Source organism: Tiliqua scincoides, chromosome 9, assembly GCF_035046505.1.
Source record: "Tiliqua scincoides isolate rTilSci1 chromosome 9, rTilSci1.hap2, whole genome shotgun sequence".
Classification (NCBI taxonomy): domain Eukaryota; kingdom Metazoa; phylum Chordata; class Lepidosauria; order Squamata; family Scincidae; genus Tiliqua; species Tiliqua scincoides.
Window position 1 is genome coordinate 16,569,768 of NC_089829.1, and position 71,064 is coordinate 16,640,831.

At 50.5% G+C, this 71,064-nt stretch overlaps 1 protein-coding gene across 2 annotated transcripts; it reads right to left on the minus strand.

Annotated features, from left to right (window-relative positions):
• Positions 1-13,123: 13,123 nt before the first annotated feature.
• FHOD1 (formin homology 2 domain containing 1) lies at positions 13,124-52,140 on the minus strand. Of its 2 annotated transcripts, XM_066636929.1 has the most exons (22): positions 51,910-52,140; positions 43,199-43,305; positions 42,667-42,731; positions 33,921-33,988; positions 33,305-33,410; positions 30,109-30,203; positions 29,364-29,475; positions 28,479-28,573; positions 28,245-28,388; positions 27,876-28,081; positions 27,397-27,501; positions 21,924-22,039; positions 20,822-21,783; positions 19,737-19,889; positions 19,227-19,409; positions 18,748-18,867; positions 18,036-18,197; positions 17,441-17,631; positions 16,499-16,691; positions 15,288-15,447; positions 14,295-14,471; positions 13,124-13,704 (listed from the first exon to the last, which is right to left on the minus strand). In XM_066636929.1, exons 1-22 carry the CDS (start codon positions 52,102-52,104, stop codon positions 13,622-13,624), a joined length of 3,798 nt encoding a protein of 1,265 aa, XP_066493026.1. In that variant the 5' UTR covers positions 52,105-52,140; the 3' UTR covers positions 13,124-13,621. The 2 variants fall into 2 exon arrangements, with proteins under 2 accessions (XP_066493026.1, XP_066493027.1); XM_066636930.1 differs by lacking the exons at positions 42,667-42,731; positions 43,199-43,305.
• Positions 52,141-71,064: the final 18,924 nt, after the last annotated feature.

The window sequence follows — 71,064 nt, forward strand, 5'->3', positions numbered from 1 at the left end:
AGAGAGAGAGAGAGAGAGAGAGAGAGAGAACTCTTCCATTACTGCAAAACAATTGGAATTGGTGCTTTTCAGTCTCTGTTCGTACTCCTTTTGGCATAAACCCCCTTCGTAATTTTATGAAACAAGGATAATATAGTTCATCAATAAGTGCAACAGAATACTTTTCCATGGCATGAGTTCACACATTCACTCAGTGTGCAGTAAACAAGAAGCAATGTCCAGACAGGTGCCCGCCAGGCCCAAGTGAACAGTTCTCCAGGGTGTGTGTGTTTCTGAAGACCATCCCCTTGTCTCAGGCTTGACTTCCTTCTGTACCTGATCTGGCCATGTGATGAGTGATGGCTCACAAGTTCTTTCCCTGCCAATTCTGTGGCTCCGGCTCCCTTCCTCTTCCTTACATGCTCCCTCAGTGATCCTTTGTGCTCAATGCAGTCCCCCCAGGGTGCCAAACACATCCTTCCCCCTCACGTGATCTCTGGCATGTGTGTTGTGGAATTAGCAGAGAGCCTGGCAGCTGCCAGGTTCAACACCAGAGCCTGCGGCTACTGGGAGCCCTGCCAGGGCTCTGCCACCAGTACAAGTGCAGCACATCCCTCACTGGGCTTCTGGCCCCTTCCCCTCCCCCTTTTCCCATGCCAAGAACACTTGTGGGGCCATGATAGGCTGGAACCACCAAAGATCTGGCGCTCCAGGTTCAGAGGAAAAGACTTCACTTGTGACTCTTAGACAAATAACCCCCAGTTTGCAGGACTCCAAAAACCCCACCATCTTTGCTGAATGGCTACAAACTGCACAGGGTGACTTTTCTGGGTGTGGGTATGCCAAGAAGCTGGTGGTCGTTTGAAGCTTCTTCATGTGAGTCAAGAGGGCAACAGCATCAAGGAAGGAGTCATACCCCCAAACATGGGGGAGCAAGGGGTGGAGGAGTCCATCTTATTGAGTGGGGGTTGGACACAGAAGAATGGGTCTGAAATTGGGGGCTTTTCCTGCTGTATGCCTAAGGTCTGAGCTTGGAGTCAGAGAGTACTCATCTCCCACCTCTCCCAGCAGGAAATATTGAATTGGACCATTGGAAGCACTGGACATATTAATCTGAATTTATCCCCCCCCCCCCACTACCACCAGCTTGGTGGTGCTGTGAGAGGCCTCCAGGATGGAGGATTCTAAAGAAAGAAAGTGAAGCAACAAATTGGGGATTATCACACCCAGCACCTCATGAGTCATAGGGAGCAGAACCTGCCCCCCAAAATCAATTGTGACTGAGACCACCAAATGTGTCTGAGCTGATCTGGACACATGTAATACCCTCTTGGGACAGACCCCTCTCCTAAGTATGGAGTCACAGTCTGGCTCTGACAGGCAGAGGTCTCAAGATGATGGCAGAAAGCCTCAGGGATTGTCAAAGTAAGCAACAATTCACAGAAAATGAAGAGGGTGAGAGAGGGAGCCCTGCTTCTGCAAGGCTGTGCAACCAGAAGACATTACAAAACAGCCACTTCTGGGCCACAGCTGATGATGGTGCTGGATGGTGAGCTATTCAGTGGAAGCCCAGAAGCCACTGCTTTGCGTCTCATGCAGGGGCTACCTCAACTTAGCACTGCCTCTGACTTGCAGGCCAGCATTCCCGGGGGTAGCCATGGGGACTAGGATAGCCATGACTATCCTAGCTATGGAGACTAGGATGGTCAACTAGGACTATGACATGGAGGAGTTCAGCATGAGGGAGCTACAGTACTAGCCCCTCAAGGCAAAAGAGCAGGGTAGAGTGAGCTGTGTTGATGTGAAGAGGTGCCACGGAGTCCAGCGGAAATGAGAAGTCTCTGGAGAAGATGAAGTGTGTCTATTTTGCTCCCTCCCCCCACCCCAGCACCCAACTGGAGGCACTCCTGGAGCAAACCCTAACAGGGAGATGGGAGGCGTCTTTGAGAGCACCATAGTGCATGATGAGTGCTTTCTGCAGAAGCCAGGCTGCCAGATGGAGGGAGGGATGTCTTTCTGCCCAGCTTAGCCTTGTAGGTACCCATGGGAGCAAGCTGCATACCTGGAGAGGGCACTGCTGCCTCCTTTCCTCCCCCCATCCCTTCAGGTCAAGGGAGACAGGCTTCACCTCTGCACACTTTTGACTGAGTGACAAATCAAGGACTCTAAAAAAATTATTTAGAGGAACTTTTAAAACACTGTATGCGGGGTGACTGGGTGGAGCTGAGCGGTGTATGTAAATGGGTACGGTGTGCACACACATGAACATAACATGAAAGCAAACAAAACAAAGGTTGCAATTTGGGGAGTGCTGGGCGGTAGAGGAATATCCGCCCCCCAGACAGTGTGCGAACCCTGGAAGATGCTGAGTTTTGCTGATCTTTGACACTGAGTCTGTGTAGGCCTCCCTGGCAGCCCAACCCAGCATGGACCAGGCAGAAAGTCTGGAAACCTCTCTCTGCTTCCTAGCTGACCATTTCCTGTGGCTTCACATCAAAAATGCTGCAGAGAGCAAGGAAAGGGATCCAGGGACTTGGCGTCCTGCCCTCCTTTCCCCAGTCTTCCCTCTGCCCCAGAGGCTCCCAGCCTCGCCCTGCAGGCTGCTGCTGTCTCGAAATCCTTCTCCTGACCCCTGGGTTATCGGACCATCAAGCAGCCCAGGCGGTCACCATGGTGATCAGGGCCAGGCTGATGCTCCTCCTCCCCCCATGACAGATTCACACTGCCCTTGACTGCACGGCTAGTATCAACATGCTCCTCAGTTGCCTTCCAGGAAGGGGGTTTCCCACACATGGAGCTGTCACCACTCGAGTCACTTGGGGCCCCGCTTCAAAATAGATGTCCCAGGAGCAAAAGGCCGTGGAACTCAGCAAGAATGCCACCCTTCCCATTTTCCATCCCTGCAAGTGTGACTCTCCAGCTTACCTTGGCCTCCATTGCCCTTCCTCTCCTTTGTGGTCTCCTAGTCAATACCTAGACTGGAAGCCCTCAGGACAGGGACCCTTCCTCTCCTGCTTTGCAGAGCACCAGGGACGCAGTTAACACAAGAACAACCATGACCAGGACTAGCTGCAAGTACCTTGCTCCAGAAACAAATTTGGGTTCTGCTCGGTATGCAATGACCCCAAAATGCCACTCTGGAAAAGCAGCATTCAAGGCATGGCTGCATGAACCTTGGTGACTGCCGGGTACAGGCACAGAAGTGGAGGCTGGGGGTAGAGGTCCTTTTCAGCCACCCTAGGAGTACAGGTGTCCTTTCCGCTTCCCATAAAGAAGCTCAGGCTGCTGTGGGGAAAAAGGTTCCAGAGAATGTACAGTGGGCAAAGGAGCCTTTCTGTGGCTGACAAAGCGAGTCTACCCAGTAACTGGCATCTTCCCGGGTCAAAACAAGGTAAAGCAGCAGTAAAGTCATGGGTGTTTGCATTGCCCACAGAGAGTGGCATCTGGTCCTGCCCAAGGGGAGTGACTGATGTGAACCTCCAGGGAAAGCTAGCACTGACCACCCCCTGCCAAGGCACCAGACAGCACCGCCTGTGCTGGTCTCCCCAAGATTGTTTGGCTGCCCATCACAGGCAACAGGTAGGTGAGCCTACCCACTGGACTCTGGAGGCAACACAGGCCTCCCAAGGGCTCCCACATCTGTGCCAGGGGCTGTCATTCACCTTCACTGCCCTCCTTCACTTTCAGACTGGCTTGTTTCAGCTGGCCACAGAACCCCCACAAGCAAGTGTTTACAAAACACACCTTCTCCTTGGGGGCAGAGTTATTCTCAAAACCAGTTAGTCCTATGAAAACGCCGAAGGGGGAAAAAAGCTTGTTCTGGCTGTTTGTCTTGGAAACTCTCTCTCAAGGTCAATGCTGCCAGTGTCCTCCACTCCTGCACGTAGCAGCTCCCTGGTGTGGGATCCGCCTTGTCAAGAATCTCTCTGTTCTTTGACAAGGCAAGTTTCTAGCCATCATGGTCATGGAAGCGGGCTTGACAGAGGCAGTGCCTGCAAATATTCCTGTTAAGTAGCCTTTCAGGCAGGGGACATGCCCAGTTCCTCCTTTCCAGCTCCTCTTTGGCTTCAGCCACATCTTCTGTGCTGCAAGCCACATGCTGGTATTCCAATCAGATGCTGGGCAAAACCTGGTCACAAGTGTTGCCAACATTGCTCTCGCACCCACAAACATATGTTTACCACTGCATGTGCCAGTATGAGCCAAATTTTAACTTTGAGAGGTTTTAAAGAGCCTAGAGAGAGGCTCTTTAGGTTTGAGAGCCCGGGGGGGGGGGAGGCTGGCTGCCCCCCTGCCCCCAGCCAGCATCAGGATAACCTAAGGCTGTGGCTCCCAAACTTTTTCAATTGGCGGCTCCCTTGACCTACTGGGCCATTGGCTGTGGCTCCCCATTAGGGTTACAATCCTATGCATTGTATAGAGTGGTGAGTTTTGCCCAAGGATTCCGCAGCTCTCCAGGGAGCCACGGCTGACATTTTAGAAGCCACTGACTAATGATATATTGTGAGCTATTTTGAGTAGGACTGCAAGTGTTGATCAAATACTTTCCAAACAATTTTTAAAGGGCTACTAATTAACTAGGCACCATTCAAAAGACGTCTTCCCCACTTCCTTTCTACGTGCCCCTTGCCCTCTCTGGTTTAAGGTGAGGAGGAGAAGCACAGGGACCTGGGATGCTCTTGCGCCCTTCCCTCTTCCACACCAGAACCAGGGTTGAGTCTTGCCTCATCTCTTGGAGAAGCTGAGGCAATGAGGGCCAAGGGAAACTCACCTGCCCTAACACAGGCTTCCTTGGGAGCAAGCCCCACTGGGACCAGTAGGTTGGGCCTCCAAGTGACATAAACCAGAAAGCAGGTTGTTTTTCTTAAAAACACACACATTTATGAAAAATACAAATCCAATCAACTAAGGGCACAAGCCTAACCAGGTCTACTTCAGAAGTAAGTCCTATTTTGTTCAATAGGGCTTACTCTCAGGAAAGTGTGGTTAGAAATGCAGCCCATGACCATTAGCAAAGTTTATTTGAGTGACTACCTGGAAAATCTGGCAATATATGACCAATAGCAGGCTAGACAACAGAACTGAATTTGGGAGCCTGGCTGGGGTGGTTAGCCATAGTCATGCATGACCTGTTGGTTTAGCCACACCAGATGTGGCCTGCAGTTTGCCTGAAAATATCTGCGAACAAAATGCAAAATGCAGCACAAATGAGAAAAAGACAAGCACAGCCAAAGGTATCAAGGAGCAGGAGCAACCTCACTGTGACCAGACATGTAGCCCTTCTCCCCACTTAGATGGGCCCCTTCTTAACACTTGCTTTTGCTCTCAACACCTTCTTACCACTGCATGGGCATGTCAGAGGCTGGCCCAGCCCAAATATCCCTACATTCGCCCCCCCCATATGTTTGCACACTGTCTACCCTGCCATCTCCTCCAGGGCAGGGTGCAACTGTGGGCCTGACAGCCCATCACATAGCTGTCATTTTTGGTCTCTTGCCGGCTTTATTGTTAAGTTAAAGAAAGCACCATCTCTTCTTTCCTCAGTTGGGTCCTCAAGAGCCAGTCACCTACTGGCCATTGAGTCCCACTTCAGCCAACTCCTGCTCCGGCTTCCCTAGTCCTCTCAACAGTTGAGAAGGGTACCCGTTTGAATCCACTGTCCGTTCTCCCCTATCCTACCATAGTGAGCCCCACAGCACAAGCAGCTGAAGCAACTGTTGAAGCAACAAGATTTTAGGAGGGGAGGGAGTGCCAAGGGAGAAGCATACGAGTCAAGAACCTTGCAGTTGTGCCATCAAGGAGCATACAAGTTAAGGGGCATACAAATTGAGTTAGCCTTACAGTTGTGCCAACAAGGTTGCTGTGAAATGCCTAGACCCACAGCCAACCACAGTGCAGATGAGGGCAAGGACTACATAGCATCACATGCACAGGCTACAAGGGTACACTCATGCAGCCATACCTAACACTAAAAGGCAAGCCCGCACCTCACCTATGGAGTGTGTGTCAAGCCCCTCTTTCCAGAATCCATTCCATCTTGACAACCTGCTTCTTGAATGAGCAGGCTCATCACCCAACATCAGTGGTCCCCTGGAAGGCTTTCTAATATGGAAAAGCCCAACAGGGCTACTTCCATGGTCTCTAAGAAAAGCCCTGCAACAGAAGCAGGCCAGAGAAGACCCAACTAGTCCACAATTCTGCTTCTTCCTGCAAGGACCCACCTCTGGGTAGCTCATCAGCAAGAGATGGACATATCTCTCTCCTGCCATTGTTGTCACACAACTGGTATTCTGAGGCACCCTGCCACTGAACCTGGAGGAAGCACACACCCAGAGTGACTAGTAGCCACTGAGAGACCTCCATGAATTTGTCCAAGTTCTTGGAAAACCAGTCAAGCCAGCAGCCATCACCACGTGTGGCAATGCATTCCACATGCCAATTATGCTCCTTGTGAAGTCCCTTCTTTTGCTTGTCCCAAATCTCTCACCAACCAGTTTCATTGGATGACCCAAACCAAGTTCTACTGCAGTAGTTTCTAAACTGGCAGATTGCAACCCACCAGGAAAGCCCTGTCTCTAACCCCTTAAGGCAGGGGTGCCCAAACCCCTGCCCGGGGGCCACTTGCAGCCCTTGGGGGCTCCCTGTCCGGCCCTCAGGGAGCCCCCAGTGTCCAGTGAGCCTCTGGCCCTCCAGAGTTACTGGAGCCCGTGTTGGCCCGATGCAACTGCTCTCAGCATGAGGATGACTGTTTGACCTCTCACCTGAGCTGTGGGACAAGGGTTCCCTCCACTTGCTGTTCCACGTCTGTGACGCAGCAGTGGTAGCGAAGGAAAGGCTGGCCTTGCTTTGTGCAAGGCCTTTTATAGACCTTAAGCTACTGCAAGACCTTCATTCATTCATATAAGTTCCATCTCTAATAAATTCATTTATGTAAATTTATTCAAATTTTAAATGTAAATTAATTCTTTTTCCCCCAGCCCCCAACACAGTGTCAGAGAGATGATGTGGCCCTCCTGCCAAAATGTTTGGACACCCCTGCCTTAAGGGACAGGGAGGAGTAAAAGCAACAACACAATTGACAGGATCACACTGCTACTGGGGAAGAAAGGGGGTTTTAAACTTACTCTCCATAGTGCCGGCCGGGGGGGGTGGTGGTTGCAGGGAGCCCATGGATGCCTCCACAGGGCTCCCCAAGCTTCAGAATGTCTCAAAATCGCAATTGCGATCCACTTCCATGATTGCAAACCAGAAGTGGGTTGCGATCGCGATTTTGAGACATTCTGAGGTTTGGGGAGTCCTGCAAAGGCATCCATGGGTTTCCCACACTGCTCGGAGGCAGGCACTGCCCTTAATAAGTTTAAAAAACAAAAACAAAAAACTTGTCCCCAGCAGCAGTGCAATCCTGGCAATCATGTCACTGCCTTTACTCCTCCCACTCAAATACTTAGGTGGTTCCCAACTTCTGAGGAGAAGTTTGGGAACCACTGTTTTAGTGTTATCAGAGGGAGGAGAACTTCTGTCTCTCCACCTCATGCATAATTTTATGTCACAATCATTACTGCACTTCAGTGCCTTTTTTTGAAGCCAAGAAATGACCTAGTCCCACGGACATCATGTGGGAATAGGACCAAAAGCCCTGCAAAACTTCAGATCCCTTCACTGCATGTCACTCCTCTTCTTGTCTAGTTACTTTCTCACACTCAAGATGACCCAGCAGGCTTTATTCTTCTTGGAGCCATCTTCAAGGACCTTTTAAAAAACCACCAATATTACTCCAGCAACAAAGCTCTTTTTTTTAAATTAAATATTTATTAATTTTTTTTATATGTAACACACACAGACATACAAACATATAACATACATTTAAGAGTGCTAAATACCATATACCATTACTAATTAGTCATACTATACCTTCTAATCTGTTTATTCATTTATATATTTATTCATTTATATGTTTATTCATTTAAATTCAAAAATTTATATGTTTATTCATTTATATATATATAATAGCCACATATAAAACAATTCTTCCATCTACTTCTACCTCTTCTAATCATTTATACATTTCTTATACCATATATAAAAAATTTCAGACTCCCCATAATATACTTTCTAAATATTGACTTTCTATCAGTCCTCAGCTAATTCAGTTATTAATGTTAAATAAAAATAATCTAATTTCCAAACTGTGATGCAACCAACAATCTCTTATAATATTTTCTTTACCATTCTCCAATCTGATTACATTTTTTTCCCTTTGGTTTAATAGCCACATATAAAACAGTTCTTCCACACATTTATTTCCAGGTATTATTATTATTTTTTATTTTATTTTCCTTTTATTTTCTTTTTTTAGATAAATTTGAGCCATTGTTATTAAGTAAATCCTCTAGTTTTCTTTAGCCCTCAGGTTAACTCTCAGGTTTCTTTTTCTTTCTTACTTTCCATTTTTTCTCTTGTAATATCTTTAATAGTTTATTTCTATAACAGAGTCTAATAAAATGTGTTCATTCTTCCAGTTAACTGGGATGTATTTTCTCCTTTTTGTTCCAACAAATTTTGTATTTTGTGCATCCATGTTACTCTGTCCATCTTATCTATCCTCCATCAGCACCTCCTCTTCATCCTGTAAATTTCTCGCCGTGTCCGCTCTTCTGATGGTGGTTCCGTCCCTCACCATCACCCTTTCCACTTTCTTATACCCTCATCTTCTGCTTGTTTCTTCACATCTCCCAATTGCTCCTCTCAACTCCTGTTGGGAGAGAGTCTCCAAACCAACTTGAATCTGCAAATACCAACTCAGCTGCTGTCGTCCCATTGCAAGCAATCTCTCCGTGTTTGTCAACACTTTTTGTATCCAAATTTCTGAAACTGATTCCATCTTGCAGTTACTCTCTAATCCACTAGATGTCCACAGCGTATTATTCTCCTTACCTCCACCATTTCAATACCGTTCTGCTAACTGCACATTCCATAAATTCCTCTTGTATCTCACATTCCATTGTGGTTAGTGAAGAGAGAAGTAGGATGAAAAAAAACAATTTTACAGTTTCTAACATTCTGGTACAAAGAAGACAAAACTTTCCCAGATGTAATAAGAATTATGTCCAAAGATAATTCTGAATTTTAATCCACAACCAAATTATAATTGTATTTATAGTTCACCACCGATTTATTCCACCACAAATAGAAAGAGCACTTCCAAAATCCTTAAAAAGTCTCTCATTGACGCCTCCAATATATCCAGGGCTTTTAGCCAAATCAGTCAATCAGAACCAGGGACAATATTAACACTTACTTATCTAAATTTCCAGCTTGAACTTCACGCTTCACGCTTTTCTCTTTCATATGGGATCTCAGCATGGAGCCAGCAGCTTAACTGCAGATCACTGCACATTCCCCATTGCTGCCTCTAAGGGTTAGATTTCTCCTGAGAAGAAAGCCCCCCCCCCCCCCCGGTTGGGCTTTCAATCTCCCAGGTATCTTGCACCATAGCTAATCTTGTCTCTCCTGACAAGATCATTCAGCTCCTCTTCAGATCTGCAGTTTTTTGGGGAAAACAAACTGTCTCACAGGAGCCCCTGGAGACATGTCTGTTCATTCACTGTTGGCTCCTCCCTCTCCCTCCAGCAACAAAGCTCTTGAAGGAGCACAGAACACAACCAAGACAGAAACCTGTCATGCTATTGACTTGCTTCTTTGGGACTGGGACACTCAAGACACTACAGAAATGCCATTTTACTGTTAGCAATCTTCCATCTTCTTTGCTCAGGACTACTTATCGTATGGGCAAATTTCCCCAGGCAAGCTACAGTACATACATCTCTAAGAGTAAGCACCATGCTACTTAGGAGGTCTTGCCTAGGAAGAATCTGAACAGAAACTTTGGGAAGATCTTCTTGCCCTGATCTGATTGGGGTCAGCTTCTTTGGGTTGGGTGGAAACTTCCTAAAAGGGGGGGGGAACCAGTCAGCTACACCTGAGAGCTTGTTCCAGTGGTTGATTCACCCTTAGCAATAAGGACACTCTAAAGGCCAAGACACAAGATGCAACATTCAACCCAGAGTTTGCAGCAGGCAGAAAGACTCTGATGGAGGAGCCTGGGCCACAAGGCCTTACCTATGTCTGAGGAGTAGTGCATGGCCTACCTCCTCATAGCAATGGAGAAGGCTAGCAGGTACCAGAATTTGTGTAACAAATTTCTTAAGGACTCTAGGTGGACACCATGAGACTCAGCTGCACCTAATTCGTTCAGATGGTTTAATTCTTGTGGAACTCCTTGCCACAGGATGTGGTGCTGGCGTCTAGCCTAGACGCCTTTAAAAGGGGATTGGACGAGTTTCTGGAGGAAAAATCCATTATGGGGTACAAGCCATGATGTGTATGCGCAACCTCCTGATTTTAGAAATGGGTTATGTCAGAATGCCAGATGCAGGGGAGGGCACCAGGATGAGGTCTCTTGTTATCTGGTGTGCTCCCTGGGGCATTTGGTGGGCCGCTGTGAGATACAGGAAGCTGGACTAGATGGGCCTATGGCCTGATCCAGTGGGCTGTTCTTATGTTCTTATGTTCTTTCTTCACATCTACTTGTTCTAGCCCTGTTCAATTAGACTTGCTAAAAATTATGTGAAAAACCACATACCTCCAAGGGAACTTGTATGGGAAAGGATGTTTTGTTTCCAAGACCCAGCTCACTTATTTGCTGTGCATATGTCTGGAATTGAGTCTTGGGGCATCTCCAAAGCAGCAAGGAAAAGCTGCAGCAAGGGCAGTGGCCCATGGGTAGAAATCAGGGCAGTGGCACAGTCAGCCATGGAATTACAAAATATGGATCCGGCCACAAAACCAGAAGCTTCTATGGCAGCACATGCCTCCTGCTTTTCACTGGAAACCACACAAGTTTCTAGCCCCCAACAAAGTTTAAGTCCCATTTGAGAGTTTTGTTGGCTCCATTCAAGCTGACACAGTTAAAGCAAAGGCTTCTCTCTGTGGACTCCATGACACACAGGGAATGGTGGCACAAAATGGGCACAGAAGCTTTTCTGCTCGAGTCTACCAACGGTTTCCAGGATATGTGAGGAAGATGTAGTTCTGAGACAGCTGAACAGACCAGCCTGAAGCAGTGTGAGGAGGAAGAACATCCAAGGTGAAAGAATACAATATGCACACCTTCTCTTTTGGGAGTCTATGATACACATATTTGGGAATACTGGTGTGTTAATTATCTGGGTAGAGGAAATTGTTCTCAAATGCATTTCATGTTTGGTATATGTTACTGATACTCACTGTGCCCAAACAATATTTATTGTTTCTATAGTTGTTTTTTTAAAACACAATCAGCTCTCAAATGCTATTCCACCCCCCCCCCCCATGAATTTGCTTTTTAAAGCTGTGGGGTTTTGGGGGTTGGGTGGGGTTCATATTAAGTTTTGCTTTTGAATCTTAAAGGAGAACTAAACAAATCTCAGTCGAGTGGCAGAGTGGCCAAGGGTCTCAGGGTCTGGGCTCCACCACTGTCTGTTCCTGGCACAGAGTTCAGATCTGGACTTCATCTCCACCTGCAGGCCACTGGGGGAAGTACAGGTGGGGCATAGGGAGGCTGCTAGTCTTCATGCTCTCTTCTGGGGAATGCTCCACTTTACCAGACTAATATCAGCTTAGAGAGTGCCAGTTCTTGGTTTTCATTTCTCAGTTGGAGCACTGACACCTTAATTCAAGATCTACACCATTTGAACATTCATTTCCAGCATTTCTGCCCCACCTCTAAGTTTTGCAGCATGCAAGAGCCAGAAATGCAGCATGCAGTCCATCTAGAAGGCAGTGGCAGGACTCAAGTGTCCCGTTTGGCCTTTAGCAGAGGTGGCTGCATAGTGGCCCTGACCCTTCCTGACAGGTAGGTGGTGCTGGGGGACTTCTCTTTGGGCCCTCGGCTTCTGTCCCATGTGCTTTTTAAACATCTATATGGAGAGGTTGTTGGGACTGAGGGTTGGGCATCAGCAATGTGCAGAAGACAGCTGGCCCCCCTCTCTCTCTCTCATCATGCCCCTCATAAAGCCATCTCTCTCCACTGGCATTTGAGAGGCGAGTTCAAGCTCTTTGGTTTTGGCCAGCATTTATCATGGCAGGTTGCTTCCGGCTCCTCGTTTTGGGGCTTTGGCCAATGTTGCTAATTTATCAGTTTTATGTAGCTGTGGATTTTGCAGGTTTTTTTTCCATTTAATTTTATTTTGACATTGCATATTGTGTTGTGGGCTTGGAGAATCCCGCAAAAAGACTTAGTGGAAATGGAAACGGTGCAAAAGAGAGTGACTAAGATGATTACGGGGCTGGGGCACCTTCCTTATGAGGAAAGGCTACGGCGTTTGGGCCTCTTCAGCCTAGAAAAGAGACGCCTGAGGGGGGACATGATTGAGACATACAAAATTATGCAGGGGATGGACAGAGTGGATAGGGAGATGCTCTTTACACTCTCACATAATACCAGAACCAAGGGACGTCCACTAAAATTGAGTGTTGGGAGAGTTAGGACAAAAGAAAATATTTCTTTACTCAGCGTGTGGTTGGTCTGTGGAACTCTTTGCCACAGGATGTGGTGATGGCGACTGGCCTGGACGCCTTTACAAGGGGATTGGACAAGTTTCTGGAGGAAAAATCCATTACGAGGTACAAGCCATGATGTACATGTGCAACCTCCTGATTTTAGAAATGGGTTATGTCAGAATGCCAGGTGCAAGGGAGGGCACCAGGATGCAGGTCTCTTGTTATCTGGTGCGCTCCTTGGGGCATTTGGTGGGCCGCTGTGAGATACAGGAAGCTGGACTAGATGGGCCTATGGCCTGATCCAGTGGGGCTGTTCTTATGTTCTTATATGTTCTAATCAGGTTAAAAATACTGACAAATAAATTTTAGAAGGCAGCAGAGAAGCGGTGGCCTGGGACTACAGACTTATCTCGGTGCTAAGGCTGCCTATCACTACAGCAACAGAAGGAAGCACCCATGGCAGTGAGATACTCAGAAGCAGGAAAAGTAACAGACCTCTGAATCACTGTGCCGCATTTAGGCTAGTGCTGTGGAGTGGGGTTGCATCCCAAGCAGGACAGGACTGCTGGGAGAACTGGCTGTGGAACAGAAGACAGACCAGACAGAGAGGTGAGCTGTTTTTATTTGGTGCCTATTTGGCTCCCAGCCGCAAAACCAACTCTCCAATTCCTGAGCAATGCAGGCCCCTTAATCAGGTGGCAGACAGAAAACACCCCCCCCCCCCCAACACTTCCTATTTATATATACATAATACTGTTCATAGTCAGCCAGCCAGGCAGGCAGGACGGTTGTTCCTTCTTAAGGAAGTGCAGACAGTGGAAGGCTCCACCCTGGCCCCAGAACAAAAGTCAAGCAACGGGGGCTGCTTTCGGGAAGGGATACCACTGCCCAAATGAGCAGGGCTTCAGAGGAGGCAGCCGCAGCATCCCAGGCTCCATCCCGGCGTTTCACTCACAGCCCTCAGAAAGGACTGCATTGGCTCTGGCAGGAGCACAAGCTTCCAGAATCCAGTTCTGCTCTCCTCCAGCCCTGGACCTACTCAGACCACACTCCTCCTCCTCCTCAACTTTTATGAGTCTCCTCCTGCACCACGGGCTGCTCATCACACGGCTACTCCAGCTGCTTGCGCCAGGCCCAAGGCCTGGACCAGTTCGTCGCTCAGGCCACTCTTGAGGGTCCGCCGCACTAGGGACGGAAAGCAAAGCATCAAACAACAAACAGTCATAATGAGCAAAGACCTCCACCAGCAGGCACTACCTCCAAAGCTGGACACAGAGAACCTCCCAGGCTAGGCTTTGAAGGTCAAGGCTTCTGAGGGTTCCGGGAATCCCCTGCCTCCCACAGGATACAGAACACACTCCACTAGCATGGCTGGATTGGCGGGGTTGGGATTTAGTTAGAATCGGTCTGCCCATCCCTTGGCCACAACACGACAACAGCTCTAGCCGTCGAGAATGGAAAACACTGAGCACTGTTCTAGGTGGACAAGCAGGAGTTCAATGCCCACAGCAGCTCTTTGGCCTTCCCCTCAGTTAGCAAAATCTGAATCAAATTATGCAAAAAAAGATGAATAACTATTTTAGAAATTATGCACATTTTTTGATAACATTCAATCTATGAGTCACATAATGCAATTGCTTTTGATGCAGATGCTTTTGTTGCAAGTGGGCATGGCACACCCACCACAGCTCAGGGGATGGACGGACAGTAACCCAAGCTGTACCATGCCACCTGGCCTACGCAACAGGCAGATAGCACACTAGACACACACTTACAGGACTTCCTGTTCATTCGGGAGCGCTTGCGCTCTTTCCCAGCGCCAGGTCGTGGAGGAGTGGTCTGCGTGACATACTTCACCAGATGGTCCACCATCTCCTCCGAGGCATCCTCAGGGGAGCCAGATGCATCATCCTGGGGGGCGGGTGCACTGGTGGGGCTTAGCTTCCCAACACCTGCAACAGAAGCTACTATGAGGACTGCAGCAGCTCCATTCTCAGCATGTTCCAACACCCAACACAGGAGTTACAGCCCAGGGGTAAGGGCCTGCTCACATAAGATCTTAAGAACTGAACTGTGTGGTCTAGTGACCATTCCCAGGTGAGATGTGGAGATAGAGACTGAAATCCAGACTAGATTTGGGAGAAATCTAGGAGATTTCCTAGAAAACACCATGGTGCTTGACTTGAGAGAGCCAATCAGGTCTGTCTCCAACTCTCGTACTGAGTGTTCTTTTCCTTCCTTTTTTTGTCTCTCTTTTCCTCCCTCAGCCCATGGGGCTGCTCTCTCTTTTCTGCCACCTCCATGTGGCGGCTGCCAGCAGAGCCCCAATTACCAGGATACTTTGTATGTACCACCTCCGCCACCCACAGGAGCTGAGAGAATCTGAGAAACAACCACCCTCCCTCTCCTGTGTTTCATGGATAGAACATCATCTACTATGCAGGCTGATCTAAGTAGAGGTGGACCTGGGATGAGGGAGGGATGTCAATGGATGGAGCACTGCAGTAAGGTCCTTTTAGCACCCAGCCCTCATTAGACAGCAGGAGACTCCACACAGCCGCCACAAGCTTAAGTACATATTCTGAACAACCAGGCAACAGCTGGGAAGACGTGGCTTCAGGACTGACACTGGGCACCTGGGAAGCCAAAGGACGACTGACATGCTGGGACTGTCAGGAGCTGAACAGCGTAGCGGGCAGTGTTACTGCTCATGTCCCAATTCTTGATGGAAAATGGGCCTCCCCCTCCCACAGAGCCCTCTCTCTTACCTCTGCTGGTGCGAGAGCGGCGGCTTGAGGGCTCTACAGGGGAGATGAGGACACTGGTCATGCTTTCATGGCCAGCTTCCCCTTCCTGTGCTGGGCTGGCAGAAAGCACTGCTGGGGCAGGCCTATCTTCCAGCTGGCTGAGATTGGCAAACTTCTCCATCTGCAAGGGGAGAAGTGGAAAGATGGGGGCCAGTGTACCTCCACAGACACACCGGTCTCACAGCCAGCCTTGCCTTAATCTCAAAGGAGGCATTGGCAGTGGCTGGGTGGACTGTGTGACAGAAGTTGCATTCAGAGCAAGCCTAGAAAATAAACCTGCTCATGGGGGGAATATGGTGCAGCTCAACCCACCCTGGCCATCCAGACATAGGCCACATTACAAGGCCAAGAAACCAAGCAAGAATGCAAGAGCAGCCCTGCTGGATCAGTAGTCCAGCATCCTGTTAACCCACAGTGGCCCCACCAGCTGCCCCAAAAGGAAGCCCACAAGCATCAAGATGAATGCATCCTTCCTTCCCACCACTGCTCTTCCGCAAATAGGATTCAGAGGCATGCTGCAGCTGGCTCTAAAAGCACCATGTTGCTATTAGTGGTCAGTGGCATACCCATGGAGGAGGGAAAGTTTAATCCCCCTTCCAAAGCCAGAGGCTACCTCCCACCAACCAATTCCATTGGGTGACCAATCCTGGTTCTAGTACGATTGTCACCATAAAGTGGCTCTCTCTTTCCACACCAGGCATCAAGTAAAAGGCCTCCATTTCGACTGCCCTCTTTTGAACTTCTTTCAGATCTATGTTATTGTCCTTGAGATGTGATGACCACAACCTGACACAGTTCCACAAACGTGGCCCCACCAGAGATTTACATGAGGCAATATTCTCAATCCCTTTCCTAATGACCCCTAGCATGGAACTGCCCTTTCTCACAGGTGCTGCACACTGGGGTGATATTTTTGCTGAGCTACAACAAGAATCCCAAGGCCTCTTCTCTTGTTCATCAACAGCTCAAAAACCCATCTATCACATGAGAAGCTGGAGACATTTTGCCCCTGGATGCATCACCTTACGCTTACTGACGTGGAACTGCACTTGTTATTTAGCTGCCCATTCACCCAGTTTGGAGAGGTCCTTTGGGAGCCTTTCCCAATCTGCTGCGGCTTTTGGCACCCTGAGCAGTCCGGTTGCATAGGATGGCAGGGGAACAAAGCCCACCTCTGTGATCATCTTGCCACGTGTCTTGTTTCTCTCCCGGCAGGCTGCCCGTTTCTTCCTCTGCTGCAAGACCCGTTCTCGGCATGTGCGGTACTCCAGTGCAAACTCCTGCAAGGTCCGGCAGAACCCCATGATCTTCACATCCTGTACCGAGTGCACATCGTAGCCCAGGAACAGGAGAAAGGAGCGGAATCTGCAGAGAGGGGACTTGGTGGGTACAACTGTACTACAAGTGCACATCAGGCCAACACACACACTCCCAGGCACTTGCAAGTGAAATATAATAGATCAGAGAGACGGGTTCAAATTCCCATCCATACATTAAGCTCACTAGATGACCTGGGATCTGTCACACAACCGACCTCATGGGAAACTTAATGAGGATAAAAGTTAGGGAGCAGCCACATACGTTGCCCTGGGCTCTTTCCAGAAAGAGAAAGTCATAGCAGGGAAATGATGCTTTCCCTGATGGTGGGTTTGATGTTGTGTGGTAGCTTCCAGGCCTCTGACTTGACACCCTGTGGGGCACACTGGGACTGTATGCCAGGGCAAGTAGCCCTCCCAGTAGTTCATGGCCCAAGGAACAGCGTTACCACAGACCAGGCTTGTTCCTGGGCTGTATGTGGTTCTTCTCTGGCACTGAGAGTAGGCAACGGACAAAGACAAAAAGGCAAACACTGCAGCCCCAAAAGGCTGCCTGAAGCCTTTCCATGGGGCTGCCACATGCCCCATGGAAAGGCATAGCTCAAACTGGGTTGTGACTGCATCAGGTACATGGGACTACTGTGGAAGTCTGGATGTGGTCAGGTGCACACCCACAAAGCAGCCAAGTCTCCTTGCAGGGTCATTGGTCAGCCACAACAGCGAGGAGCAAAGTCACGTGAGGTGACTTTGGAAGCGAGGGGGTTTGGTGGTCCTATGACCAGCTAGAGGGACACAGACCTGTTCACCACGCGCCGGTGGACCACCTTGAGGACGACAATCTTCTGGGTACTGGCCTGCAGGAAGTCAAGCAGTTTGCTCTTCAGGGCAGGTTTGGTCTCATGCTTGGTGATGGCCTTCAGGCTGTCCCAGGATGCTTTGCATCGGCGCTCCAGCTGGACTAGACTTGCTGCCAACTCATCAAAATCAACCTGAATGAAAAACAGTGCAGGAGGTCTGAGAGCCATTTTCAAGACCCTTAAGGGCTGCTGTGGAGAAGGGAAGGACTTGCTCTCTGTGGCTGCTAAGGGCAGGACTAGAATCAATGGATTAACACTACAGGGATGTAGAGGAGGATGAATTACCTAGCTGCAAGGACTGTCTGGGACTGGAACAGCCTGCCTTATGCAGTTACTCTCCTCCCCCCCCCCTTGTTGAAGGTTTTCAGGTAGAGGCTGGACAGCCTGACCTGAGCAAGGGGTTGGCCCAGATGACCTCCAAGCTCCCTTCCAACTTGAACATTCTGCGATTTGATGGAAAGCACACAGGAACTCTGCCCAGGACATGGCACCCAGAACCAGGCCTCCAGGAATGGATGCATCAGTCCAGACCTCACCTTGGCTGAACGTGTGATGGCAGGAATCTCAGAGTAGAGGTCTGTGGTGTCTGGGAACTTCTCCACCACATTGTGACACAGGTGGTGCAGCAAAGTCTGTCGGTGCACCGTGTCCTTCACCTCTGACACTTTGGCGAGGTAGCTCAGCTCGAACCCTTGGGTCTGAAACATCAAATCACACTCAGCTACAGCTCTTTGGCTTGCAAAAGTTGCAGGGCTGGATCTGTCTGTCTGAAACCTGGAGCAACCCCATTCCCCAGCTCTTCATTGGGAGAGGGAGGGAAGGAAAGTTCCCTTGCGGGCTGCTTCTCACACCCTGGGAGGCGGTGGCCTATTAAGAAATGCTGCTCATGACTCCCCAGGCTCTGCATGCCTGCAAAGGAGCAAAAGATAGCCAGGTGAACACTAGCCCAGGTGGCCACTGTGGAAAGCAACAGCCACCTTGCAGCTTGTATTGGCGTGGAAATAGCACCCTGTGAACACAAAGCCAGGCACAAATGGAGACCAACTGGCCATTAAATACTCTGCCCATGCTCAGAGACAACTTTTATATAGGTTTTGAATGTTGAGCCTCGCCAGAGGACTTCTTTCAACTCAGTGAGAGCCCCATGATCTGGACTAGCACCCACTTCTCCAGCCCTGCTGGAACCCAGAGACTCCAGAGGTTTCATCCCTTTGAGAACAATTCCTCCCACCCTGCGCTACTCCTCACCTGGGAGCCATTCAGGAAGTTGCCCATGGCTAGAAGCGTGGCAAGAACGCATCTGAAAGTTTGGTTTTTTGCCAGTTGCTCCATCCCCAGTTTCAGGTCAAAGAGAGGCTCAGCCACTTCCTGGGCAGAAACACAGCAAGAATGGTGAGGTTGCCTTTGGGGGCATGAAACCACTGGGGAGGGAGCGAAGGTGCAGGCCATCATTTAAGAGCTCAGGCATGACCCCAAAGCAGTCAGAGTTCACAAGTTTGATCTGACTTGGCTAACCTAATCATTGCTTCTGCCTCCCAGAAATGAACAGAGCTGCTCCAGAAGCTCTGTTCTGGAGCTTCAGAACCAGAACAATCTGGTTGTTTCTGCTACCCCCCCCCCCAATCTGTCCACTTCAGGGACCAGATCAAAGGTAAATCTCTGATCTGGCATGGCCAGTGGGGCGGGGGGGGAGGGTACCTTTCCCCTACACTCCTCCTCCTGCTCACCTGCTCTGCAGTCTCATAGTCCAGCTTGAAAGCCCACAGCTGGAGTCGGGCACTTAGCTCCGTGATGGAAGAGAGGGCCAGGAGAAACTGCTCAGCTGACCCCAGGGGGACGTCCGGATTGGCAAGCTGCGCCTCCTGAATCTTCTGCTTCTCTTCCTCGGTTGGAACCATTGTCGAGATTTTCTGTAACACAAGAGGTGGGCAGGGGGCTAGTGTGAACCAGAGCACAACGCCTCCTGGCCCTCATGGTCCCAGAAGCATCTTCCTCTATCAGCCACTGCCCCCTCCCAATCTTTCTTGTATCTCCTTCAAGTACTGTTGGGACAAAGACACATATCTGTACGCCAAAATAAAGCACCAGACACACAGATGGGGCAATCATACTGCTTAAAATGGTGTCACCAGCAAGGTTGGTGAGAGAAGATTATGACTCTCCATCTTTCCACCCCACAACTTCCACAATAGTGTGAACCAAGGCAGCAGCCACATGGGTGTAACTGAAGGCCTCACCTCAATCCCTTCCTTATTAATGGCAAATTCATCGAAGTTGAGGATGGCTGTCTTGATGATGTGTACAGGAGGGAGCACAGTCAACCCGATGTTAATTGCGTTGCTTCTCTTGGGATCCAGAACCACCACAGTCTTCTTCCCATCGACAACTTTCTTGAGGTGGGGGAAATGAGAAGAGGGTGAGCTTTCTCTATCAACATGGCCTATACCTGCCATCTTTCCTCCCTGGATCTCAGGGTGCCACACATTGGGGTGAGTCTGCCTCACAAGTCCCCTGTGAGGGAGGCTTGGCTGAGAGCATCAACTGATCCCAGACAGTTCGTGGCTGTCAGCCAGTTTGAACTTTGTGGCTGAAGTGGCATTTGCACCCAGGTCCCACCAGTCGTCACCCAAACTTAGAAGCCCAGATCAGATGGTTTCTGGTCTGCGACTAGCCTTGCTCTGGATGCAGACCGTCTGGGCTCAGTCCTTGGCAGCACCTGCAAGGACCATCTCGTGCCTGCTGCCAGCCACAGTCAGGCTTGGTCCATATCCAAGACCCCGTTCCCGGCTTGGCATGGCAATTCTCTGCCCCTTAAGCACCTCTCTCAAGGCCAGCTGTCCACACCCATCACAGCGCATGGCTGCTCTCCTCCTGCTTCAATGCCACAGCGTGAATCCAAATCAGAAGCAATGTAGAAAGGAGAGTAATTTGGCCCACAGGCCCAGGTCGGCTCTAGGTCCGTGAGGGCTCCGCCAAGTAAGAGGAACATTGTGCCAGGAAGCTTCTGTGGACCCAGTCACTGACACAAGAGCATCCACTTTGCATGAGAACATGCAAAGGTTCTATCTCCAACAGCACATCCCTGCAGTTAGAGGTCATGAAGGGTGCAGATGCCAGAAGCCTTGGTGAGGGAGGTCCTGAGCTAGTGAGAACACAGTTTCCTCATCTCCTATCTCTCAGCTCCCATCTCTCTCCATTGCCAGCAACTGCTCCAAGCCCTTATTGAGAGGACAGCTCAGCACAGAGAAATGCTCTCCTGCAGCTCTTAAAGCTACAGATGTCTGGAGGCAACACAACAGGCTGGGTGTGCCTGGAAACCAACCTTGGAGCTTAGCACCTCCTTTGCCTTGGACTCAAACAGATGCTCCAGCTTGGCTGTGTCAACATCAACTTTCTCCAGGGATGCCCACAGAGTGGCCTGCCCAAACCTGCCTCCCCCGGCAGAGCTGCCTGCATTTTTCAGTTCTCTCCAGAAAAGCTTGACTGTCTTCTTCTTCTTCTTCACAGGGGAATGGGCATCCTCTGCGTGGGAGCCTTGCAAGCCAGGAGGTGGAGGGGGGCAGCCCGGAGGTGGTGGGGGGCACCCCGGAGGTGGTGGGGGAGGCAGAGGGGGACAACCGGGAGGAGGAGGGGGAGGGGGAGGGGGGCAACCAGGAGGGGGAGGCATAAAACCAGCCGGGTGCTGGGACGCGTGGAACGACATCTTCTCAACCACCTCTGTTTCAAGGACATCAAAATCTTCTTCATCTCCTAAGTCTGAGAAGTCCAGATCCCGGATCTTCAGGAGCTGCGGCTGGGGTACCAGTGGGTCCTGAATGACTTCCGAGTCCCTCCTGAAGGGGGTCATGAGAGTCCCCTCTAGATTCTGCAGACTGGCTTCTGCATCGATGCTGGATTGGGCCCGCAACGGCCAGACCTGCAAGTCCGAGTGGGCCTCTGGCCCCTTGGCCCGACCTCTGCTTTTCTCCTCCTGGTTTTTGCGTCCAGCACCTGGATGGTGCTCATCTGCAGGGACTGGGAGGACCCTCTCCAGCTCTACCGGGGCCTTCTTGGAGAAGAGCATGTCGAGCATGAACTTCTTCTCAGAAGCAACACTGCCGCTGCAGGGATCTGCACAGTTGCTGGGTGGAACACTTCCGTGGCCTGGACTCAGGTGCGCATCAGAACTAGGTGGATGGCCCTTGCCCGGGGTGCCCTCACTAGCCTCTTCATCACCAAAGCCTGCCACAACTGCACCAGGCTCCCTCCTTTCAGCAGCACCGTGCAGTCCTTCACTCCATTCTCCTAACAGCAGAGAGAAAGAAAGATTTAATGTTTCCATGCAGGGCTAGAAACGAAAAGCAAAAGGTGGAGGGAAAAGAGGAGAAGGGAAAGGATGTTGGTGCCATCACAGCAAGCAGAACCTGTGAGGTCTCGGGCATTACCTGCAGCAACCAGCTCAGTGCCCAGAGAAGCTTCGGCCAGGACCTCTGCTCGGCCTCTGGAGATGGCAACCAATTTCTCCTTCTGAGAGGCAGCCAGGTTTTCCAAGAAGCGGGCTCTAGGAGAACAAGAAGTCCCATCTCCATTGTTACATTCCGGGGCACAGGAACCCACAGTGACCCAGCAGGGCAGGCAGGGACAGTCCACCACACAACAGCAGTCCTGAGCAGAAACTGGGTGACATCTTCCACTGGGTGATTGCCGGCATAAAACAGGGTAGGGCTTGCAGACCATTTTTGAACACACAGCAAGCCCCCCAAGCCGGCCACTTCAATAGCCTGAGAATTCTGGGCACCCACAAAACTGCTGAGCCATCCTGGAAACCCAGATACTTATATATCAAATCCTGGGGAAGATTTCTACAATACAGCCAGCTCTGAAAAACAGGAAAGCAGAGCAGCCATGTCCCGCATGGACACAAGAAACAGTCCCAGGTTCTTGGGAGATTTGGAGGAAGAGGAGGGGAACTGCCACCTGAAGATCTCAGGGAGCAGGGCCCTGTATGCCTACAGGGCTCCCCCAAAGGCTCACCTCCTGCAACAGTATCCAAAGCAACCCAGTGGGGAAGAAGGGAAGCACACCTGGGATAGACTGGACCCCAGCTATTCAGAAGGCAGCACAGGGAGAGTTTCAAGTGTTTTGGTTTTCTACTGGAGAAAGACAACCTTCATACCTCCGACTTTGGGCAAGGTCTGGCTTCTGCTCCTCCTGTGGGCTGCAGGCTTCTCTGCCTGCAGCTTCTTTTGGGGCACCTCGGCTGCCTGACCCCCCTTATTCCCACGTTCTCTGCCTCTTCTAGTCCCAGTGCAATATCAGTCCTGACTCCAAATTCTTTGGAAACCAGATAACTATGCATAGTTTACTGAACTGACATCACCAGGCCTCAACGTGCTGATTTTCCATAGATGAGTCTGCTAACATTTCCACCAACCACCAATTTCCTTATAGTTTGCTTTAGAGTCCATGGAATTGCTGACTGATGCTACTTCTGGAATCACAGAGTTCCACAGGTCAACCACATACATCTTATTTGAGGCACTTTAGAGCAACTACTCTCTGCAGCTCTAGCTCAAGTACCACCAGGTATTGCTGGGAAGCCCCAGCACAGAGCTGACAAACCAGGAAGCTACACAGCAACGGCAGAGCTTGCCAGAGGCCTTGGGCGCTGCCTACACCAGGAGGCACCAGTACTCTTCTGAGCTCCAGGTACAGGTTGAAGCAGAGGTTGTATACCACAAGGGGAACTCCATCTCACAGCTCCTGGGCCACAGCTGTACTTCAGACAGGAGCACAACATTCAGGGGAGCATCACATCCTGGTCTTTGCCATCAGTGGAAGTGGCAGAATGCCACGCTCAGAAACTGCCTCTTCCCTCTTTTACCCTTTTGTCACCTGTGACTTATTTTTAACAGCCAAGTGTTTGATGTGACCCCATCCAGGATTCTGGGATACAAGGCAGAGGAAGAGGGACCAACCTGACCTGGATAACAGGTACAGTCTATTTCACTGTTTCACACTCATCTAAGTTAACCTGTCTCAGAAGTAGCACAGCAATGAGATTTACCAGGTCTAGCCTCTTCATTATTGTGCCAATAAGTCCAGGCTTTAAGAGACCACAAGGGCAGCTCCTGCCCACTCCCAGCTAGCTAACTCATGCCACCCAGACCATCTAGCAAGAACTGAGTATCGCTCTAGGTGACTTGGGAAACAGACCAAGACGCACTGCATGAGAAGCCAGGAATTCTTCACTCTGAAATGCTGCTTGGTTGAGCTTCAAAGGGTTCCACAGCCTCAGCTCCTAGAATGCCTGAAGGGGCCTGGAGTTTCCCCACATACCAAGACTGCTGCCGTTTGCCTGGTAAACTCATGGAGCAATGGAACAAGCACTCATTATGATGACCCATTGACTTGGGGACTATGACACAGAGTCAATGGGTCGGGGGGGCTGCTGGGGCTTCTACTCAGACTGCCGCATTGCAGAAATGCAAAAGGCTGAGCAAGGGCTTCCTTCAGCCGCAGTGACAGGTGAACAGGCAAAGGGGGTGGAAGAGGAAGAGGCTGAACTGGCTTGGTGAGACCCACAAGTTACTGACTGAAGGAGAGGGAGGGTTGCAGGGAAGCACTTTTGTGCGGCAGAAGAGCTTTTGCTTGCAACTCAAAGAAAGAGGGGCCCCCTTCCACCAGGCCCATCACTTGAGGTCATGCCAACAGCCTCATTACACAATGGCACTCACAATTCTAAAGTATCCTCTAGTCCCAGACTTGGGAAGAAGGCCATTTCCCAGTTTATGGATTCCAAGGACAAGAACACCAGGCAGGAGTCTTCCAGAGAGACTTCTCACCCACTGGAATGTCCCAGCCAACCCTGACAAGGCTCTCTCTCTCCCCCCCCCTCTCTCTCTCTCACACACACACACACACACACACACACACACACACACTCCCCCATACTTACTCAAAACGCTTCGTAACAGGTTTGTCCCCCCACACTGGGGGACTCTGCTCCTCTTGCCTGGATGAAAAGCTCAGTTAGTGCCAGAGGGTACAAGTGTTGCACTCCACATGCCTGCACACTCTGCCAAGGCCACACCAGCCCCAAAGCAAAGAGGCACATGCAGGAGGGAGGCTACCTACTGCGCCCCTCCCCCAAAAAGTACCCTCTCCTCCCCCCCTCCAGCCTTCAGCAGCCAGTTCTTGTACCATCTGCCTGAGCCAAAAACCTAGCCAGCCTGCACCCTGGTCTCTCTGGAGTCTCTTTCACCCTTGTACTAGGAACCAGGGCAAATCTCACCCATCCACCAGAACAGCCTCTGACCACAAATGCAGCTGCATGAAGTGTTACAAGAACCCCCCTCCTCCAACACACACACACACACACACACACACACACACACACACACACTTGTGCCTCTGGAAACAGCCCCCTATTTTCAGCCTCTCTATATTTTTGGACTCCCCAGAAGAAACTGGGGGGAGGGATCCATACAAAAGAGACAGGATTTCTGCCTGTCATGTTAGAACAAACCGGTTGTCCATATAATGGCAGCTGGCAGAGCCCCTCTTCCAAGGTCAAGTCAATATACTCCATTTGGGGTCTGAATACCTGAAAATGGTAACTCTTGGTCCATCTCTCTCAGGATCACCTACCCTGACTGGTCGCACCTCCTCAGACAGAGAAAGGCCTATCCCAGCTCTACCTGATGCTACCAGGGACTGACCCTTCTCGAACCTACTGCATGCTCAGCACTGAGCTACAGCACCTCCCTGAGGAGGAAAGAAGAACTGCATCCCAGAAGAGGCCTCAAAAGAAGTCCTTGCACTGTGTCTCATCCAGATAGAAGGAGCCCCTGCTCAGGTCGCTCTGTGCTTGCAGGTGCTGCAGCCCCCTCAATGAGAGCCAGTTGCTGAATCAGACCAAAGGGCCCCTCCATCAAGGTTGTGTCCTCTCCAGACCCACAGTAGCCAGGCAAATGCTCCAACAGGAAGCCCAAAAGCAGAGCACGGAGGCAAGAGCCCTTCCCTGGCTGCTGCCCCCCAGCAGCAACTGGCATTCAGAGGAATACTTCCTCCAAATTTAGTCCTCCTGGTTCCACATAGTCCTCATGGTCTTTAGCAGCTCTTTTCTTTCATGAATTTGACTAATTCCTTTTTTAAGGCCATCACTACATCCAGTGGCAATGAGCCCCACAGTTAATAAATGCACTAGGTGAAGAATTTCTCTCTCCTCTGTTCCAAATCTTCTGCAAAGCAATTTCAGTGAATGACCCTGAGCTCTAGGAACAGACATCTCTCTCCACACTGTGAACAATTCCATGAACCTCCACCATGCCTCTGCCACCCCGAAAGCAGTGCATCAACACAACATGGAGAACTTCTTCAACCCAACATCACATGCCAAGAAGCCCAGCTCCCAAGCTGGGCATCAGCCCTGGGAAAAGCAAAAGCAAACCACCTACTGGGGCAAGAACCCCCTACCTCTCCCTCCCTCCACACACCCACGTCCATGCTGAAGCTCATGTAATAACTTACCAAGAAGAGGCAGTTTCGTGAAGTCTGGAAAAGGAAAGGCAGTTTAAGCAGAAGAAGAGGAGAGGCAAAGAAACAGGCTGAGCACAAGCTGGACATGAAGAACAGCACACACACTCCCCACCCATAAAGGTAGCATTCAAGGCAACTTGCAGCTCTCCAACAGAGGTGACAGCCAGGCAACTCTGGAGAGGGGCTCCCTTGGCTGCCACCTTGATGGTGAAGCTGCAGCACATGCTCCCACCAAACGTGGCACCTGGGCTGGGTCAACCACAGAAAATGCCCAGAGCCCACAACAAAGGGAAGCAAAGCGGCAGAAGCAGCCGGAAAGTGGAGAGAAGGCAAGGAAAGGGGTCTGAGAACTTTTTCTGTGGGAGCAGCTCACTTGCTGGTGTCACTGGGTAGAAAAAGTGCCCCCCCAGCATGCCCTTCCCATAGCCTCCCCACTGCAAGAAGAGCTCTTGATGCTGCAACAGCCTCTTGGGGATGAACAGAAAGCCCCCTACCCCTGCCCTACTGCCAAACACACACTGAGTGCCACCCTACACCCTCCAAAACAAGGGGACCGAGCAACCTTAACTCCTGCAGACCGTGCCCTCCTGTAGGGCAGCCTTATACAGAGGGTTATGTGTTTTCAGCACAGTTACGTGAACTGAAAACCAATACATACGCCCTGCCCCAATCATAGCCCTCCCGAGAACCCCCACCATAACAAGAAGTTCGCCAAAAGGTATTTCCTGTTACAGAAACTCCCACCAGGCAACACAATGTGAACACAGTGGGAAGGTTCCCACCACAGACTCCAGCCACATTCAATGGCTGGCAACAAAGTTCCGCATTCTATTAAGCTGGAACCTCAGCCATGCAGTGGGAAGCTTCCGCTCTAGCGCTTATACCCCTTTATTTCATTTCTTCTGCCCCCCTCCCTGCACTGCCCTTCCAAGCTACACTTGGGAGACTCTGTTGCCCAAAGACACCTTGTCTAATTCAGAGATGCAATTTGGGGGCAATATCTCCCTGCACATCCCAGAGAAATCCAGCCACTGTCCAGAGTGGGTGGTGTGAGGACAAGCAGGCTAGACCATCCAAAGACTTAGGCTACAATCCTATCCGCACTTTCCTGGGAGTAAGCCCCATTGACTATAATGGGACTTGCTTCTGAGTAGACATGCATAGGATTGGGCTGTCAGTTGCCTCCATGGGCAGCTGCCTTCAGCAGCCTAGAGAGCAGGGAGGGGCAGGTAAGGTGCCATCCACTGATAGCTCCCCCAGATCTCCTTGGATGTCCTCCAGGGCTCAAATGTGCCCCTGATCCAAAGCTCCACCCCCAACATCTCCAGGGCTGACACATGGTGCACACAGAGAAGTCTGGTTCCAAGACAGACTTACTTGAAGATGCTCCTCTCGCCCATGTTGCCAAGCTGCTCTCCTTCCACAGGGACAGACGGCACGGAAAGCTGGACATTGGAGGCACTGCTGTACACATTCTCAACGCTGGCATGGAAAGGGGGTAGGTGGGAAGAGCAGAACAAGTGCCATTAGCACACGCAGTTTAGCAGGAGGCTTGCCTCCCCAGTCAAGAAGCTGCTTCTCGGAAGTCACCATGCCAGGGTGGCAAAGAGTGCAATGGATGGCCTTAAGGCACACAACAGCAGGGTGTGCTCCCACCCCCCTTACTGCCAAGAGGTGGACTGCTTTTTTCTTGGCTCCTAGGCTCAACCCTTTCCCCACAAGTCCTGCTCTGCTTCCTGGTCTCAGCAGCATTACCTACTCTGGTGTGGCAAAGATAGCCTTAATATCTCCTCCTCCCCCGTCCCCAGACAGAGACCTCAAGCCCAATGCGAAGCCTCCCCCACAGGACAACGTACCCCACTTCATTGCTCTCCACGTTCAGGCCTAGAGCCTGGGTAGGGCTAGGCTGAGCATCTTCTGCAACTCTGGAGTTTTGGATCTCCTCTTGGGCCACCACATAGCCTAGAGAGCGTCGTCCCCTCCGGCTGTCATCCCCCTTCCTTCGCTCCTTGCGTGTGCCGGCAGGTGGCTCTTCAACACCATCCTCGTATCTCAGAGCATTCTGCAAGGAACAAAACAGCTCAGGCAGGAGTGCAAGGCATGCCCCAAGTGGGTGGGAAACTGGCCCTTCCTGGAAGGCCCATTCTTGTGGGTGCTGCCCTCCCTCCCAGGAGCACAGAGTGAGGCTGCTCACAGGCCGGGGGTTGAAAAGAGGTGGGGCTTACCTCATAGATGACAAACTGCTGCTTCAGGTCTGGATCTGCACCCGGGCTGGCTGCATGTTGCTGGATGATGCGCTCCATCCCCTGCTGCTCCAGGCAGTCTATGACATCATAGAAGGAGTCCTGGTCAGGGAGAGCAGCCAGGGTCTGCACAGCACCAACAGAGCACCATGGTCAGGAGAGTGGCCTGGCCCGGCTGCCCACCCTTGTCCTGTCCCCCCCACAGCAGACATTCACCTTGTTGATGAGTGTGATGGCAAAGACCTGCAGCTCCGTATCAGCAGCGCTCTTCTGCTCCAGGATTGCGATGAGGTAAGACCATGGAAAACCACCTGCAGAGCAGCAAAGGGGGTGACAGTACTGGCTGGGGTGGAGCAGAAGGGAAAGCCTGCAGTGCTTCCCCCACCCCTCCTGCCTGCTGGGGGCCTGCCCGGCTGTGCCACCCTCCCAGCTCTTCCCCAATCTGGAGGCCTGGCAGGTGCACAGGGTGGGTATCCAGGCCCATCTTTCTCCCACGAGCTGGGGCCACATGCCTTGGTGCTCTCACTCCTCCCACCCCAGGAAACCTGCTTGGTGCCCACCCACTCTGCTCTCTTCTCAGTCCCAGGCAACAGACTTCTCCCCCACTTCACTGCTCAAGTCCTGAGTTTGCTGGCTGCTGGTTTGATTTGCTGACAAATTCCAGGATTCACAGATTAGTGTGAGCCATCCTGAGAACATCTGCACTGAAGGACAGCACAGAAATCAGTGGCAGAGAGAGAATGCAAGGCCTGTACTTCTAGGCAACACCAAAAGGTTTCTCCCCCCTCTGACCTCGTCTCTAACCAAGGACTATCTCCAGGTGTATCACATGCAGGGCACCAGAAAGACCAGCCACATGGTGATTGTTCCCAGCTCCTGGGAGGGAGGAGGGGGGAAGACCTGCCCCCCATCATCCTGGCCAAGACAGAGACAGCCCCCCCTTCGCCACGATCTGATCAATTTTGAATGTCATCGGAGCCAAGAGTTCTGGAGGCAATGTAGTGCCTGGGCCAACTGCATTGGAAAGGCGGGTCAATCTCCCGGCTGCCACAGGCTTCAAGAACTCGCCCTCCCCTCCCCAAGCCAAGCTGGCACCCTCACCTCTGGCCCGCTCTGCAGCCACGACAGCCTGGATCAGCAGTTGAGCATTTGACTCTGTGAACTCCACAAACAGTAGCAATAGCTTCAGTGCAGTCTTCACAACGAGGCGGTACTGTGGGTGGTGGAGACAGAAGCAGCCATAAGCCGGGGCCTGGGCCAGGCCGACTTGACACAAGGCCACCAGGAACCATGTGCACTCTCTTGGGCTGAGCCTGAGGAACCACTGTCCTCTCTTGGCTCTCCTCTTCCAGTGTGTAACTGGGAGGTTCCCTTAAGCCCTTGCATGCCTCTCCAGACTGGGGGAATAAGACCACCTCCTTGACTTTCCCATGCTTGGAGATCCCAGACCCAGAGAGCCAACCCTTCCTGACAGCATCTTCCACTTCCACTCTTCCACTTAAACCAGCCAAGCCTGAGAGAGGGAATCACAAGCTGAAATCACTGCCACCAGGTGGTCTCCAAGTCACAAATCCCAGCAGAGGGCAGAATCCTGGCTGCCCTAATATGGGAGCTCTGGGACCAAGCCAAGGAACCAACAGTAGCCCTGGGCAGATTAAGGAGAGCCCTACTGCTATCTTTCTTTGCAGGTCACTTGGATTCCTGGGGATCAAAGCCCATGACCCCCACCAAAAGGGAGACACTCCACTTTCAAGAGGAAGAAACCACTGAGTCTCCTTTTGCATTTGCTGGACAAAGGTCTTTTGGCACTGGCACAGAAATGAATGCCACTGCAGCACGTACTTACCAGACTTCCACACAGTGTGTAAAGCCACTGCACTGTCTCGATGTGGTTGATCACTCCCATCATCCCATCCACAAAGAGCATGATTTGGCCAAGAGCTGGAAGGAAAGGCAGTCACAATCCCTGTCAGAGCCCCTGGGTGGCTGGAGCCCCTCTGGCTCAGGAGGCAATGTAGACACACACACACACACACACACAAGAGCAGCAATTACAGCCAGGCACAGCCATAGCACCTGCCAGACTCTCTGTGGAAAATGCAGCCCTCCAGGAAACATTCATGAGGGCAACAGGTTTGGCTTAACACCAAACTCGAAAGAGCTGGCAGGGAAGAAAGCCAATGCCAACCACAGTAGTTCAGGATCTGCCAATACAATTATGCTTTTCCCACAACAGCCCACCAAGGTAAGGCAAGCCTGGCCACAGACTCAGGTCTTCCCTGGGAACTGCACTGCAAGCCACTGAGTGTCAGGACCAACTAATGCCAGCGAAAACGTTACCACTGTCATTCAAGTTATTTATCTGGGGAATTAATTAAGCAACACAGGGCTGGTTTAAGGAGGATTGGGGATAGCTGAGCCCTCCCCAGCCTTGACTTTCCCTGTTGGGCTATGTGCAAAGACCAGCATCAGTGAGAATCAACTCAAGAGCCTGACAGGAGTGTCTTCAAATTACAACACTAAGCTCCAGGTGGGATAAAGTAGGAGTGAGATAGAGGGGAGGGAAGTTGCAAAGGGGAAAGAGTTTCAAAGCGTGATTATAGCTGCCAGATTCCAGACAGCCTTGCAGAGGCCCAGAGGTCTCTCAAAATTTGTGGAAACTCTGACTTAACGCAACACACAGAGGTTGTTAACCAGGTAAGTGTGACAGCCTGCTGGTCAAAATTCTCCAATACTGAAGGAGTTTTGGAGTTGCTGTTGTGTGTAGCTCTAGGAGCAAGTAAATTAATCTTGTTAACAGCCTGAGAAAAGAACTCTGGAGTGTTAGTGTGTGAATGTGTGACCTGGTGGGTGAATGGACTCCTAGCAGGTGCTGATGGGCCTGTTCCTGGCATACAATCAAGGGAAGCCTTTCTAATTAACATGCAGATAGACAAGGAATGTTGCCTGAAGGGTTGCTCTAAAGTAGCAGTGCCCAAACTGCTGTGATCCCTGTGCACCCAGAATGCAGTCCCCTCTGGACCTTAGCTTTCCATTCTGCCCCCTCACAGCTCATCATCTGAGTAGACTTGGGCACCAGGGCACTCTGGACAGTTGTGTCGGTCCAGACGTCCTGTCGCACAGCCTTCTGGGACACTGGGCAACAGTTGCGACTGCCCAGAGTGTCCTGGGGCCCACATCTACCCAGACAACAAGCCACACAGGAGCAGACTAGTAAGGTTCACTCACCAGGCAGATGGGTTTGTCTGAACCCCAAATCCAGCTGGGGTTCAAGTGGCCCTGCTCTAAAGCCTTAATCGTGCCTGCTAAGTGTACAAGGAATAGCCCACAATCAAGATGCAAAAACAGTTTCACAATGCACATGTGATGGGGGACATCCGGCAGCTGGGAATGAGGTTACACCACTGAAAAGGGTGCGTGCAAAATGCAGGTACAAGCAGGAGGTTACACAATGACCCTTATTCCATGAAAACAGGTAGAATGCAAATGTTTTGATATAGAGGTGCATGCAGGGTGCAGAAATCACAAGAACAAGCTCTAAAGGGCTGTATTTAGCAGGAACAATACAAAATAGGAGGTCTTCTGAAAGGTGACATAATCTTCCATTCTCAGGGTGTGAGACATGAGATGGCAAAGAGAGTTATTGAGTTTGACCCAACTTTCAAAGAAAGCACACCCAATGGCATAGAGTCCATTTGACATATATGAATCTAGAACATGCACTTTGCAAGGCCAGGTGGCAATTAGTTGTCTTGGGCAGGCTTGAGTGGTGCCTGGCATCAAGGCATTTATTGTCCAAGATTGAATATGTGGGCATAAGACCACTTACATAAAATAATTCAGGAAACATCACCCAGGTAACAAGACTGCTGATAATCTCTCCTATCTCTTTAAATTGGAGGGGTGGGGGAAGTGTGGATCAAGACCACAACTGACTAAGAGAGGAAGAGACTGAGCCTTACTCCACCCTGCACTGTCTTCCTGATCAAGATCAAACATTGGCCTGTAGCTGCCTTTTGTCCAATGAGGGAACAGATATATTCCCCCCCCCAAACTAGAGGGTGCGGGTTAGATCAGGTAACAGTATGGGGGAAAGTTTTTTTTAAAAAGCTGCACCATGATCCAGATCACTCCACTGCAGCTGCTCAGGAGAGAGAGAGAGAGAGAGAGAGTCTCTTGCCAATCTCAGCTTGCCAATCTTCCACTTTACCTGTCACTAGCCAGACCTCCAAGTGAAAGGTACCCCAAGGAGACAAGGCAAATCCCACCTCATCTAGCTGCACGTGGAGGCAGGTAATCACACCATGCCCTGAAGACCCAGGAAAGGGTTGCAACAATCTTTGTACCAAAATCGTGGAAACGAAACTTTCTAAACCACAATTTCCACACACAAATATTAGTCAAGTTCCTCCAGCATCAGTGAAAGCTGTTTAATGTAAGAAAATATAGAAATACAAAGGGCAAAATAACCTTAGTATTTTGCAAAGGCTGCCGAGTATCAAATTCTGCCCATCCGCATTAGATCTGGTGTTGCGGGAAGCAAGGTGACAAAAAGAAGCCCCCTTACTAAACCCCTTACTGATGGTGTCTGCTAAAACACCATCGCATGCAGGGAGGAGGGGAGGAGAGCAGAATGCAAAGTGGGGGACCTACTCTACCCACACCTCTCAAAGGGGCCCCATCCTTTTTTCCTTTCCTTTTCTCTGCAGTTAACTGCTATAAAGTCTATCCTACTTTTTTCCAAGTTTTCCTCTGTTTTTGGATATTTCTAGCCCCCCAGAGGATTCTGGAGTGTCCTTCTGTTTGAAATGCCATTTGCAGAAAGTCACGTGTGCCTGATCTCTCTCTGTGCCTAGACTTCCCCCAGAGACAATATCTCCTAGACAGCTACCCTGCTGAAAGTGACATGCGTCCCCCAACTGGACAGCCAAACCCACCTAAAGGGGTGGAATGAAGTGGCCAGGTGGTTCCCCACATGTGATCAAAACAACAGTGACATCATCATCATTTCTCTCAGCTCAAGCATAGGGATGGCCACTCACCCCTCAGGATGTAGTTCTGGTAGTTCTGGTCAGCCTCCGCTCCGACTGTAATGAGGCACGTCAACCCTTCCGAATTCACAAACTCTGGCACCAGGTCCTTGTCCTCCTGCAGCAGAAATCCAGAGCTGACACCTCACCAACACAAGCACTGAAGGCATCTGGGTCTCTTCCACATCCAGACAAGACTGGGCAGATGGTGAAGCAAGGGTCCAGGCATTTCTGTGAAGACCGCCTAGCTGCACACTGGGCTCCAGAGCAGAATTACTTGAATTGGGGTGGGGGTGCCCATCTACTTCACCACCTTGCTCTGGGGCCACCTGCTGTATCTGGTTGCCAACTCACATACACAAGAATGGATGTGTACGGTCCAATATCACTAGGGAAGCAAAGAAGCTGTGGGACAAAGTTGATGAGAGGAAAACAAAGACTTGCAGGCCAACTGGAGAGGCTCAGTGGACCAAATGCAGGCTGCATGCAGGTCAGAGCTCAAGTTAGTGCATGTGGAAGATTCGGCTGTCTGGATCTGAAACATGACTGTCAGCACAGGGGAGGGCAAGTCAAATGTGGGGCGGGAGAGAGGAAAGGGGGAAAGAGGGGCTATAACTAGAATCCTTACCTGGAAAAGTTGTTTCAGAGAAAAGAGGGAGCGCCTCAGCTCAGGGCCCTTCGAGGTGTACAGCTTCTCTGGAGTGGGGAAAAATAAACACTTCAGTCTGAAGGAAATGCTGGCACCACCACACAGAAATGAAGGAGATGGCATGAGAGGTCCCAGGCAGGCAGCACTGCTGCAGGAGGGGTGACCTTGCCTGCTGGGCTCAGGAAGCACTGGCCTTCCACCCACTGGGCCAGAGCCAAGGGAACCGACATGCCACATGGGGGCACTGTGCTGCTCAGAAGCTTGTACCTCTGAGTACATAGGCAACCCTGGGCCAGCAATGAGTCATTCAGTGAAGCCAGTTGGCCGGAGACTCTCTGCAGGGCCTCCCTTGGGGAATGTTTGCACGACAAAGCCTCCCTATGTGCCTTTTCCAACTGGTGGTCTCCCTCTTAAAAAAAAAACAAAAAACTCCATCGGAATACAGGGGGCTACTATTGATTTAAGAATTGATATCCTACCTACACTCACCTCCTGGGAGGTATCAAGGCAGTTTGCAGTATCTTTTCTACATATTAGCAGCAAAAAAAGTAAGGGTGGAGGGTTAAGTGCCTCTGGCTTCTCTTCCTTACAAGACACTTGGGTTTCTCTGTAGGCAGAAGGGCACAGTTCTGCTTGAACAGATCAATACAAGTGGCAGCCTTGGTTACATTTTATGCAAACATAAACAAATGCTGTATGTTTCATAATGAAATCAGAACCACAATCTTCCATGGCCTGTACTATTAGTGTCGCAATAAGAACTGTTTGGGCTTAACGGCCAAGGCCTCTAAAGAATTTCATTTCTAACTCCAACGCCTGCCTGAGAGAATCCACTACCAGACAAGGTGCAGCAGGAAGAGACGCAGCACTGGGAAGTGACTCCAGGTGGCAAACCCACATCGTAGGTCTAACTGGCCCTCAACGCACCACTTACTCAGATTGAAACCTTTCCACAAAATCTCACCACTAACACTCTGCCTATAGGTATGGCAGACTCAGATACACAGTGGTGTGGGAGGGTTGGCCCCCACCCCAGATTTAAATGGAAGAGTGGAGGTGGCAGTGGATTCCCCCCCCCCCGGACTGGTCTCCAGATTCTCCAGCTGGTCTCCATCCCCCTCCCCTGTTCAGTAACAAGGAAAAAAAGGGAGAAGCAGGTTAGCCTTCCTCTCCTTTCCCATCCCTTTGTACAGGATGGGGAGCTCACAGCTTGGAGAAACCCTTTCAAGCCCTGCAGGGTCCCTGACTCATGTCTGACAGCACACTGACATCCCTGTTGCCAGGGCAGCTGGTCCCAAGTCATGCAGCTCTAAAACACGTGCCTGGTTCTCAGGCATAGGCTCAGTCAGGAAAAGACTAGCTGGCTCAGAGAACTAAGCGCCAAAGGTGCCCTGGACAACCACCTCTCTTCAGACAGAAACCACCAAACCGCCTATTTACTTCCACAGGTACTACAAGTATTGTGATGGTTTCTGCTGGTATAGACTATCATGGCTTCTCCCCTTCTGGAAACTGTCTCCAAACAGTGAAACAGAGCTAACCCTCCAGAGCTAACCCTCAAATCGAGACTAGGCTGGTCTCCAAGATACACAAAGCATGAAGGCAGCTGCGCTACACCAGGCTCAGTTGGAAATGGCCAAGAGTGAACTCACAAGCACTTCCTCAGTCCCCAAGTCAAGACAGAAACAGCAGCTAAAGCTGGTTAGGAAGCCCAAGCCAATGTGCAGAGAATTTGCACCAGGCAAAGGTGGTGAGTGCCCTCCCCCACATCGGGGATGAATCAGAACAATGGGGGACTCATGAATTCCACGGAGGCAGCAATCCAGCATTCACACCTGGAAGAGACTCCGAGAGGACCAGCGAGGGGGGGTGAGCACACTTCTAGCGCTCCTCCAATGTCCCAAAAACCCAGTTAGCTGCCTTGGTAGAAGGAGCCCTCATGCACCCAGGGCCCATCTGCAGCTGGAAGCTACACGGGCCAGCAGCAGCAGGAGCATCCTGTGGGGTTGTTTGGCCCATCCAGCCATCCCAAGAAACACTCAGGCTCCCCGCCATCCTCAGTCACTGAAGAGAGCTCTTCAGCCCAGACCAGGGTTTCCTCACTTCCAGTGCAGGCACTGCAGGATATTCTTGCCCACATTACACCAGACAGAACATAAAAACAAGCCAAACAACCAATGGCTGGAGAGAGACAAGAGCCGCAAGGCAAGGGGAATAGCTGGAAACTGGGAAAAGCTCTTTGAGGAAGGACAGAGAGGCACATTCTCAATGAAACAATGAACACACCAACATAAGGAGCCAGACAAGGGGGAGAAAGGAATGGAGGAATGAATGGAGGAATGAATGTGCCACAAGCCAGGCACACACACACATGAGCGGGGAGTGTTTGGGCCTTGGCTTCTACCCCTACGCAGCAGGGGAGTGGCTGCCCAACTCGCAGGCAGACCCAGAAGAAAAGAGGAGGCACATGTTGCCCTAACCCCAAACCCTCTTCCTTGCAAAGCAGCTGGCCTCACACAGAACTCTGGCATTCTTCCTCCAGCCGCCTTGGGTCACCCTGGCCTAATGCCAGGGGGCAGCGGCAGCCAGCAAAGGCTGGAGGATGCCTTCCTGTTTTCTGCCTTGTTATATAAATATCTCCAACAGCTTCCGGAGCAGAGAAGGAGAATTCTGCTGAAAGAAAGAGAGGCTGCTCTGCGCTCCCCCTGCCTGGAATCGTCTGCAGGGCACGCAGATACCCCTGGGGAGGGGTGCTCTTCTTCCTGGTTTGCACCACAGCACCCATCCCAGCCATTCTTAGAAGAAGAAATGAGATGCCCTTTTATGCCACTGTGGTCCACCCCTTTTCCAGGCAGCAAACCACTTGCCCAAATCACACTGAGCATGCTATGAATCTCCCCCGCTACAATCCGCTCTGAGCCCTCGGTATAAAGCGGGAAAAGACCTTTTCCAAGGAAGAACTAAAAAGGAACACAGAAGAGGGAATACTCCCATGACACCTGTGTTTGAGCACAATGCCCACCATGTCGGAGGCTCAGGTGCCTTACAACCCTCTTCCCCTTTAGTTATCCTGCTCTTTCTGTCCTTCGCTGTGGGTGGTGGAGAGAACAGAGAGATGCAGAGAGACCAGCTGCCCCACTCCTGCCTGCACCTTCAGCCCACAAAGATGCCTGCTGCTTGCCTGCAGTTCTCTGCCGCTTCCGGGATTAGTGCTGAGCATTCAGAAGGGCACATCAGACCTCCAGGGCAGGTGCCCACCCAGGTCGCCCTCAATCTATAGCAGCGTTTCTCAAACTGTGGGTCAGGACCTACTAGGTGGGTCGTGAGCCAATTTCAGGTGGGTGTACATTCATTTCAATATTTTATTTTTAATACAGTAGAACCTCCAAAGTTGACCACCTCTCCATATTGACCACCTCCTTAAGTTGACCGAATTTTCACAGTATGGACAGACACTGCATATACACTATGGGAGACCAACCTCTCTATATTGACCACCTCTGTAAGTTGTATCTTGACCACTTCGACCATTGCACAGAGTATTAATTTACCCTCCGTAAGTTGCCCACTGAATGCGATACTGTGGGCCTGTGCTTTGTCTGGCTTGTCCCATCTTGGAAAAGCAAGAAGCCACGTGACAATCCCTCCCCTACACCTGCTAGCGCATGCGCAAAAGGGTTTTTATAGGTGGGCACACTGCACATAGCCGACAGACCTGCGCCGGCTGCCGATTGTACCTGGGCATGTACCAAGTTGTGAGGGACATGAGGTTGCTTGTGCATAGTGAAGCTACTGTCCTTTCACTTTGGTTCCCATCACCAGTGCATTACTTTATGCTTATATTGAAACACAACTACTATTTTGCTGCCCATTCTCCTGGTTTGGAGAGATCCTTCTGGAGCACTTCACGATCCCTTCTGGTCTTCACCATTCAGAAAAATTTAGTGTCATCCACAAACTTGTCCACCTCCCTGCTTATCCCTGTTTCCAGGTCATTTATGAAGATGTTGAAAAGCACCAGTCCCAGGACAGATCCTTGAGACACTCCACTTTCCACCTCTCTCCACGTTTTTGGCAATTGCCCACTGACACCCACTCTCTGTTTCCTGGTCCTCAACCAGTTCCCAATCCATGAGAGGACCTGTCCTCTTATTCCCAGACTGTGGAGTTTTCTCAACAGCTTTTAGTGAGGGACTGTATCAAACACCTTCTGGCATTTAGTGAATCTGAGGAGACTCAGTGGAGGCCAGGCAGCCTAAGTAAAAAGTGTTTTTTGGTTGTTTTTTTAGCTGTTGGGGCTAACATGCTACATGCTATGGGCTGGCAAGGGATAGCATTGGTCCGCCTGCTATGAAACCAAGTATTTGTTTTAACTTACAAATTTTTTTAAGCTTATGAATTTTCAGGGTTTTTTTAAACACTGATTGTGGGCTGTCTCTTGATATAGATATAGATAATATAAATAGTAAGCATCACAAGAAGATCAATTCTCATTGATATTTGCAATAAAACTTTTTAAAAATCCAATCTAAATAATAACGTGGCCTTGCATTTGTTGTCCTGGGAGCGAAACATGATAATATTTAAATGCCTTTTTTCCATATATGTACCACCTCCCTATGTTGACCAATTTCCTCCAGTCCCTTGGGTGGTCAACTTAAAGAGGTTCTACGGTATAGTAGACTTGATGCTACCATGGTATGTGACTGCATTTGGGGAAAAGTTACAGACCTGTGCTTTTAACATGCTACTATGTATATTCTTTTCACAATGATAATGAATGGCACTTACTCCTAGGTAAATGTGGGTAGGATTGCTGCCTAGGTAGGATTTTCCTGCTTGATGATGTCACTTCTGGTGGGTTCTGACAGATTCTCATTCTAAAAGGTGGGTTCCGGTGCTAAATGTGTGAGAACCACTGGTCTATAGCATTCGGATGAGTCTCTGCTTGCTTGACTGAGGAGCAGGGAGCAGCAGGGGTGTGGGTGGGTGGGCAGGCCTAGCTACAGCCTCTACATCTTCCAGCTCTAATAGCTCTTGGAGGAGGGAGGGTTGAGTTAGCTGGGTTCTGGCAAAGCAGGCAGCTGCCTGGCTGCTGCACCATCTCCTTTCCAACTATCCAAAACCCAAGGTTCAGTCTGAAGTCTACAGATTCAGCAGTGTGTGCCTTATTGCACACACAGTGAGGGACTGTGTTTGATACAGTCCCTCACTAAAAGCTGTTGAGAAACTCCACAGTCTGGGAATAAGAGGACAGGTCCTCTCATGGATTGGGAACTGGTTGAGGACCAGGAAACAGAGAGTGGGTGTCAATGGGCAATCGACAAAAAAAGTGGAGAAAAGAGCAAGCCTTCAAGGAACACAGGCTGAGGGAAGTGAAGACACGGGCACTCACTCCCACCATGAATCAAGCTAAGCCTCAGGGACTTCCTGCCTGTGAGCTCCTCACTGTCACCACCCCAGAGCACAGCAAGCATAAAGAGTCTGGCGAGCAAGCAAGCATGCCTACTGGAAGACAACAAGTCAGAGACGGAAGCACTAGCACAGATTATTTTGTCAGCCCTGTAGCCAGCTCACGTGTCTTCTAAAAATTAACCCTATTCACCAAAGCAGAGAGTTCAGGTGCACAGCCAAGGTGCTCCCCAGTACATGTGTCATCTTCGCTACTAGCTGCACTTTGCAGGTGGAAGGGGTAGTCAGACAGTCTCCCACCCTCAAAAGCCACTGCAGAAGAGCAGGCAGAATGCAAACTCTCAACCCCGTTCCCACCAATCTGTGTCAGAGTCACAGCTCCAATCAAGGGGGCAAGTCTATGGAGCTGCAAAGGTTCATGAACAACATTCACTCCCCTTGAGCAGTCTGTCATCCATAGACCTCCCCACTGCCCTGCAGCTCCCTGAGCCCACGAACAATTATGATTATAGATACCCTTGAAGAACTCAGAAACACAGAATCCCTGGAAGTCTGTTGGGTGTCACACACACACACACACACACACACAGGCCCACAGAATTAGTGCCTGGAAGCATCTGTGGCTGAGCATTCAGACCCTGGAGAACTGGGCCCCCAGGACAGCAAGCAGAGCAGTGCCAGAGATTTCCAACCAGTCCCTTTACAGCAGCGAGTGTGTCCTCCCCCTACCCTACTCCGAGGCCAGCCTGCCAGTAACAACAGAACTGGAGAACATGCTGTGAACTTTGGCACCATTTCAGGGCTATGTTCTCTGATTCTTTCCCAGAATGTTTCATTAAGAGAGGAAGACTCCAAGTAGGGCCATAGTCCCAGACCTTTATTTTTGCAAATCCAGGGTAGGAAACATGAAGGAAGGAGATAAGCTTGATTATCCCTCCGTCTAGCCAAGTCTGCTTTGTCTCACACTGCGCTATCTTGCCTGGCACACCATGGCAGTGGGCCCTTCAGGTAACACTCTCAGAAGTGCACGCACATAGACAGACTAGTATCGCTCAGGATGCAGGATGGTACAGCCAGCATCTCTATAACTCAAGAAACAGAGCTCAGCTGGCTAAGTCTTCAAATGTACAGGGCTGGAACTGTCTGGTCTTTTAATCCTGCTCAGTGTAGCTTCCTGCTTGTTCCCACATTAAAACCGGGGATGGGGGAGGCAGAGCAATATATCTCCTCCTGTTCTTTGCAATCCTAAGTCTTAAGATTTTCTCCTGGGTACACAGAAGGCAAGCAGGAAGAAAGAAAGATTCATAGGCCTCTCCCCTGTGGAGGAAACTATATTGGTTCATCTCTTCACCCCCTTCTGCCGTTACACTGGTGATGTAGGAGCTGCTGTTGCATGCCTCCTTCTGCTTGCTGCTGCGGCAATGCAAGGTGCCAAGAAAGAGTTCACCCTTCACAGATCCAGCCTCCTGGAAGAGGTTTTGGCAGTACCAGGTGCCACCTTGGCTGCACCCTCCGGTTTCTCCTGCACAGGATCTATTTTCAGCATAGCTGCAGAGCCCTGGCAGCCACGGGCTCAGAAAATATTTGCAACCTTTATCAGCACAGACAAGACTGGAAGCAAATGAGGGAAGGCTGTGAGTACAGATGCTTACTCATAAAGGCAGAGCAGCGGGAAATTATTATTATTATTATTAACAGTATTTATATACCGCTATTCAACTAAAAGTTCACAAAGCGGTTTACAGAGAAAAATCAAATAACTAAATGGCTCCCTGTCCCAAAAGGGCTCACAATCTAAAAAGATGCAAATGAATACCAGCAGACAGCCACTAGAACAGACAGTGCTGGGGTGAGGTGGGCCCATGGTGTGCCCATGGTGTGAAATTGCACATGGGAAAGGGTCAGGGAGGAGAGACAGCAGTCAGTGGAGGTCACAACAGCAGGTTAGGTGCCAGGCCTCTTGATTCCAGCTTCTAGCTGGCTGCTTGTTGAGCAAAGGTGTCTTAAGGCCCCAGGGCCAGGAGTTCCAAAGCCATCCTTCTGGGTCAGCCAAGTCACTGACAGTCTCGCTCTGTCCCTCTCCAGAGCAGTGTTTCTCAAACTGTTGGTCAGGACCCACTAGGTGGGTTGTGTGCCAAATTCAGGTGGGTCTGCATTCATTTCAATATTTTATTTTCAATATATTAGACCTGATGCTCCCATGGTACGTGACTGCATTTGGGGAAATGCTACAGCTCTGTATCAGGCTACTCAGTATATGCTTTTAACAATGACAGTAAATGGGACTTACTCCTGGGTAAGAGTGGGTAGGATTGCAGCCTAGGATTGTTAAAAATTTTCCTGTTTGATGATGTCACTACCAGTCATGACATCACTTCCAGTGGGTTCTGACGAATTCTCATTCTAAAAAGTGGGTCCCGGTGCTAAATGTGTGGGAACCACTGCTCCAGATTGTTAAGCATTGAGATGAAACCAGCACCTTAGTCAGCAGGAGCTCCTGCACTGCAGCAAGAGGAGGGACAGGCCAAAATCTTCACTTTATGCAGCACAAACTGGCATTGTGGCTGAACACCGAGCACCAGGAATGGGTTGCAAACTGCCCCTTCCCCTCTCCTGCTCCGTTAGGTCATCAGTTTACCTTTGGTAAAATAAGCATACCCTGTCTGCAACCAGCAGCACTTACAACTGATGCTCCATACCTAAGTGCTCCCAGGGATCTCTGTGATCCCTTTCTTATCTTCCTTCTAGAACATTGCATTGTCATCATCTGCCATGCTTTGCACAAAGGGGAAAAGAAGACACACTTTGGAAGAAAAGAGCTATCTTGTTGGCCACCCAAAGCCATGAGATAGAGAGGAGGGGGAACATATCCTGATCATTTAAGACAGCTATTGAAGGGGCTTTCATTCATTGGCAGAGACTGGCACTAACCACCACTTGGTTTCACCTGTGCTTTCTCTTGGGAAAAGTCTGGGGACCAACTGAGTTGTGAAAATGGCCACTGGGGAGTGAAGCAACCAAAAGTACCAACCAGCAGCTCTGAGGCAATGGGTCATAGTGATCTTTGCTTTGCCCTTCCACCAAAGTCTGTGCTCCAGCACAAACCCCTCAACAGGAACGTGCCTTGCCAAGCAGAGAGAGAAACCAGCAGGGCTGAGAGGCAGCTGGGAGAAGAAGATGAGCACAAGTTAGCCCTCACGAGGGACCTTGGGAGACCAAAGGCTGACTCACAAAGCCCAGAATGCCAATCAGAGCTATGACTTTGCAAACCAGGGACCACACGACTTCCGAGAATAGCCACACTGGGACTCACCAAGAATGGTATGGACTCGGACTGACAGCTGTGTGCGCAGGAGAAGGATGGGCCGCCTCCCTTTGCTGCAACAACAGGAGAGTAAACAGAACTCAGTCAAAAAAGCAGGCTCAGCCCCAACAAGCTTCCCAGACAATGTCCTCCTTTACACTCCCACACCAGCTCCGACAATAACCTCAAACCGGAGCTGTATGCCCCAGAAATGCTCCCCAGGCCTTGGGTAGCAGATGATTAAAGTGCATCTGGAAAATGGATGGGGAAGCCCCACAGAGACCACCACCTCCTCCTTGGCTGGCCTGGAAGGGTGGAGGGGATTGTGGGAAGGATGGGTCTCATGCTGCCTTTGCCAGCGCAAACAGCCTATGCATCTATTAAAACACCCTTATTTCTGAACTGACCAGACTAGGGTGCTTGCATATGCAAGAGTGCAAACAGCTTTCCTGACAGGTCCAGACAAGCTTGGGCTGAAGAAATTGACCCACAAAAATGGACCACGTGCCTGAATGATTGAAACAGAAATTCAGTTGTTCACCTGATGTCTTCATAGAAGCCTTCGAGCATCTCCTTCTGCTCCAGCAGTGAAAGTTCAAGGTCCAAATAGAGGCCAGAAGGCAAGACCTGCAAGGTGCAGTCTTCGAGCTGCAAGAGACAAGCATGGCCAGGTTTTCAGGAGAGCCCCTGTCTGATCACTAAGCCAAGAAGGCAGCAGAAAGAGTCACACAAGACTGGGGAGGGGGCATCACAATTGAGTTGGGCACACAGACTGCAGTCCCACCCTTCACCAGTACTTGTGCCCAAGCTCCTTTGCTTCCTAAGTCCCCCTCCCCTCAAAGGCCACCCCCCTGCCTTTTTTCTTCCATTTAGAAAATCAGCACTCCAGGATTAGATTCTAACTTGCACAAAGCACAGACCTTGTGCATCTCCTCAGCAAGAGAAAGAGCAGCTCTGTCCAGCCCAAGACCACCACATCTGCCCACCCCACCCCCACCCCATCACTGAGCAGCCATTGCACATGCAAGCAGTCAAGGGAGTTGCCCCAACATTCTCACTGGACTCACTCTGGCTTTCTAGCCCCAAAAGCATCCAGGCCATCCATCCTCATTGCAATTAAGGACTCTTAACACTGGCCACCAAAAACCCACCCAGTGAGAAGGAAGGCCATCCATCACACCAGGTGGCCAAGGGCATGGGGTTTCTTCTTTCCCAGGAAGGGGAGAGAGGCTTGCATATGTGTGTACACACGCAAACCTCTGCCTAGAGGCATGGAAGATGGAGATCTGCCACCCCACCCCACTGCTGACTCACCCCACATGAGTCAGACCTCATCTAGCCAGTGGCTCATCCAGGATGTGGCAACAGGCATATTCCCAAAAGACATCAGAGTCTCTGGGGAGGTGCCTTGTCTGACAATGCAAACCATATGTGCAGTGGGGGGGAGGGGGGCTGCAGAGCTATAACAGTTTTGGAAGAAAGCTTTTGTCACAGTCCCACAATGGATGGGACACCCTTCAGAAGCAAGGGAGCTCCTTGGCTTCAAGCAAACCAACAGAGGCATTCCGCCCAAAGGAGAGTCAGTGCTCACCTAGAGGGCATAAGGGGAAGGGGGGAGAGAGACACTGGTTTTGGCACTGGAATGACCAGGGTGTGGTTCCCTCCCTTTCTAGAGAGTAGACTTCTGCTTGGGCAGCTGATGGATGGGAAAACACCTCAAAGCCTGGTGTGCTCCCTGGGGCATTTGGTGGGCCGCTGTGAGATACAGGAAGCTGGAGTAGATGGGCCTATGACCTGATCCAGTGGGGCTGTTCTTATGTTCTTAAAGCCCGACATTCAAGATGCTGAGCTCCCTGACGGAAGCTCAGGATGCAGACACCTGGCAAGGTGGAATCTCTGCAATGCTCTGACTGAACATTGCCAGGGTGCACTTGTAGGAAGAGGGACAGAGTGCTGAGTGCCAGACAGGACAAAATCAGCAGCTTTTTAAAACCAGTATGCCTTGATGGGATGGGAAGGAGGAAGAACCGCAGCTGACTCTGCCTGGGTTTTGTCCTTCTCAACAAGCAGAAGCAAATTTCACCTACTGCTCAGCCAGGGTAGGTGGGAGTGGAAACAGGGAGGGGTATGTGGCCTGCACTTCTCCCAGAGCATGCCAGGAGCAGTGAAAGGGCAGATCCAACTTTCCACTCCTTCCCCAGTTTGCCACCATGGGGAATGGGAGGGGTTGCCAGGGGAATCCTTGGGTTTGTATCCCTCCTCTCTCCAAGCCCAGAAAGCGCAGAGTTAATGAATGAGCCCCCTCCTCCCGCCCCCAGCATCAGTCCAGTCCAGGCCTTTAAGGTCACTGCTGCTCCCACCCCTCCTGCCAGTTTCCCATGCACAACTTTGGCAGGAATGCTGTTTGGCGGGGTGGGGGAGGGACAGGCGATAAGGCTCCAGCCATGGAATTCTTGGTTCGTGGGCCACCCCAAGGCTACCGCCAGCAGGCAACCTCACGGGACAGGCACAGGCTGTTCCGCCCTGCCTGGTTACTGTGGGAACACTCTCCAGGCAACTCAATACCTGCGGGGATAGGGAGAGAAATACCCTGCTGAGCAGAACCAAGCAGCGGGGCCTGCTCTACCAGACTCATTTTTGCCAGTCTCCACAGATGCACAGCCTCTTTGAGGGTGGGGTGCTGCTATGAGCCACAAAACTCTTCTGAGCCTCGAGGCCCTCCATCCTCTACAGTGCCTCCCCATGAGGACTTTCCTGGCCACAGGGAATTCCCTCACTCAGAAGCTGGAACTTGGTGTATCTCAAGGGAAAGGGAAGCAAGACTCTCACCCTCAGGTTTTCTGACCAGGCACACAGGATGGAAATTGCCTGACTAATGGAAATGCAGGACTTCTATTAGTCACAGACTCCCGTGCCCTCACCATAAAACTCTTAACACCAGGGTTTCCTTTTTCTCTTGTGACTTCCCTTCTCACCTTGCCCTTTCCTTCCACCCCCAACCCCCCCGGGCCCTGTGTAACCACAACGCTTAGGCCAGTAAGCAAACCTATGACATGTGTCAAAAGTGACATGCCACAACATTGTGGGTGACACACCAGCGTCCACCAACACCCTACAACTGAGACCCAAATCCTAACCAACATTGCAAAAGAGGCCAGAAAGGGAGAGATGGCAAGAATGGAGGTGAAAATCCCTACTACTGAGGAATCTAAGGTGTCCTCATAGAAATCACAGCTTGAGCCACTCCGGAACTGACCGGCTTCGTGGCTCCCACAACTCTCTGCAATTCCTGTCTTGTTGGCTGTGCTTTTCCAGCCTCTCAGAAAGAGTGGAAAGTTCATAAGCAGTTTCATTTGAGATGCAGAACACGGATAAGGTAGGAGACCACTGTTTAAAGCAGGGGGACTTAAAACTTTCTGCATAGAATTAAACGAGGGATGATATTTTTTCGGGGGGGGGGGATAGAATTAATCTGCTAGAGTTTGCTCTGCAGCACCAAGTCTATTCTTATCTGTAGGGGGGGGGATAGAAAAAGCAAACCCAGATGGCCAATTTACTTGGCAAACACACCATGCATATTTGGGATTAGGAACAGCGTTCCCAGTTTAGAAGGCTACACGTAACCAAGATGGCACTGGGTGTACTTGCGAGAAGGTTTATATTTAAAAGTCCCAGATGAGATGGTTGGAATGAGCTCGCTAGGAAAATCTGACTGTTGACGTCCTAGCTTGGGATGCAGGAGTTGGTCTTGGGAGGGCCTAAATGTTGGTTAATGCCCAGTGCTTTCACCCACCTACAGGAAAGCAGCACCAGACCAGCAATGTCACCATTGCCAAACCAGCGCCATATCCACATTTGGAAGCAGCAGCAAACAAGATCCTTCACCAGAAAATGTTTTTACACCCACCCAACAGGACTAGGGGGCAATGCCTCTGTTACTGTATCAAGGATTCTGAAAATGCTTTGATTTAGCTGCAGGCAATACACACAACAGTTGCTGGGGGGGGGACTTCACGAGCTTTTAGAAAGCAGGCTTCATTTGTCCACGGATGGTCAGTCAGAAACAAGCAAGTCAGAATGTGCCTTGTGTGACCCTCACAAAAGCCAAAGCAAAGAATGGGGGCAGGGGATGTGAACGCAAGGATCGCTTGAGACATTTCTGCCCAAGCCCAGGAAAAGCTGCGCTTTCCATCCAGGTATGAGCCAAGCCCCCAACCAGTAGCCATACTTTACCCAATGATCTGAACTAATAAGAACACAGCCCATGAAGGCTGTGGGCTAAATGAGTCCTGGAAACATGAAGGGCAACTGAGTCTCAGGAGCATTGAAAGGCAACCAGATCTTGCCCAGTTCAAGCAGGCGTGCGATCCAGGGCAACAGGTCACCTAGGACTGCATATGATCCATGAGTGAGCTAGATCTGGGATGTAGCTTGAGGGGCCTACTCAACCAGGTCAACACTGCAGGGGAGTCAGTGGATTGGGAAAAACCCATTCGCACACTTCACTGGTGCCAATGTGGCCGAGGAAAGCACTATGCATCAAACTCAGTCTCTCAGCTCCAATCTCTGCCCTTGGGGGGGCCCCACAAAGACCATCTGGTAGGGGGGCTTCCACACAGATGCAGCTGTGGAGCTTTTCAGGCTTAGCAGCAGCTTTGCAAAACAAGGAGCTGTAATCAAGCCAGCAGCTGACAATAGGATCCCCGAGAGTGTGCTTTAGACTCTTCACCAAAACATTCAGTAGGACCAGTCAGAAAGGCCTTGATGTCAGGCACCCTGGGGCTTGCACTCGCTCTGTCTAAGTAGCTGTGCCAGTCCAGAGTCAAGAGAAAAACCGCACAGCAGAACAGGGCAACGCCTTCATTAGGACCAGGCAAAAGAAACCAGGAGGAGCTTTGAAGTCCTACAAGGCTCTTAATCTGGTAGGGGGGGAGGGCTATATTGGAGGAACTCCAACAAGTCTGTAGCTTGTAAAGTCTAAACGTGGAGTTTAGGGTAAACCTCTATAAGGTGTGTTTCAATACACACAACGCAGGGTTCCTTTGACAAAAGAAGCAAAAATAAGACTGGTTAACCAACCCTTCCCCCCACAACTCTTTGTCAGAAACTGCAATGTGGAAGGGGGAATATGGAGTGAAATAAGAGCTGTTGAGATGGCAGAAGTTTTTCACCTGCGCCACTGGAAAGTCCCCAGTTAGGCCACTCCTGGCAAATTTTAAGAGGAAAAAAAGCAGGTGCCTTTTTGCAGAACAGCAGCAAAATCTTCATTTCCAAACATCCACATACATGGTCTTGGCACATAGTAAGTACCTTTAACAGATGTTGCCAAAACCTGGTGGTCATCTGGACTTGAAGCACCCAACCCATATGAGGAATCCAGAGAAAGAGTTCTAAAACCCTGCATATACTTCAGGGCTTCCGGCAGACTTCTGGAGAATAAAGAGTGTGTTTCATGTTGCAGAGTTTAAAAAAAAAAAATAACACACACACACCTCACTCCGAGGACAGAAGTTGGGGTGCCCAGTATCCCAGGGCTAACCTAACTTCTGGTGGTATAGCCAGTGGGCCTTTCAAAACCACCAACCAAGGGTGGCAGACACAAGCTGGGAGTGCAGAAGTCTGACTGACTTCAACGGAACTTCAAGATAAGACTTTCCTTCTCTGTACCACAACCCAAAGCAAGAAACTGTAAACCTTAAAATGGGACACCTCTGGGAAGGGCTCTCAAGAAGACAGCCAGGAGAGGCACTGCTTTTGCTGCCTCCACCTGCTGGCTTGGCCTGTGCACCTCTCCCCTCATGGGAGTCCAGAGCAAGGCAACTATCCCATGAAGGGGAGGGGGGGACAATGAAGCCAGCCAGGCTCTTCCCATGGTCAACTTTCTCTGTAGTGATGGTTTGACAGGAAGTCACTCTGCAAGACTTGTCGGCTGAAGGGCAGGATACAAATGCTTAACGCATCAGTTAAAATCAAATTGACTCTCAGTTAAATATTATACAAGCATATTGAGAGAATCAACTCTCTATTAAACCGAACTTCCAATATGGCACCGAAGGGCCTGTTCGCAGGGGCATACCACTCTGATGTCCTCTGGGACGCAGCTCAACATACGCCCCTTTCAGGGTCTTGAAGCTCCCCAGTATCGTATAACTACACTGACAGCGATCGGATCAGGATCAAAGCTGTCATTTCATGCACAAAGCTCCTCTCCACAACACATGTCTGAAACCTGAGCAGCAAGCTGGTCGTTCTCAACTTCTTTAAGTCACCAACAAAAAATACCCCATGACTATGCAGACACGAGACACTCAGCAGCCTCCAGGCACAAACAACACACAAACACGAGACACTCAGCAGCCTCCAGGCACAAACAACACACAAACACGTCTTCAGATGCCAACATTCAACAACAGCTCCACAGTTGGGATGCCAATTCTCCACTTGGGTGTCGCTAGACCACCCTCTGCTTTTTGGCACCAGGCAGAACCAGACAAGGGCCCCTCCACCAAGCATCCAGCTTCCAACAGCAGCTAGCCAAACACCTGAAAAACAGGACTCCGAGGGGATGTCTACCCTCTGGTGTTTGGAGGCAGGCCGTCTTTGAACACCAAGGTCCCATGTCGATCGCAAGACCAATGGCTGCTGATGCTCCTTTACCCTCTGTGCTACCAACCTAGGGGGCTGAGAGAAAGAAGATGCAATCCTCCATTATGGTAGGTTTGAATGCAAGATGGGGTGCACAACCTCAAAGGCACAAAGAGGGCTGCCAGACATCCATGCTTGGTACATCAGTCTCAACAATGGTGGGAAGTAAAGATGCAAGCAAGGAACAGAGAGTAGAGAAGAGAAGCACTGCAGAAGGCAGATGAGATGCTATTGATGAGATGACAAATCAGAAGTCTTTCCAAGGAGAGAGAAACAAGACTGACCAAATGAAAGGACTGAAGCAGGAGTTCTCAAAAAAACAGCCCTGCTGGATCTAACCAAGGGCCCATCTAGTCCAGCTTTATGCATCTCTCAGTGGCCCACCAGATGCCAAGAGAACAGGATTCCTGCATTCTGCTGCCACTCCCTTGCAGCTGGCATTCAGAGATAGGCTGCCTCTAAAACTCAGAGGTTGCACACAGTCACCACGACTTGTAACCTGTGATGAACTTTTCCTCCATAAAATCCATCCAATCCCCCTAAGCCAGGTGCCATCACAACATCCTGTGGCAAGGAGTTCCACAAATTACACACAGAGTGAAGAACTATCTTTTCTAACTGTCTCTCCAGTCAATTTCAGTAGATGTCCTCTGGTTCTGGTGTGTGTGAGAGACGATAATTTCTCTCTATCCACCCAATGCATAATTCAAACATCTCAATCATGTCTCTCCTCAGGAGACTTTTTCTCTAGACTGAAAAGCCCCAAACATTGTAGGCTTTTCTCATAAAGAGGTGCCCTAACCTAATAATCATTTTGGTCTCTCTCTTCTGGACCTTCTCTAGTTCCACTAAATCCTTTTTGAGATGTGGTGACCACAACTGGACACAATAACCCTTTGGGGACAGCAAACCATTTGTTGATTTATTTTACTATGTAAACCGCTTTGTCAACTCTTCTTGTTAAAAAGCAGTATATAAGTATTCTTATAATAATAATAATAATACTCTACATGTGGCCTTACCTTCCATTTGTACAACGATATGATAATAACTGTTTTACTTTCAATCTCCTTTTTAATAATCCTGAGCACGAAATTGGCCTTCTGCAGAGCCAATGCACACTGCACCAACACTTTCATTGAGCTGTCCACCCACAACCCAAGATCTGTTCTAATCCAGTTCAAACTCATCAGCGTATCAGCTCAGAACCCAGCAGCGTACTTGTGAAATTTTGATTTCTTGCTTTAGAGTGCATCATTTTACATATGTACTCACACTGAAGTGCCTCTTGCATTTTGTTACCCATCCCCCCTCCCATTTGAAGAGATTCATCTGAAGGTCTTCACAGTCCCTTCTGGATTTCACCATCTGGAAAAGTTTGGTGTTATCCACAAACTTGGCCACCTTGCTGCTTATCCCCAACTCCAGACATACTATGAGGGATGCATCCTTAGTACAGAGACGCATTTAGAGTATGAACAATATCCCCACGGTAAACAAGTTGATATCTTGTCACTGCACACATCCGAAGTCATAATGCCAAAGACAATAAGAGTTTGAAACAAAGACTTCAGTGCCATTTGTTCGAAGTGGATCACAGTCAGTCCCACTACTTCATGCCACCAGGCAGCGTATTTCTCTGCCAGTACTCAGGTGTACAGAGGTATCGTCCCACATGCTGACAACTGTGCAAGGCAGGGAAGAGCCTGCGCTACAGTCTACTGCAAAGGCCCTGGGAAAATGCTTCTCAACTTCTGTGCCTCACCCACAGCTTCAGCTGCCCTTGCCTTTACCCATTTTTGCCTGGCTCACAGGTGTACAAATTTGACCCCTACTGCGCAATGTTGGGCAGAAATGTCTTAAAGCCAGACAAGAGGTACCCTTGAAGCGCCACGGCTGCTCCTACCTGCTGAGCTCCTAGCCAAAAGACAGGGGCACAATCTTGCTTTCAGGAGACTGGCAACAGCCACAGCTGTGCCCAGCTGTCTGCCACAGCTATAGAGCCTGCTTTCTGGTCCACACCACAGTGCCTCCTTCATAGCCCCCACAAGTTCTCACTATGAACAACGCCAGTGGGGTCACAGGCACCGCTTCGCCCTGCTCCACCACTGGCTTGTCCAAGCAGCTCCATAAGTCCTGCTCACTCACTATATCAAGTGGGGGAGGAGAGGCTGAAGCGCCAGGATGGGCAATATGCTCTTCCTGGTGAATATCTGCCTGAAGCCTTTCCAGCACAACAGTCCTGCAACGCAGGGCCTGGGCTCCCAATAGGGCACTGCTCCAGCCACATCTGCCAGGTCACCCTACTCTAAACTTAGCAGCAGGCCAGCTGCTTCCTCCCAGACAACTCTGTGAGCCGGAGAGGAAGCTGGCTCACTTCCTGCACGCCCGGGCCAGCCTTGCGGGGGGGGGGGGCAGCAGCCCCAGCCGCAGGGAGGCAGAACCCCCTGCCGCAAAACCCCCTGCCCTTTCCCCGCGGCTCCTCCAGCCGCCCACCTCGACTTCCCTAAGAGGAGCCTGGCTCAGAGGCACCGCCCGCCCCAGAAGCGCGCAGCGAGGTGGGGCGATTGGCAGCACTCTGCACGCGCCCCGGAGCACCCTTCTCACCGGCAAAGGAGCGCCCAGCAGGCGATGCATGGTGGGCAGCTGGGCGGCGAGGGGCAGCGCCTCCAGGACAGAGTGGGTGGGCGGCCGGCGCGGCTCCGGGAAGGCGGCGCACGAGAAGGGGTCCGAGTCCTCCAGGTACTGAAGCCGGCACAGCACGGAGTCCGCCTCCGCCTCGCTGCCCGGAGGCTCCCCCATCGCGGCAGTGCTGGCGCCGCGGGAGAGACTCCTGGCGGTGCCGCGCCGGGCTGAAGGGAAGCGCAGCCTCCGGGGCGGAGCGGCAGGAGGGGCGGCTTCTCCGGGGGCGGAGCGGGCGCAGAGGCTTCCCATCTGGGGCTTCTTCGCCTCCCCAGCCCCAGCCCAAGACGGGCCAGAGCGCGCGGGAAGGTCCCCTGGAGCATCACCACGAGCAGAGAGGGCGCCCTGCAGCCGCTGAGCGAGGCTTTCCAGCAACAGCCTGTCTACTCAGAAGTAAGCCCCATTATAGTCAATGGGCTTACTCCTAGGCAAGTGTGGATAGGGTTGTAGCCTCACAGCCCCATCCTATGCCTGTCTACTCAGAAGTAAGCCCCATTATAGTTGATGGGGCTTACTCTCAGGAAAGTGAGGATAGGATTGTAGCCTTATTCCAGGAAGGGACTGGCAGCCCCATGCAGGTCTACTCAGAAGTAAGTCCTGTTATAGTCAATGGGACTTTCTCCCAGGTAAGTATGGATAGGATTGCAGAGAGAGAGAGAGAGCGCTCTCTTGCTCATCCTCTGAATCTCTCCCTGGTTGACTGGTTGGCTGTCAGCAGTGGCGTAGCTAGAGAGGGTGCAAAGCTCTAAGTTTTGCAGGGAGCCTCACTGCAGCGTGCAAGTGGCCCCCAATGGCTCTGGAGGGGCCACTTGCACGCTGTGGTGAGGCTGCCTGCAAAATTTAGTGTTTTGCACCCCCTCTAGCTGAGTATTGGAATAGAGAGTGGGTGGGGGGGAGGATATAGCCGCTGTTGCTTGTTTCCAGGTTTTTGTGCCTGTCTTGGATTTCCAGGTTGCTGCTTGTTCCTGGTATCCCAGGACTGCCATACAGGCAGGCACCCAACCAATGAGACCTTTCCTTGCTTCCTGCAGCCTCCAGGAGCTGTATTTAAAGGTGCAACATCTTAAAGAGATGTGCTCCCTGCTTGCTCTTTTGGGACTGCTTATGAAGAAGGGTGCTGAAATGAGGTGGGTGCAACACTCTAGTGCCCTTTCCCCATGTTTCTGTGCATGGACCCCTGTGAACTGGAAGCCTGCTGGTCAAGCCCCAGGAAACCCTGTGGGTGGGGCCTGTTTTTCCAACCTGCTGGTGGCCATGTGCAGGGTAGGTGATGAGCAGAGCCCATGGAAGGGCCTGTCTCCGTTTATGAGGAGGTGCTGCAAAGGAGGTCATCCAGGACTCTCCGAGCAGTGGCCACTGCAGAAGGGCACACCACCTGATCTCCCACCGGCAACTAGCTGCAGAGGCATAACTAGAGTGGATCCTGAGGGGCACTTGCCCCAGGTACTATGCCAAGGCGGGTGCGCATGACTGTGCCTCTCAGGCTTTGCCCTAGTTACAGAGGAGGCACTGGCCAGGGCAGTCTCCACAGGAGAAGGAACAGGAGAGCAAAGCCACTACAGTGATCGCTCTTTCCTCCAGGAAAAACCTGGGAGTGATGTCACATGCTGTTGTGATGTTGCTGCCCGAGGCACCAGGGCAGTGTGTTACACCTCTGGCTAGCTGTGCACTGCCCCTTCTTGCTGGGGGCTGCAGGCTACTCTTGGGGGTGGTGCAATCCTAGGCACAAGCCAAACCCACCCACCCCCAAGTGCTAAGCCAGCATGCTCAAGACTGCACCTCCAGGGTTGTCTCTTTCTGTTCCGTGACTCTCTTGTTGTCTGGCTATCAGGCCTGTAATCAGAATGCCACATGCAGGGGGAGAGTATGGAGACATTTCTGTCCTGGCCTGTGTGAATTGCAGCTTACCCTTCGCCTCTGGTGCTGAGCAGTTGTGGCCACTAGGTGGCAGAGTTTCCTAAGCAGTCTGTAGAGGAGATCCGTCCAGTCCCAGGTCCTATTTCCACCCCACATTGGGAGAAAGACTCAAGCGGGCATGAACCGCTGACAACCACTATGAGTCAATGCAGTTGGACATCCATCCCCCATCCTTTCTGATTGCCTCTAAACACTTCCTGTGCCCATTTTCCCAGTAGATGAGACAGCATAACTGTCTTCTATTGATTACAGCCAGAGAGTATTTTAGTATTCACTTGGCAGAGGGTCAATAGGAGGCAAACTGGCAGCATGGCCTAGTGGTTGGAAGTCATGCCACCTTCTCAGAAATGAAATCCCATCCCTAAGAGGTAGAAGAGAACACTCACCCCTTTCCCAAACCCTCTGCGGGGTGGTTAAACACAGTGTTCTCCAGTCTACTTGGAGAAGTCTGCTTTGAAGTCTGCTTTACAATGTTAACACCAGCATGCAAAAATTATCTTGCCTCCACATCAAGGTCCTTCCCCTTCTTCTCCATGGCTCCCTCCTTTCACTCTCTGGAGTGGAAAAAGAAGAGGGAGGTGGAGCAGAAGAGGACAAGGAGAGGAGAATGGTGGATGAGAGCAACTCTATTGCTCGCCATCTCTCCCCTCTACACTTCTGTACTCCTCTGCCTTTTCCAAATTAGGAGTGGGAGGAGTAGAGGCTGGCATGCCACCAGATGGGGGGCAGTCTTTAACCAGGTGTCTCCAGGGCAGGAGGTTTTTGGCTGACCCAGATCCTTTGGAGGTCATCAGAATCCACAGTTGCCTCTAGGTTGCACAGCTGGACAGAAGGGAACTGAGCATCTATACTCCAGGAAGCACCTATGCCTGGCTCCAGGAAGTCTGAAAGGTGTCAACCGAAGAAGGGATTTCCAAAGAGCCACAGGAAAAGCTGACCCTTCTTTCTTCAGTTTCTCCTAATAAACAAACGTGCTCATTTATGGGACACATTAAAAGCTGCTCAGTTTCTCAAGAGGGGCCTGCCTTTCTTTAAGCTTAATTGGTGTATCTTAGCCATTACAGCATAGTCCCAGAACGTATTTCAGATTCCAGTTGGTGTGGGAAAAATGTAGAAATGCCACACAGGCCTTACTCTGTTTCCTTCTGTGGGTAATAGAGTGTCTCTTGGTGTAAGGCCGCACAACCTCCTGCACTAGCTGGCTTGGACCAAAATGCATTGCAACCCACATAGCATTTCAACCATTTCCTGTCCTTGTCTCTACTGGTATCTTCTAAAAACTTTTGAAACATTTGGCAATATCTTCCTTCAATTGTTTAGTCACTGCCTGATGGTGGGAACTTCATTTCATATAAGGAAACATAATAATGTGATAGATAGCTTGCTAGTGTGATACTTTAAATGTTAAAGTACCATATTCTTGGAATCAGTGATGAAGATAAGCAGGAACTCTAACTGTAAATGGAATCCCAAGTGCTGTGCAGTCCTATGTGTGTCTGCTCAGAAGTAAGCCCCACTGAGTTCAATGGGACTTATTCTCAGGCAAGAAGTTGTAAGATTGTAGCCTTTGTCATCAAGCGAAGTACATTTTCAAGGACAATGAGGTCAAGTCCATGTCCACTCCAGATGAAACATAAATTTCTCTGTGTTATATCCAACTTGCTGGACTGAAGTGGATCTTTGTTAATATCTTACCTTTCTTTTATGCCATTTTGTTCACTCAGACCAATCTAACATTTGTATGCAAAGATGCATTTTTCAAGCGTTTCTCTTACTGGCTAATCAGCCCATCAAATGCCTCAGAAATTCAGGGAGCTCCTTAAAAATTGCATCTGCAGAGGAAAAGGTTGACTCCCCCACCTTTGTCTGAAAGAGAAATGCTGCTTCCTCCAGTGCTCTTGCCTGTTATCCAACAGACACCATTGTCAAAAAAGCCAAAGGATCTTCTCCTTGGCTGCATTACTGTTCCATTGGTGCTATTCTGGAGCTGATGAACAAACAGAAGTAGCATATGAACTCTACATGGATGGAGGTGTAATCCTGGCTGCCCAACCCCACTTTCTACCATAGGGCTCATGCACAGCAGCTGTTCCAGAAGTCCTAGCATTTTTTTCATATATGGCATGCGTTATGCTCTTGCAGGTAGGAGCCATGTGGATGGAAGAGCATCTAACAAGCCCCCAGAAATGCCTGCACCTGGCTGTTGTATTCTCCTTAACCTGCCTTTTGCATACATCCTGCATGGAGCCCAAGTAGCTGAAGCCTGTGCCTGCACTGCCTCACTACTATGGAAGACACGGGGTGCTACTTGCTTTTGGCAAGCAGGGGATTGTGATTGGGGAAGCGCCCAGTCAGCAGTTCCTTTTTTCTCCCCCCTCACACCACAGGCAATCCAGAGGTGGTGCCATGCTACCCCAGCAGCAGAAAGAATGATGCTCCTTCCCCACAGCTCTTGTGGTACCACCAAGCCACAACCCCATGGAGAGAGCTTACCCCTGCCCAGCACCACCTGACAATGCAGTGGCTGAGCTGGGGCTGATCCCTGTGTGTCCCAGGCCTGAAGAGGTTTGTGTTCCAGCAGCTGGAGCAGGACTAGTGGCCATTTCTGGTACATCAGCGTCAGCCTGAGCTGGCTTTTCCTGGTTGACTTGCACACTGGAAGTTCTGTCTTTGGCAAATGTCCTTTTAAAAACCAAAACACCCCTTTGGAAAGGGGGCAGGGTTTGAACTAAAGCATCATTGATTCATGGCCATCTAGTGCAGGGTGTCTCCAAACTTTTCATCAGACCCCATCATATATCTGCCATGGTGTTGAGGGCCAGAAACTAAATAAATGGAGAACCGATGTGCTGAGAGTTTGATTGAATACAATAAGTGGGGGGTGGTAGGAGCAGAGGGCAAAATTAACTTGCACAAGAAGAGGGAAGAGTAGGTTTTGAAAAAGGATTGGGGGAGCAGAGGGCAAAACTGATTAGGACAGGAAGAGGGGGAATGGATTTTGAAAAAGCATCAAGCAACCTATGGTACAAATGACAAACATCTTTTTGTTTCAGTTTCTGCTCCATATAAGTTTAGACATTAACTTTAATAATTTATATTCAAGGTCTCCCAGTGTCGATATATACCTCGTTCAGTCACTAGAGGTGCTGAATGTAATAGAATGGAATGGAATAATTTTTCCATTACTTTGCATTGCATTCAGCACCTCTAGTAGCTGACTGCAGTATGTACCCAGAAGTGCATCTTTGTAGCTATTTTGAGCTCCAAAAGGCTGGGGAACCCTGCGGGGTGGATAAAAGCATCCGGTGGGCCATATGTGCTCCCCAGGCCGGGGTCTGGAGACCCCTGATCTAGTGGCTGGCTGAGCCACCGTGAAGAGATCTGCCTTCCAAAGGCCAAGGTGGGTTGACGTTCTCATTTGGTGAAAAGTGATGATGGCTGTAGTATTAGTGGGACCTGACTTTGGCACACAGAGCTACAGGGTGTAACCAGGCAGCCTCGGTCACACCGGCGTCCCCCGCCTGCCCAATGCTGATGAGCCACTTTCGTAGGGGCAGACAAAGGTTTTTCTCGGCTTACTTGCAGAGTGAAGTGCAAGTCAAGATGGGAGTAAGATTTAGGAAGGAGTGGCAGCTTCAACTGGGAGGGTACTCCACAGTGGTCTTCAACCTTTTTCCTACAACAACCCCAAAAAATAAATAAAGTATGAGACTGGGGACCCTCTGCTGATCCTGCCCCCCTCCTGGGATCCAATCTGCCCAACCCTCACCCCCATCTCCACTAACCCCCACCTGCCTCATTTTCTTCTGCCTCTCATGTCTTCCCAGCAACCCTGTGAAGTAGGAGCCTGAGCAGGGCCAGCCGTAGGGTAAGACAGTGAGAAGAGGCTGTGTAGGATTATATCAAGAACTCGATTTTGATAAGGCAGTATCGTGATTGGGCTGGATCCAAGCCCTTTCTTGCACAGGCTTTGAAAGGTTGTTGGAATCCTTCAAATGAGGCTTCATGACCTCATTGGGGTCCCGACTCACAGGTTGAAGAACACTGGAGTAGAACATATCTTCTTCGTATTTTCCTTTGGCACTCTTGTTAGGGAAGCCAGAGGCTAAGGGGAGAAGTGTTCAGTGGTTAGCACTTAGTATACCCCTTCCTACTCTCAGCTTTATTGATTTACTAAGGCAGTTGCGGGGGGGGGGGAGAAATTGGTAGATGTGCTGCCATCATTCCAGGTTGGGGAAACCAGGCTAGAGGAAAAAAAAACCTCCCCTCCCAAGAAAGCGGGGGGGGGGGGGGAAACAACCTCTGCAGTGGGTGACCAGACATTGCAACTCACTGAATTACCCATGAATGTGGACAAAGCAGGCAAGGATTCAATAAACAATTCAAAGAAAAAAAGAATGAAACATTGTGGGGAGGGTGGGAGAGAAAAGTACAAGCTGCATGCTTATGAAAAATGGATGGATACAGCTTAACAAATGGGCCTGCAGGGGATCTAGGTATTTAAGAGTAAAGCAAACAAAACCCCAACCAGTCACTATACAAATAAGGTTTAGAAGCTGACTTGGAGTGAAAAGAGCAAACAAAGCACAATCAACTCTCTAAAGGCATCTAGCTAGAAATACAGCCCTGTTGCCAGCTTCTTACATTGGCCCAGGAATGCTGGCCTTCTGCCATCCAAGACCTGGTTCCAGTGGCAGATCTGGCCAAACACACTTGGCGTCCCTGTGCTCAAATCTAGAGTTGATGATGTTGATGTCATAGGTAGGGTTACTCACCTGGCCACTTCATCCAACCCCTCTACTTAGACAAGTAGACTTGGCTAACCAAAGGGTACCACATTTCATTCACAGCAGGAGGGTGGTCAGGAGGCAGTATTGCCTTGAATTTTTCACACTACTGCACAGACCCTTTCTACGGCAGCATGTACTGTATCTGATTTTTGACTAGTCTCAGGGCTTGAGGTCATTAGTTATCTGATCTTTCTCTCACCCTTGGGGGATCTACCAAGAATCAGATTGCAACCCACCAATGTGTCCCGACTCACAGTTTGAGAACCTAGGGGGCTACAAATGTCTAAAAAAATCAGAAAAAATAGGGCAATAATCCCAACTCTGGTGCAAAAAATTGGGCCTTTTTCAATAGTAGATTGATGGTTGCAGGGAATAATTGCTGGGGTTGCTGTTTCCTGTAGTAGCTCATTTCCAGAGATGGAATGAAACCCGTCAGACGCCACCAGTCTTTGGGGTTTGCTCAAAACCAGCCTTGGTTGCCATGGCTGGAAACCACATTTCGGATCCTGTGAGTCATCTGCTGAGCTGTCAAACCTACTTGAAGGAAGCTGTCCATGGAAGCATCATAGCAGCAGCAGCATGACCAAAGCTCCTAGCCAGGACCTGGGCTTTTGTGAAGATAAAACACATCCCTAAGTTTCCTGAGTGGTCTCTGGACAGCCAAAAGGAGATACTTTGCTGTAATTTCCAGCCTGCCAGAATCAGGAAGAGGGGCAGGGGGACTTTGTGGTGGTTATAGCAGAGGCTGATGGGGTCTACTGAGGTGAGGGGTGGGGGGAGTCTTGCCAGAAGTTAAAAATCCCATGCACTTTGCCCTTTTCTGGTTCCTTTCCTCTCTCCTCTGGTTCTTGACCTCCTCTGGTCCACTGGTTTCTCCAGTGGCACCCTGGGCAGCAACAGTGTTACATCACATGATATCATGCAACATAAAGCGCTAGCAGCATGTGCATACTCACAGCAGTGGCTGAGGTGAAATTGCCCCTTCCGCCACTGTGAGTGCCCAGGTGGCAGGCACTCCACCCTCACTCACAGGGCAGCTGGCGCCCTCCTTCAAATGGCACCCAGGGCTCATGCCCTGGCTTGCTATAACCTGGATCTCATTCTGTGTGTATGTGTGTGTGTGTTGAGATACTTGTCTCCCCAGATTAAGGCCAGCTGTCCTCCTCCTGCATTGTGGCCCACCATCCATCATGTGGGGACAGGAAGGGGGACCCATTTAACCTGGAGTACTGCCCTACTCGTGGGTCATGGGAGGCATGGGAGCAGTTATGGGAGGCAAGATACATTTGTCATAGGCCAAACTGTTCATAGTTCCCCAAAAGCTCCCTTCCAGGGAAGAAAGCCACCCCAAAGTTGGGCACCAACTGAAGAATATAGCATTATTATGGCCAGAGGAACAGGGAACCCCAAACTGGTTCACAGAGGCTTTTTCAATGAATTGGAACTGAACCCCTAAATGCACAAAGCTACAGCCAGTTCAAAACTGGTTTGAAAACAAATGAATGAATCAGACTAATGGGATTCCTCTCTGTTCCAGCTGCATTTGGAGGAACGGTGTTTCCCAGGGAGCCTTTGGGAGAGGAGGAGGCAGAAGAAATGGGTGAGCTACACCCTGCGATGCATGTTGAGGCTTGTCCACTCCCAACCTGCTGCTGTCCAGCAGCAAGACTGGCAGAAGGGTAGGATTCCTGAAGGGAGGCTGCAGGGAGCTCCTGGCTTTTCTGGGCCTGCACTCCCTCCTCTTGCTGCCGTTGCACTGGTCATCCAAAACAGGCTTAATTCTTTTCTTTTTGAGTGAGTTCATGGAACTTTCCGAAGGACAAGAGAATTACAGGACTTGCAGGGACTATTCAAAAAGGAGGACAGGAAAGGTGCCCTTTTACCCCACCCCCCACCCCAATGTGGCATTGTTCCAGGGCAATGATGTGTCAAGGGGCAGGGGGCACTTTGGAAGAGTGGCAATGGCACCTTCAGCTGTGTTGGCATTGAGAGGAACTATGCTGTGTGCTGCCATCACCACACAGTAAACCCACCAGTGCCACTCACACTCCACTCAGTGTTCGTGTGGCTGCAGGAGTCATCTTAATTTCCCCATCCTGTGCTGGCCCTCAGCCTAGCATCACTGGGAAGGACCCCAGGGCAGCGCAGGCGTCAGCAATGGAGGGTGCTCCAGCATTTGCCTGAGAGTGCGGCATGCTGGGGCAGAGGAAAGGAGCATAAACAGCAAGATTCTTTGCATCAAGTTTTAAATCCACTGTTTTGTGTTTTACTGTTGCATTTGGTCTTTCTCCCACCTGTCTCAGACCACAGGAGGGCAGGGTTTCACCCAGCTTGACCTCCCCTTTCCTGGCTCCCTCCATGTCCTCCTTGCTGAGGAGCTCAGCTGTTAGCCATATAGGTAGGGCCTGGCATCCCATTGCTTGGTGGGGGGGGGGGAGGGACGGGACTGTGCTGGATTGGGCAGGGCCAAACAAAGCCTCTTGCAGCTCTTTGCCCACATCTCTGACCCGCTGCTGTGGAGTAGCTGGGGCTCAGCTAAGGTAGCATGTTGGGGGTCAAGGATCATGAGGAAGCTGCCAGGGGCTCCTCCATTTGTTCCTCCATGCCAATGCTGGGGGGGGGGGCATGGCTTCTGGGCAAGCTGCTGCTCTTGGCCCTCCCCCCTGTATTTATGGCCTGCTGGTTTTGGCAGCTCCTGGCCTCAGCTCCATGCCAGGGCCCTGAAGTCCTGCCTCAGCCCTTTCTCTAAAGGCTGGCTGTGTGCAACTGTGGTCACGCTCCCTGTCTTCAGGCAGAGCCTGGACCATGAGGTTTGAAGAGGAAAGAAACAACTTCAGAGTCCAAGTCCCAGGCTGCTGTGTGGAGCAAACAGCCCTGCCTCGAGGAGGGCCATCGAGGACAGCAGCAGTCTTGGCTCTGTGGGGCACTTTGCATTCCTCTCCCCACCATTCAGTCTTTCCAGGCAGGCTGCTTGAGGGAACAAGATCTTGGCTTGATACCTGAATCCTGAAGGGGCAGGAGTCAGGCAAATAGAGAGGGAGGGAGGGAAGGAGGGAGGGGCCAACCCCAGGGGTAGGAGGGGAGCCTCTCCTCTGCAGGGCTGGTGTGTGACACAGTTCCATGGACACTCTCCTTATGTGCTGTACTTGCTGCACTCCAGGGAGGGAAGCCAGCTGTGAAAGATACTGCTGGGTGCCTTCCAGTGAAGACCAGGGCTTCTCTCGCTACAGGAGCAACTGTGGGATCCTGAGGAAGTTGCTCTGCTTTCTGGAACCGGAGCCTGGTCATCAAAGCAGGTCAGCGATAATCAGCTCCAAAGGCAGCTCCACATCTTCCGCTGCCAGGCAGAGCTGAGGATCAAGCTTTCTCTTGTCACCTGCTGCACCACAGAGGTCAGACAGGCATTCTTGCCAGGAGACAAGCCAGCCTGCCCTCTCCTGTGCTGGGTGGGCAAAACAAGAAGCAAGGCAGCCGGGCTGCTGGAGGCTGCTTTGCTAGGCAAGGATGGCCACTTCTATGACCCACCAGCCATAGGCCTAGTCTATGTCCCATTCCATTCACTACCAAGGCTCCTCTCAGGATCTCACCCTCCTGCTTGTTCAATACTAAGCCTGCCACAAAGGGCCAGATGGAGCTGCTGCCTGGGCCAGGAACTGGAAGAGAGGGTCTGGCTCTTGGTTGAGTCACACACAGCTTGGCAAGCAGAGGAGCCACAGGTCCAGGAGAGTACAAGAAGTCCCAGGATGCAGCCAGGTGAGCATCAGGGGATCTGGTGAGGATGGGAGGACAGGATGAGGGCACCTTCATGCTCTCCTCTGGAAGAGTGTGGAAAGTGCCTAAAAGTCTGGAGAGTTTGCCCACTGCGCATTCCTAGTGGTGCCACTGAATGGTCTGGCTGTGGGGAGCCACATAGGTGAGCGTAGGAACTGGAGGCACCACTCCTGAGTCACAACTCAGAGTCTGGGAATGACTGCCCTATATTCTCTCCTAGCTAGCTTGGTGTTCGAGTGCTGAGGTCACTCTTCCTCTTCATGGTCACCCGCTGACCTCTTCTTGTTTTCTACTTGCCTTCAGGTGACAAGGGAAGACATTTCTGAACTGGGAGGCTATCTATACTGCAGCATGATCCACTCTGTGGATTAACTCCACTCTGTGGATTTTCTCCTGATTTTTCTTAACTGTTTTAATTGTTCCCTTATGTTTATGCACTTTATTTCTCTGCATACAAATAATTCTCTGCATTATTCTGTAAGCCTCTTCCTTGTTTTTACTAAGAGCAGGGTACTACTACCACTGCTACTATAGGTTGTAAATTCTCTGAAGCAGAAATGATGCTCTTCTGTTCTGTGTCTCGTAGATGGCCCATCACAGAATTCATGCTAAAATCACCTTAGTTGCTTGAGAAAGAAGAAACAGGTGCAAATGGGGACTGTGTGTCATGGGGGTAATTTCTGCCTGTGTGTGAAAGAGAAGCAAGGTTGGGATTTGGTTCATGTCCCATTTAGATCCTGCATTAAAAGTGGAGGAGCAGCTCTACTTTTATGCAAATACAGCATGTGAAGCTACTAAAACCAGTAGGACCAGGTCAGCTTTGGCATGCTGTCTCAAGTGCATCATGTTTGGAAGGCACAAGCTAGCTTGGTGTTTGAGTGAATGAGGTCAGGAGCTAATAAAATTATCCCCAGTTGCCTGACTGGCCTCTGGCTATGCGTCAATAGGGTTGTGTCCATCTGGAAAGAGAAGTGCTGAATACCAGTCAAGAGGATTGCCTGGGGCAAAGGCCTTGCCATGTGGACTCTGTGCAGGGTCTGGGCAGAAGGGTGAGCCCCCTCCATAGAGGTCTCACCAGGGAGGCTGTTGACCTTGCACTGCATGACATTCTGATGTGACAAAAAGTCAGGAAGAGCCAACAATGGGGAGTCTGCAGCATCTGTGCCCAGTGATATCTGTACTATTATGGGATCAAACCAACAACTGTCAATTCTGCCTGCACACTGCTGCTCTGAGCAGAAAGGTGAACATGCCACAATGTTCACCCCAATAGTCCCCAATAAAACAACATGGTTTCTGTGCTGATGCCGCCTGCCCAATAATGGGAGCACTGCCCATCCTGCCAGGGGGTGGGTGGGTCTCGAATGGAATGAATAGACAAAAGCAAAGCACTGAGGAAAACTGTGCAAAACAATAGAATAGGAAGGGTGTGTGCACATGCATGTCCGTTTCCAAGAGGGAGTCACTCTGCGCAGTGACAGAGGAATGCAGTCTCTGTGTTGCATGTTCCTCCCCATGTTCCAAAACAGCATGGGACCAGAATGCGCCACACAGATGTAGCTCGTGCTTGACCCATATTGCGATGTAGATATCACAGCGTCAAGGGGTGCCCAAACCCCAGCCCGGGGGCCACATGCGGCCCTCGAGGCTTCTCAATGTGGCCCTCAGGGAACCCCGAGTCTCCAATGAGCCTCTGGCCCTCTGGAGATTTGCTGGAGCCCGCACTGGCCCAATGCAACTGCTCTCAGCGTGAGGGCAACTGTTTGACCTCTTGCATAAGCTGTGGGGTGAGGGCTCCCTCCACTGCTTGCTGTTTCATGTCTGTGATGCAGCAGAGGCAGCAAAGGAAAGGCCAACCTTGCTTTGTGCAAGGCCTTTTATAGGCCTTGAGCTACTGAAAGACCTTCATTCATTCATATAAGTTCATCTTTAATATATTCATTTGTAAACTTATGTAAATTTATTCAAATTTTAAATTAATTCTTCCCCCCCCCCGGCCCCCAACACAGTGTCAGAGAGATGATGTGGCCCTCCAGCCAAAAACTTTGGACACCCCAGGTCAAGAGCACTAGGGCTGCAGGTTGTGCTCTGCCATTGGTCTTCCACTGAGGATCCAGGACTCACAACTGGGTATGCCATGATGGCCTTATGTGGATTGTGCCCAGGGCTGCGCTCTCTGATAAGGAGCAGGGCAGTGAGAAAGAAGGCCACACTGCCATAGTTGCATCCTGCTGCATTATGGTTGGTGCCTAATCCAGCAATTGACAACTGGCACCTGATTGGCCTACCAGTGAAGAAAAGGGAGGAGTGCCATTCTGGAGGAAGACCAGAGCAACTTTGGTAGGGGTCTCAGTGAAGGAGTGTGGAATCTGCCAGGATGGTGTAGTGGTTTGGGCTTTGGATTCAGACCTGGAAGATCCAGGTTCAAGTCACTAATTCTCAGCCTCACCCGACTCACAGGGTTGTTGTGAGGACAAAAAGGAGGGAAGGAACTATGTATTTCACTCTGACCTCCTTGTAGGAAAGACAGTACATGAATTTGAAAAGTAAGTCTGAAAGGAGAATCCAGGCAATGCAACACTGTCTCAGGTGAGTAGTGTAGCCACTAGGGGGCAGCCAACCCTTGAGAGACGGAGTCAAGGAGTAGGATGCCAGATGTGTTCCATGAAAGTGTTTGTGTTGGACTGGCTTTGATCCTGGCTTAGCACATGCCTCCATCCTGACCTCTAGCCCTTTCCCCTGCCCAGATCCAGTGATGCTACAGCAAGTAGGTCACCAGAATATTTCTCTGTGAATGGGCATGCCTGCCACTGCTGAACCCATTTTGGGAGATGGACAGTGTTATGTAGAGGGGCAGCTTCTGCTCATGGAAATGATTCATTGTACCCATTCACTGGGGGCTGGAAACTGCTGACCTCAGGAAGGGTGTTTGTGTGAACTGGTCTTTGGCCATCAAACCCTAGTTGCTGTTCAGCCCACCTGTCGGAGAATGTTTGAGATAATAATAATAATAATAATAATAATAATAATAATAATAATAATAATAATAATACTGGTATTTCTATACCGCCTTTCTTGGTCCTCAGATTTCTCCTTAGACTTTATTCAAGGCAGTTTACATAGGCAGGCAATTTAAATCCCCGTAGGGAGGGGATATGGGGATATGGGGGATCCCCTGAGATATGGGGAGTATCCAGCTGGTTTCAGGATGCCCAAAGAGTCTGAAAAAGTGTTTATTTCTTAACAAATTTATAATCACTCTTTGCTTTTCCCTCCCACTAGGGAGTCGCTCAAGGCGGCTAACAATATAAAAATTAAAAACAATAAAATCACAAAGAGAATGTTAAGCATAGGAAGTAATCAGTGGCAGAACACATTAAAAGTCAGCCAAATCTGCACCAAAAAACATCCAGATTCAGGAGGGAAATAAAAAGAGATTCTGCTGGCCCCAAGAACTAAACAAGTGACAGCACCAGCCTCACCACTGTTGGCTCCTGCACATGCCAAACGCTTGTGTGAATGAATGAATGCCAGAGTTTCATATCTATAGGCAAACTGGGTAATACACCTTTGAGACATGTGGCATCTTGTCAAAAGTCTGAAGCATTTAATCTTCAATGCCAAGATGGCCTGAAAAAACAAGTGCAACATGCCCTAATTTTGGAGGAAAGCAGCCCTTGAGTCGTGGCTGGTTCAGCAGACAGCATCTGGCTCCAGGCAGGCTCCCATCTGTCCCTGGATAGCTCTTTGCACCAGGCCAAGCCCACCCACCCACCCCCAGCCCGGGCCTGAAAAGTTTCCTAGCTTGGCCCAAAGGTGATTAGTATTGGCAAGGCAAACACTTGTCATCTCCAAGATCAGCCAGCAGCTTTTCCATCCAGTTGGCCAGAAGATGGGGAGGTGGGGGCCGGAAGAGAGATGCCCCAGGACAAGAGCTTTGGGTGTAAATTGTGAGGACCTCACACATGCAGGATGTGTGAAACTGATGGGATCTTCCCTCCTGCATCTCTTGTGGGAAGAAACAGGAAATGTTTCCTATGGATTCTGCCTCTTTCAAAACACTGACAGGCTCCTGTCCAGTCAGAACTTTCCTCAGTAGCTCTTGTCTAGTAAGGGATGGCAGAGGCTTATGCCACAGGCAAGTGTGGAGGGGGGACATCTTACAGTATCCCACATGCTTAGCAAGGTGGTGTCTGTGGTGGATGAACATGATCATACATGACAGTCAGAGCGAGGGGAGCCAGAGGCAGCTCAGTCTCATCTTTGTGTGACCTTCTATGGGACTCACTGCTCATTTCCTTCCTCTCACAGAACCAACTGCAATTGGGCCACATCCTTCAGAACTGCCATGGCTAGGGTAGGAGTCTGGGGGGTGTGCTGCGTTGGCCTCTCGTGTGTTCTCATGGGTGAGTCACCTTTTGGATCAGGCACCCAACCAGTCAGGTGGTCAGCTGGCTTTGTACTTCAATCAAATGTGATGTTTCAAAAAGCCCATGGTTGCTTGGCCCCAACAGGACCCCTGCAATACAGCAGTGGGGGAGAAGTAAGGCAGGGAACATCTAGGGTCACATAAAAAATGTCATTTCATACACACACCCTGATTAGATGCTCTGAGGCAGCCCCACAGGTCTCTTCCCGCTGCCTCTCCTTGGCATTTCCCAGTCCCACAGACCATTCTCTGGCTGCTGGGTGACATCCCTCCCTCTTTTGGCCCCTGGCCATTGGAAACAAGTATCTGAGGAGGCGGAGGAATTTGCCCCAGTAAATTACTTCCTCTTCAAGAGGAAAAGAGCTTGACAGCATAGGGTTGCACAGAGGGTGCCATGCCCTGGAAGAAGTTTTTACTTCTTTCATGTTTCCTCCCCCCCCCCCCCAAGGTAATGAGCGGGTAAGGTGAACTCCTGGAAGTCCATATTTGATCTCCCAGAAGGCCACTGGATATGGAAAAAAGAGAGGGCCAACAGTGTGTAGGGTTGTTAGAGGGGTGTGTGGGAGACCTACCCAGGGCTGCCGGCTCTGGCTGAAGCTATTCCTGGAGATTTTTTTTTCCCCAGAGTGATCTAATGTTGGAAATTCCTGGAGGCCCTGTGAAGAGCTTTCAAGAGACCCCCTGGAGATGGGCACTCCAGGCCAGTCCAGGGAGGAAGGCAATCCTAGATGGACCATCTTTTCTATCATTGCCAAGGGGAGCAACTGCATGCAGGTGAGGGGGAGGACAAAGCTTTTGAGCCTGCCAATTAGAACAGACATGAGCAAACTCCCCCGAAGCCAAGTCTGGTGTTTGCATCCAGCTGTGGAGTCCCTGGCAGTGCCAAGCAGGGTTGAGTTGCAAACTAAGTTAGAGAACATTTTACTCCCTTCCACCTCAATGGGTTCACCCGTCCCTCAGCCCTCCTCTTACCTGTCTGCTCTAACTGCCATGCTGGCAACTAGTGGGCCCATCCTTTAGCACATATGGGTTGCTGCTACAGCAGTGAACCCCCCCAACATGCACACTGGGCACCCTGGGGAAATGTAGTTTTCTCAGGCTGTCTGACAGCAGTCACAGCCAGGAAAAGGGAGGGGGAGAATTCTGCTGCAGCTGCCACAACCACCAGGTGAGGAGGATGAAGGCCAGGGAAAGTATCTGGATAAAACCATTGTCCCAATGATCTCAAGAAAGGATGCCTAATTAGGCTTGGACATAAGCAAGCAATTGTCCACCTTCTTAGGAGAATAGTTCCAAGCCAAGCACAACTCCAAACCAAGTCCAGAAGTAGAAGTGGGGTACGGTGCACTCATCTCTGTCTACAGTGTAATTGAGGTCACAATCCAATCCAGTTTTCCAGCACTGATGCAGCTGTGCCGACAGGGTGTATACCGTGTCCTGTGGTAGTGGTGGGTAGCCATCAGGCTGCATTGCAGCTGCATTGGTGCTGGAAAGTTGGATAGGACTGGGTCCAGAGGGTCTGGGAGAGGAACTCCTGGGACTTAGCCTAGATCCTCAAGTTCCAAACCTCAGTGTGAGCCAGGAAGTGTTGTGTGTGCCGGCCACATCACCTCTCAGACTGCTAGTGGAGCCTGCAGGTTCTTCAGTTCTTGCTCAGAACTGTGGTGTGGGGAGAGGAGAGGGAATGCCAACTAAAGCTGCCCCCCCTCCCACCACACTCTGCTGCCCTGGGCTGGGGCAACAACAGCTGCTCTCCAGCCGAGAAAACTTGACCCATGATCTCTCCCAGCAATACCAGGCACGGCTGCCCTGGGATCCTTCCAAAAATAGTTGGCAGTACCCATATGAGTGCTTGCAGTAAGCAAGCTGGCATTCCTGCCCCACGCACATGGGGGGGCAGGAATGCTTGGCAAGGTTGCCCGGATGAGGAGGGGTGTGTGTGTCTTGGCCTGACCCACGGAGGAGCTATGTCTTTCCCTTGTGAGACTTTCTGTTTTAGAGGTCCAAACGAAGTGCGGCAGGGAACCTTAGAGTCCTGGCAACACTGCATGGATTACATTTGTAGGGGAGGGTCAGCAGAGGGGATGAGGAGGGGTCCTTGCACCTTGAAGAGAGGATGCAGTGTCTCCTCCCATGCCCTCTGAGCAATCCCTTTGGAGCATGCCAGCCGGGTTTTTCCCCTAACCAGGCCTTGAAGGGGGAGCATTTGCAAGAGAGGTGGCCTCTATTTCTGCCCACAAATTCTCTCCTCAGTGGCCCTCCAGGCTGTCTGTGACAAATGTGGGGCCTGAGAGGGAGCACACACCTCTGGGTCCAAGTGGGGGGAGGTCAGAATGTCCATGGCTGCTTGGCCCCAACAAAACCACTGCAATAGGGCGGTGGAGTGAGAAGCAAGGCAGGGAACATCAAGGGCCAGCTCAGAACTGTCATTTCACACACACCCCAACTAGATGTTCTGAGGCAGCCCCACATCTCTCTCCCTGCCCCTCCCTGGCATTTCCCAGTCCCACAGGCCATTCCCTGGCTGCTGGGTGAACTTCCTCCCTCTTCTGGCCCCTGGCCATTGGAAACAATTAACTGAGGAGGTAGAGGAATTTGCCCCATTAAATTACTTCCTCTCCAAGAGGAAAAGATCTTGCTAGGGTTGTCATGCTTTGAAAGAGGCGTTTTCTTTATGTTTCCTCCACCAAAGGGTAATGAGAGGGTAGAGGTGAATTTCTGGAAGCCCCAGTTTGTTCTCCCACAAGGGCACTGGATGATCACCAGTTATGAGGAGTGGCATGGGAGGATGAACCTAGTTGAACTCAACCCCCTGCAGCTTAGGGCAGGAAATGTCCCTTGGGATGCTCTGCTCAAGACTCCATGAAACCCATGCACAGGAGAAACTCCTGCAGCCCTGCAGGCTCAAGCTGGAATCATATGCATAGTTTCCTGAGAGTAAGCCCCCACTGAAAACAACAGGACTTAATTATGAGTAGACAAGCATAGGATTGTGCTCTCTCAGTTCAGTACAGCTGAAGGCCGTGGTTGCTAAGCACACAGGTAGACCACAACTGCGATACAAGGACATCTGCAAGAGGGATCTGAAGGCCTTAGGAGTGACCTCAACAAGTGGGAAACCCTGGCCTCTGAGCAGCCCGCTTGGAGGCAGGCTGTGCAGCATGGCCTTTCCCAGTTTGAAGAGACACTTGGCCAACAGTCTGAGGCTAAGAGGCAAAGAAGGAAGACCCTTAGCCAGGGAGACAGACCAGGGACAGACTGCACTTGCTCCCAGTGTGGAAGGGATTGTCACTCCCCAATTGGCCTTTTCAGCCACACTAGATGCTGTTCCAGAACCACCCTTCAGAGCGTGATACCAGAGTCTTTCGAGACTGAAGGTTGCCAACATGTAGGACTGTTCAGGTGAGCAGTCAGCCCGCAAGATAGAACCAGCTGGGGGCTGTCTGTTCCACAGAGAGGGTTGCCTTTGGGCCTGAGCCTGAGGAGTCTGCTGGGGGCAGCCAGCTAAATAGGGCTGGTAGGCTATGGCAGGGTTGGATACAGACACACAGGTGTTGTACCAGAAGCAGGACCCATGAGAGGGTGGTAAAGGGAGTAATTTGTACTGGGACCCAGGGTCAAAAAGGGGGCCCAGGAGCCAAAGCCCAGAAATTTCCTGGAATCTTACATTTTCCCCTCACCTGGACTTGAAGCCTGCATGGGATGCTGGAGACACCAAGGGTGTGTGGCGGCGGCTGCTGTTACAAGCTATATGCACTGGGCCCAGGGTTGCATCCATGACACTCCTTTACAACACAGTGCAAAATCTAGGATGAAACTGGCCTGCTACAGCAGCTTGTGCATCAGTTTATCATGAAAGAGTGTATAGGAGCTGAGGGACACAGCTGAGGTACTACAGCTGCTGCAGGAATACATTTTGGTGCTTTCCAATTCTAGTGTGAACCTAAATTCGAAGATGCGCATTTTCTGAATTGATTTGCTATATTTAAAAGATTTTAGACAGACTTAGGAGTGTGTTCAGTTTTCCACTTATTGTATCACATTGTTTCTCAAACCCATGAGATAGGTCGTGAGCCAATTTCAGGGTGGGTCCCCATTCATTTCAATATTTTATTTTTAGTATATTAGACTTGGTGCCAACATGGTATGTTACTTTATTTGGGGAGATTTGTA

Bases quoted from the DNA above. Each gene is read 5' to 3' on its own strand.
- FHOD1 (XM_066636929.1), bottom strand. From the start codon at position 52,104: ATGGGGGAGCCTCCGGGCAGCGAGGCGGAGGCGGACTCCGTGCTGTGC. The intron at 22,040-27,396 runs GTAAGTCTGTCT...TTGTTCTCCTAG, and splicing joins GGCGAGAGGAGCATCTTCAA to AGCCCGCTTCTTGGAAAACC. The intron at 18,198-18,747 runs GTGAGGAGTAGC...TTGATGTTTCAG, and splicing joins ACTTCCTGAATGGCTCCCAG to ACCCAAGGGTTCGAGCTGAG.